At 35.2% G+C, this 71,315-nt stretch overlaps 7 protein-coding genes and 1 long non-coding RNA gene across 9 annotated transcripts; 5 read left to right on the top strand and 3 right to left on the bottom strand.

Moving 5' to 3' along the window:
* The first annotated feature begins 2,687 nt into the window (after positions 1–2,687).
* LOC114370480 (protein NUCLEAR FUSION DEFECTIVE 4-like) lies at positions 2,688–4,739 on the top strand. Its single transcript, XM_028327838.1, has one exon. The coding sequence runs from the start codon at positions 2,738–2,740 to the stop codon at positions 4,604–4,606; it is 1,869 nt and encodes a 622-aa protein (XP_028183639.1). The 5' UTR covers positions 2,688–2,737; the 3' UTR covers positions 4,607–4,739.
* A 2,521-nt stretch (positions 4,740–7,260) lies between these two features.
* Positions 7,261–15,515, top strand: LOC114369507 (protein RNA-directed DNA methylation 3-like). 2 transcript variants are annotated; one of them, XM_028326740.1, is made up of 19 exons: positions 7,261–7,605; positions 7,918–8,180; positions 8,306–8,461; positions 8,636–8,794; positions 8,889–8,972; positions 9,476–9,543; positions 9,621–9,959; positions 10,323–10,374; positions 10,580–10,735; positions 10,832–10,975; positions 11,067–11,169; positions 11,261–11,410; positions 11,499–11,553; positions 11,652–11,731; positions 11,869–12,094; positions 12,651–12,687; positions 12,888–12,924; positions 13,015–14,994; positions 15,258–15,515. In XM_028326740.1, the coding sequence occupies exons 1-19, from the start codon at positions 7,407–7,409 to the stop codon at positions 15,311–15,313; spliced, it is 4,344 nt and encodes a 1,447-aa protein (XP_028182541.1). In that variant the 5' UTR covers positions 7,261–7,406; the 3' UTR covers positions 15,314–15,515. The 2 variants fall into 2 exon arrangements, with proteins under 2 accessions (XP_028182541.1, XP_028182542.1); XM_028326741.1 differs by having other exon boundaries at positions 7,262–7,605; positions 11,667–11,731.
* Positions 15,516–17,848: 2,333 nt separating this feature from the next.
* Positions 17,849–21,937, top strand: LOC114369508 (serine/threonine protein phosphatase 2A 57 kDa regulatory subunit B' beta isoform-like). Its single transcript, XM_028326742.1, has 3 exons — positions 17,849–19,272; positions 20,920–21,247; positions 21,705–21,937. Exons 1-2 carry the CDS (start codon positions 18,142–18,144, stop codon positions 21,244–21,246), a joined length of 1,458 nt encoding a protein of 485 aa, XP_028182543.1. The 5' UTR covers positions 17,849–18,141; the 3' UTR covers position 21,247; positions 21,705–21,937.
* A 1,518-nt stretch (positions 21,938–23,455) lies between these two features.
* LOC114372419 lies at positions 23,456–34,018 on the top strand. The gene is made up of 2 exons (XR_003658209.1): positions 23,456–23,548; positions 33,693–34,018. It is a non-coding gene; the product is annotated as an uncharacterized LOC114372419 (long non-coding RNA).
* Positions 34,019–40,820: 6,802 nt separating this feature from the next.
* LOC114370591 (transcription repressor OFP13-like) lies at positions 40,821–41,843 on the bottom strand. The gene has a single exon (XM_028327992.1). It carries the CDS (start codon positions 41,674–41,676, stop codon positions 40,921–40,923), a length of 756 nt encoding a protein of 251 aa, XP_028183793.1. The 5' UTR covers positions 41,677–41,843; the 3' UTR covers positions 40,821–40,920.
* A 6,287-nt stretch (positions 41,844–48,130) lies between these two features.
* Positions 48,131–57,458, top strand: LOC114371275. The gene is made up of 9 exons (XM_028328753.1): positions 48,131–48,461; positions 48,772–51,551; positions 53,298–54,444; positions 54,603–54,931; positions 55,007–55,207; positions 55,646–55,806; positions 56,124–56,212; positions 56,286–56,357; positions 57,115–57,458. Exons 1-8 carry the CDS (start codon positions 48,287–48,289, stop codon positions 56,315–56,317), a joined length of 4,914 nt encoding a protein of 1,637 aa, XP_028184554.1. The 5' UTR covers positions 48,131–48,286; the 3' UTR covers positions 56,318–56,357; positions 57,115–57,458.
* Positions 57,459–58,049: 591 nt separating this feature from the next.
* Positions 58,050–59,281, bottom strand: LOC114371864 (pentatricopeptide repeat-containing protein At5g04780, mitochondrial-like). The gene is made up of 2 exons (XM_028329176.1): positions 58,811–59,281; positions 58,050–58,664 (listed from the first exon to the last, which is right to left on the bottom strand). The coding sequence occupies exons 1-2, from the start codon at positions 59,279–59,281 to the stop codon at positions 58,050–58,052; spliced, it is 1,086 nt and encodes a 361-aa protein (XP_028184977.1).
* A 6,468-nt stretch (positions 59,282–65,749) lies between these two features.
* On the bottom strand, positions 65,750–69,550 carry LOC114372639 (cationic amino acid transporter 7, chloroplastic-like). Its single transcript, XM_028330319.1, has 5 exons — positions 69,072–69,550; positions 68,705–68,924; positions 68,256–68,604; positions 67,856–68,090; positions 65,750–66,567 (listed from the first exon to the last, which is right to left on the bottom strand). Exons 1-5 carry the CDS (start codon positions 69,445–69,447, stop codon positions 65,993–65,995), a joined length of 1,755 nt encoding a protein of 584 aa, XP_028186120.1. The 5' UTR covers positions 69,448–69,550; the 3' UTR covers positions 65,750–65,992.
* Between the last annotated feature and the right edge of the window lie 1,765 nt (positions 69,551–71,315).

Genomic DNA, 71,315 nt, shown 5'->3' on the forward strand with positions numbered 1-71,315 from the left:
TTCAATAGGTATGTTGTCTGGCCCCACCGCCTTACCATTACTCATTCTTTTCAACGCTTCCTTTACTTCCTGTTTCTGAATCCGACGATAGTACTTATAGTTTCGGTCCTGTTCTCTTGTGTCTAGACTGCTAGAGTCATATCCATATCCATCATTAAATAAGTTGTGGAAATACACCTTCCACCTTTCCTTGATATCTTTTTCATGCACTAAGACTTTGCCTTCTTCATCCTTAACACACTTTACTTGATCCAAATCTCTAGTCTTTCTCTCTCTACCCTTAGTAAGCCTATATATAGATCTTTCTCCGTCCCTGGTTCCTAGAGCTTGGTATAGTCCGTCAAAAGCTTGGGCTCTTGCCTCACTCACCGCCTTTTTGGTTTCATTTCTAGCTATCTTATACTTATCCCAAGTTTCAGAATTTCTACACCTAGACCACTCCTTGAAACACTCCTTTTTTACTCTAACTTTGCTCTGAACATTTTCATTCCACCAACACGATTCTTTACCCCTAGGTCCAAAACCTCTAGATTCACCCAACGTCTCTTTAGCCACTTTAATAATCTCTTGGGACATCTTGTTCCACATATCATTTGCACTTCCTTGTGATTGTCCACACCAACCCTCCCATATCTTTTGTTGGAAGATTCCTTGTTTCTCACCCTTCAAGTGCCACCATTTGATCCTTGGTGCTACCAGAGGACTTCTTCTCTTTGCCCTATCTCTAATTCTTACATCCATAACCAAAACTCTATGTTGGGTAGTCAAGCTCTCTCCCGGGATAACTTTACAGTTCAAGCAATACTTCCTATCAGACTTCCTGATAAGGAAGAAATCTATCTGAGAACATGTCCCTCTACTTTTGTAATAAAAAATAATAATACGAGGAGTTAGATTTAATATAATTATATTTTAACAGGTTTTAATTATTTAATTTTTCAATTAAATATTTATATTATTATATTAAATTTAACATAATTCAAACGTTTATCTTATCATATTAAACATTTACTTATATTTGACCGTAAACCAAGTAAAATAATAACATATTACTTATTTTTAAGAAATAATATGAGTTTTTAAAATTATTTTATTTTATTTGCATTTGTAAACAATGGAAAATTTGATAAATTCAACATTTATTAAAAATATTATTTCATCAAATTGGTCGCTTAGTAAGATTTTTTTTGACACCAATGACATTAGTATTAAGTATGCACAAATTTTATGAATGATTAATCTTGGTCTAAGAATTTAACTAATTATATTTAGTGAAATATTTATTTTAATTACATTTTTTTATTTATAAGATTTGAATTTTTAATCTTATTTAAAGGAATTGATCCAGTAAGACTAGAAACAATTAGGAACACTAAATCTATGCCGAAATATATTTATGACCAAGATGTGCATCAAATAATTAAAGAAAAATGGGCAAAAGGAAGAAAAAAATAAAAGTAAAAGACAATTTGGTTTGTGTAAAGATTCAGTTACCATCATGCACTGAAAAGAATAAATCCCGTTCACTTTAATTATCCCTGGGCGTTAGCATTAAGCTGATCTCACATCCTGCAATATAATGGCAATAGGAGCGTTCATAGGGTTGCTTTAGAACTTTAATAGATAAATAAATAAAAAGAATAAGAAGTAACATTAAAAAAAACACGTCTATAATGGAAAAAGAATCAAAATATAAAAATATTTAATTTAAAGAGTATAAAAGAATTAAAAAAAATTAAGTAAATGGTGAAGTTAAGTGTAATTATATAGGTAACTTCTTATCATATATTTCAATGAAAAAAAATAAACATTACTTAAATTTAAATAGAATTAAAAAAAAGATACTTTTAGTTGAATTTAACTTGAATTAATCAACACTTTTATTTTCTTACATAATGTTAATGTGTTAAATCATCATCTCTATAACTCTATTATCAATTTCAGAAAGACTTATTGACTTATAATAACAAAATTAAAATTATAAAATAGAAGATGAAATTCATAAAATTGAAAGAAAAAAAGACCAAAATACAATTATGATAATTTTTATAAGCCGTGTCCGTGTGGATCCGAAATTCCCAATACATACTGGAAAACGTTGACTTACGTGTTGGTCCCGTTGACTTACGTGTCGTCAAGTGGAGTGCCTCTCATGACCGGTCTCTAGATGGGTTTTTGGAGCGAGAAATTATACCATTTTTTTTATAGAGGACGAAAAACTATATCTAAAATAATGATACATAAAATATTTTTTTTATTTCTCTTCCTATCGTATTATAAATTTTATTATATTTTTTCTCTTCATGTTTAAGTGTTGATACATTAATTTTGTATAACATTATACATAAAAATATAAATACAAATTATAGAATAAGATAAATAACACAATAAAAAAATAATGTAAAAGTAATACATTTTCTTTTATTTTACCACACTCAACGAATTGTTAGCTTGAAGGGGATGCAAAAAATAATTACTTTCAATATAATATTCTATTTACTTATTTTTCAAAATGAAATATCTCGTTATTAATTAACAATATATATTTGTTAACAAATTTATAATTATTATAAATACAATTTTTAAATCATTTTCTTAATATCAAAATTAAAATTTACTGCAAAAATATATCAATGTGATGATTAATAGTACAACTGTAGTAAATAAACATATGTTATTTTTTCAACTGTAGTAAACAAATGCAACCTTTGCCGGTACTTCTGAATAAGAATTTAACATGTGCTTCTTAGATCTCGTGATACGTCTTGTCGTTTATCCTCTCTCTCTCTTATACTTGCTCACACATCTTCAAACTCCGTTGCTGCTGACAAACATGGCCGCTGCCATCGGAAGCATGTTGGACACGAATGGGCTCATGGTCCAAGTCATCACCGGACGGTGGTTCGTGGTGTTCGCCTCCTTTCTAATCATGGCCGCCGCCGGCGCCACCTACATGTTCAGCCTCTACTCCGGCGACATAAAATCCGCCCTCGCCTACGACCAAACCACCTTAAACCTCCTTAGTTTCTTCAAAGACTTGGGCGGCAATGTCGGCGTCCTCTCCGGCCTCATCAACGAGATCACTCCCCCTTGGGTGGTCCTCGCCATCGGTTCCATCCTCAACTTCTTCGGCTACTTCATGATATGGCTCGCGGTCACCAAAAAAATACCCAAACCGCACGTGTGGCACATGTGCCTCTACATCTGCTTAGGCGCCAACTCTCAGTCCTTCGCCAACACCGGTTCCCTTGTCACGTGCGTCAAGAACTTCCCAGAAAGCCGTGGGGTTGTTCTTGGCATTCTCAAAGGCTACGTGGGTCTCAGTGGAGCCATCATAACACAACTCTACTTCGCTTTTTACTACGATGATTCAAGGTCCTTGATTTTGCTTATAGGGTGGCTCCCAGCTGCTATTTCCTTCCTTTTCCTACGAACCATTCGCTACATGAAACCCCTTCGACAACAACCCAATGAGCTAAGTGTTTTCTACAAGTTTTTGTATATCTCACTTGGCCTTGCTGGGTTTCTTTTGGTCATGATCATAGTTCAGAAGCAAGTGCATTTCTCACAGAGTGAGTATGGAGTCAGTGCTGGGGTTGTTCTTTTTTTACTATTCCTCCCTCTTGCTGTTGTGTTTGTTGAACAATATAAAATCAGAGAGAGTCAAAAGCTAGCATTCATTAACCCCTCCGCAGTCAAGATAGTAGCTACTGAAGGAGAGTCTAACACTCCAATTTCAAGAAAGATTGATGAAGAAATAATAACTAGTACTAGATGGTGGCAAAAAGTGTTTAGTCCACCGCCTAGAGGTGAGGACTATACTATACTTCAAGCACTATTCAGCTTAGACATGATACTGCTATTCTTCGCTGGCACATGTGGTGTTGGTGGAACCTTGACCGCAATTGATAACCTTGGTCAGATTGGAACATCGCTAGGGTACCCAAAGGCTAGCATAAGCACGTTTGTGTCGTTAGTGAGCATTTGGAATTATATGGGAAGGGTTTTTTCTGGGTTTGTTTCAGAACACTTTCTAAAAAAGTACAAGTTCCCTCGACCACTCATGCTCACGCTAACCCTCCTCTTATCCTGTGTCGGTCACCTTTTGATAGCCTTCGATGTGGCCAACGGACTCTACGTGGCCTCGGTGATCATTGGCTTCTGCTTTGGCGCGCAATGGCCCCTGGTCTTCGCCATAATCTCGGAGCTCTTTGGACTCAAGTACTATTCAACGTTGTACAACTTTGGCGGTGCAGCGAGCCCAATTGGGCTTTATGTGCTTAACGTCAGGGTAACGGGGTACTTGTATGACAAAGAAGCTCTGAAGCAATTGGCAGCCACGGGGATCTCTAGAAAGATTGACACCGAATTGACTTGTGTTGGGTCCAGTTGCTTCAAATTGTCCTTCATTATTATCACTGCAGCCACCTTTTTTGGCGCCTTAATTTCACTGATTTTGGTGGCTAGGACAATTAAGTTCTACAAAGGGGATATATACAAGAGGTACCGGGAGCAAGCCGAGGAAGAAGCCACCGCTGTCACTGAGATGGCTGTGGTCCAAAATCGCGCCGAGAAATTAGAAGAAACCAAAGTTATTGGAGCGTAATTGGTATAGGGTATAGATAGTCATCAATTCCTCCTCAGCCACTCCCACATCGACTGGAAACCAAATCAAAGTTGTTGTTCATGATATATGTAGAAAAATAAAATAGAAAATATAGTTGGGACCACTTGTTTTATTTATTTTCCCTTCACGTCTTTTACTAATAGCTTCGGGGAATTGAAATTAAAATATAGTAATCAATATTGTTGAATGAGTATAAATAAATACGTACAGCTAGCACTTTCTTCAACATGTAATATATTTTTCCATGCCCCCCCCCCCCCCGCTGACGGATTATACGCTTAGTTTTGGCATTTATGCATGACAGAGTGACAAATTCCAAATTCAAATGTATGGATTTTCGAATATAAAAAACGAGATATTATGTGTTACAGATTAAATTTATAAGGAATTTGTCTTTTAGTGAGTAAAATAAGATGTTATACTATTTTTTAATGCCATATATTATGCACATGCATGCAACTGGCTAGGATATCAATTTCATGAGTAATGCACGTGAAAGATGAAACCAATTGAGAAATGTTTACAAGTACGAAGCTAAGAAAGTGATTGTTAATTTCGGTATTCTTTAATTTTAGATTAAATATTTATTTGATCCATGAAAGTTAGGTGTTTTTTTTTTACAAAAATAAAAAATATTTTGCTGCTTCAGTTTTTGAAATATTATTTATTTGATTTCTTGCCGTCAGAGAAGTTTTGTTTTTAAAAAAATAGATCGCAAACATAGTACTCACCATGTCAATTGTTGTCTAAATAAACATATGTTTGCCATGTACTAATATATGTTGTAATTGACATCAAAATTTAATTATCTTAAAAAACATGAAACTAAAATAGAAAAAAAGTACAAATCTCTCATTCACTACAGTTCGTTGCAAATCTTCCATTTTTTTTTTCACCATCCTTTTTTCTTTTCACTATCTCAACCACAAACGACACAAGCCAAATAAGTCAACTCAAAATCTAAACTCATGTAAGCTAAACAACAATATGAAATTGGTCAATCCAATCTAATTAATCCCCTTTTAACCCGCTAAAAATGGGTTAAATTAAGTTGATCCCATTTTATTATTGGATTGAAAGTCTTAACTTAATCTAAACCATGGTAGATTGTGGGATGAGTTTGATTGATTGGTGAAAAATTGTAAAATGATAAAAATAATAATAATAAGAAACATGTTAAAAAAGATAACTCATGAGTTAATTCACTAAATAAATAAAAAATATAGAAAATTAGAAAGTGAAAACATAAGTCATCATTGTATATCTCGACCACAAAGCAAATATGAAAAAAAAATGTTATTAAACCAATTAAATGTTTCAATTATATAGAGAAAAAAATCTTTAGCTTGATGGGTAAATTCAATCCAAACCCATATAACGAGTTAACGGGTTGACTGATATGGTTCAACTCATTTTCACATCATCCCGAATTATAAGCTAATAAACTTATACCTTACCATCATGAAATGATATCGCCCATTAATTATGGAAAATGACATCGAGTCACCCCCTAACCACCGTCATCATATTATTAAAACAAGCACCTGAAACCCCATGTCGAAAGCCATCATCGTAACTCATACTTAACTACCGTTATCAAAAGCTATCATTATCACAAATAGCCACCCATCACATAACCAAAATTGTGGAAATCATCGTTCACTTAGAAAAACGTATTGCCTTTTAAAAATCCAATCAAAGATAAAGAATGTGTTCAGAATAATGTGTTGCTAATATTTCTTATATAGTTATACATAAATTGACAAAAAAAAAAAGATTATCCTTTGCATTAAAGTAATTTCAGCGAGTAATGGTTACCCACAAACACCGGTAGTGGTCTACAAGCTACCTCATTGATCATATGAATGCAAACCCATATAGGTCAGTTTGTATATTAACATAGTTTTGTTAACTGATTAAGATTTTATAAAACTTAGTCTTTAAAAAATATTTAAAAAACATTCAAATGTATATTAACATATTATATAAGTATTTTTAAATATCAACGTGTAACAATTAAGGCTAATATTATAATATTCATTCTTATACAAATATATGAATAATTTTTTTCTTCTTATTTTTATTATATAAAATAAATATTAATATTAATGAGACCCATGCATTCAGCCATACAAATTTCATTACTTTTAATGATTTATTTAATATCAATAATAAAAGAAATACCTTATTTTGGTTTATACTTTTTTTCCTACTTTACTCTTTGACCATACATTCTAATTGATTTAATTTTCCTCATTTTCTATTCTGATTGATTGACTTTGCAAGTGAAGTTTTATATATTTTGTTCAATATTTCACTCTCTCTCTCTTTCTTTTTTACCAAAAAATTAAAAATGCTGTTTTTTTACCAAAATAATATTTTTACAAACAGTGATTTTTTGGGCCGGGCTAATACGTCCGAAAGCTCTGTTAGACCATGTCTGTTACTGTAGCTAGATGCCACGGTGGCAGACTCCCAATTTCGGATATTGATATCCTGCAGTTTAAAAGAGAGCTATACCCTGTTTTATCGCTAATCTCACCGTTCATCCAATTTTTCTGTCCCTTACTTTTAAATCACCAAATGTTAAAAATAAAGGAACCACCAAGATCTCCTTTAGTTTAAGTCAAAATTGTAGAGGAACAATAAAACTCATTTCTGACTCGTCTCTTTTCACAGTTACACACACACTCCAATCACGCACTTCCTCCTCTCTCTCTCCATTTCTCCGACTCTTGAGCATGCAATTGGTGTGGGTCTCGTTGCATTCTCTGTGGAAATGACGAACAAAGGCAAAGGAAAAGGCAAGGAGGTCGCCGGAAAAGGTTCTACCGGCAAGCGCAAGGCCGTCTTCTACGATGATAAGACCGGCGTTGGCCGCAAGAGAAACAAGCCAGGAGTCCTTCAGTTCTTCGACGACGCCGCTGACGTTGAAGAGAGCGATTTCAGCGATTTCAGCGACGACGACAGCGATTTCGGTATACAATCAATTTCCCTTCCCGCGCTCTCTAATCTGCTCTTACATTTCTTCGTTTATTACTGCTCTCTCGCGAAAATTGTTAGGGTTTTGGCAACATTTCTGCGTTTCGTTCAACTTGAGAAATGATCTTCTAGATGTTAGGACTTCGGCCACATTTGTTGGTGATGTTTCTAAACTGTTTTTTCGTGGCTACCTTATTGAGAAATGCTTACGTTGTCAGATTTTATGGCTTTCCAGTTCATCTTTCGTTGCTAGAATTTCCTGTGATATCGTACCCGTTCCTTAGTGTTTTTGAAATTTTTATGAGCAGATTTTTCTGACGACGAATTAAATGCCGGGCCAAGAAGGATGGACATGCCAGATAATGGCCAGAGTAGCCTTCCGCGTGTCGTCCCTAAAGAGGAAATGGTGGATGAAGAAGAGTGGGATAGAATTTTGGAGGAGCGCTACAAAGATCCATCTAGGTTTATCAGATTTGCTGATGAGTTTGGTGATGATAAAGGGATGGACCCAAGTTCTATACACGAGGGTGTCGATGAATTAATGCCATACATTTGGAAAGTCAAATGCACTGTATGATACCTGAAACATGGATTTAGTGATTTTGCTAACTGAAATACCTGCTGCTGCCTTCAATTTTCTTTAGGCGCTTCTTTTGTTTATGGTTTGCTAAGTTTTTTTTTTTTTTTTTGCTGCAGGTTGGGCGGGAGAGGCTTTCAGCTCTTTGTCTGATGCAGAAGTTTGCTGACTTGGATTCATTGGGTACTAAATTAAAGATAAAATCTGCATTTGCTGTAGATCATATGAAAGGATTTGTGTACATTGAAGCCGAAAAACAGTATGATATAAATGAGGTAACCTCAGTACTGGGTATTTTTAATTGGTTTATTGTATTGATAGCCAATGTTTTGAATTGCTGCAGTCTAGGATGGTTTTGTTGACGCCAACTGTGATGCTGTGGTTGAAATTGTGGTCCACAACCATTTTCTAACACTGTGTTGATAGCATTTTCTAATGCACGGTTTCAGGCATGCCAAGGGATTCCCGGGATCTATGTTACTCGAGTGGCACCTGTACCAAATAGTGAGGTTTATCATCTGTTCTCGGTTAGAAGTAGAACCCCTGAAATTTCTGAGGGCATGTGGGCTCGAATAAAAGGTGGTAACTATAAGGGGGATCTAGCACAGGTACTGCATGATTGTACAATTAATGTTTTTGTGTTTAATTTTCTATACAACTTGTGAAATGCTTATTCCTTTTATCTATTATATGTTTTTCCAGGTTGTGTCTGTGAACAATACCCGGAAAAAAGTTACAGTGAAGCTTATTCCGAGAATTGATCTACAAGCCTTGGCTGCCAAATTTGTAATGAGACCTTTGTCCTCATGATTCTCTCTATCTCTCTCTCTTTTCTTTCTGGCAGTTCATCTATTAGCTTTGATGATTCTGGTTTTCCTTTAGTAGCTATTTGATATCTGCTGGTAATATGTTTATTGTGCCATTCAGTATTGTTAAAATCATGATCTAGATCTTAAGTTAAAAATAATATAGTAAAAAGATTTAATTTTTAGTTTATTTTTTAATTAAACTTGTGCATTTATTTTCACCCACACTTGTACTTATTCAAACAAGAATTCCTTACCTCTGTCCGTTTAAACAATACATTTTTTCTACTCTTTCTCCTTTATTTCTATCTTATCCTATTTCTTTCCTCTTTATTTTATTTGTAATCCAAATTCCAAACAAAGCCATAGAGTAAGCAAAGTCCTATTTCTGTGGGCTGTCTTTTGTTTTTCTTGTCCCTATCCTATGGCTATGTACAAGATATATATGAAATAATTGTTAATGCGTCTCTTCACTCATTACAGGGTGGAGGATATAGTCGTCAAAAAATGGCTGTACCGGCACCAAGACTAATCAGCTCAAGTGAACTTGAGTAATAATATATATTATCATATCTTGTTAATTTTTTGCTGGATAGTTTTCTGATATTATATTTCAATAACTCTGTAGGGAGTTCCGACCACTCATCCAAATCAAACGTGACCGTGATACTGGGAAGGTTTTTGAGGTTCTTGATGGCTTGATGCTCAAGGATGGGTATGTATACAAGAAAGTATCTCTGGATTCATTAAGTTTATGGGGTGTTGTGCCAACAGAAGAGGAGCTTTTAAAGTTTGGGCCTTGTGAAAACAATGAATCAAATGATTTAGAGTGGCTCTCTCAGCTTTATGGTGACAAGAAGAAAAAACGGGTTATAAGACCTGATAAGGGAGGTGGTGGGAAAGGAGAGAGTTCGTCAGGTTCTGGTGTGGGAAATGGTTTTGAACTTTATGATTTAGTTTGTTTTGGGTAAGTATTTGTTTTACCTAGCTAGCATTCATGGTAATGTATGAATTATTTCTCTCTCGTGTGTGTGCACTTGTACCCCCACACTCACACAAACACATACACATACAAAGATGGATCTAAATGAGACATGCATATGCACACACATGTGCATACCTGCACATTCCTACACATGTCATCCTTGACAAATCTTTGCCATTGAAGTACATTCACAGCATTGTATGAATTATTTCTCTTTCTAATGTGCATGCACATGCATGTACCTGCAAGTTCTTACACTTGCTCATACCTGCAAGTTCTTACACTTGCACATACCTGCAAGTTCTGACACATATCTTCCTTCCTAACGAATCTTTGCCATTGCAGTAAGAAGGACTTCGGTGTAATAGTAGGCATGGATAAAGATGATATCTACAAGGTATAGCATTCATCCTATGCAGTTTCATTTATTCCAAACTTTTGATTTTGAGTACATGTTATTTGGAAAGTTCTTTCCTAATTTCCATGTGATTTTGGAAAAGGTATAGCATTCAGCCTTATGCAATTTCATTTGTTCCAAACTTTTGATTTTGAGTACCTGTCATTTTTGGAAAGTTCTTTACTAATTTCCCTTTCTATTATAGATTCTAAAAGAGGGTTCAGATGGACCTGCTGCTGTAACTATTGAACGACATGAAATAAAGAGTGGGTTATTTGATTTGAAACTTACTGCCCTTGATCAGCAAAGTAAGACTATATTGGTTAATGATACTGTCAGGGTGCTGGAGGGTCCATCTAAGGTCTGATTTATACTTCTGAACTGCAAGATTTCTAGTTGTGGTATAGTTGGAATTTTCACACCTCACATGATACTTCTATAATATGTCATTTTGCAGGGTAAGCAAGGCATTGTTAAGCACATTTATAGAGGGATTGTCTTTTTATATGATGGAAATGAGGAAGAAAATGGAGGTTACTTAACTTGTAAATCTAATATGTGTGAGAAGGTCAAGGTTGCTGTTGGAGATTGCAGTGGAAAGGTTTGGAATCTTTCTTCTATTTTGCTCTGTTACAAACTGTCTGATTACTTCAGTCGAGTTTTTGATGTTTTGAATGCGGTTTTGTACTCAGGACAGTGAACCGGCTCCTTTAGTGTTTGAAGACCAACCATCATCACCAAGATCTCCATTGTCACCCAAAAAACCATGGCAAGCAAGAGAAAATAATCGTGAATGTCTGTAAAGATAAATGACTCCTTGACAAGTGTTTTAGCTGTGGATATGCATGTTTCTTAATTTTTCTCAATTTGATAATTGTGCATGCAGTTAACCGTGGGGACAACAATAACATGTTTAGTATTGGTCAGACATTGAGAATTAGGATAGGTCCTTTGAAGGGATACATTTGCCGAGTCATTGCCTTGCGTCGTGCTGATGTTACTGTGAAACTAGATTCTCAGCAGAAGGTTCTTACAGGTTTGTTTACGATGGTCAACTCTTGAGTATTGTTTCTTGATATATTAGATCATTATTTAGAACAATTTTTACAAAAATGTTTTCACAGTTAAATGTGAGCATCTTTCTGAGGTTCAGGGGAAGAGTACTGCCATTTCATCAAGGTATTTCTATTATTGGCAATAACTTTGCATGCCACAACACTTACTGATTTTACTTTGATCGCACCTGTGAATATTGTCCTGACTCCTGACTTTCTCAGTGTTTCTTATATCAGTGGTGATCCAGATTCAAGTTCATCTAAGCCATTTGATCTGCTGGGTACTGAAGGCAGCTCTGGAGGTGGGAATCCCTTACTCTCAAGAAAAAAATTCCCCTATAAATGGATTACAGTATCAATTAACTTGTGTGCTAGTTAACTTTCCTGTACTGTTTGGCCTTGATCTTTTATTGACACATGAATCCTGACAACTTTAAAGGTTGGCTGAATGGAGTGGGAACGTCCACTGGGGGTGGCGGATGGAATGCTGGACGGGCATCATCCACTGGGGGTGGTGGATGGAATGCTGGAGGGGCATCATCCAATGGAGGTGGTGGATGGAATGCTGGAGGGTCATCTTCCACTGGAGGTGGTGGATGGAATGCTGGAGGGGGATCATCCACTAGGGGTGGTGGATGGAATGCTGGAGGGGCATCATCTGAAAGGTATATTTGATAGTGATATTAGTTAAATCTACTTGATTTTCATCTGCGTTATAGTCAATATTATATTCAACTAACATATCCTGGCTAATTTTGCATGATGGGTTTAGTAATCTACAAATTCTTGATAACTGGGAAGGGATAAGTCATGGCTATGTAGTATTAATGCAGACGAGAGCATGACACAGATGGCAATGCAACAAAAACATATTTATGCCAAATAATGTTGAATTGACATATGCAAGTGTGGCTATTAACTACTAAAACCGAGAAAGCATAACTAAGTTATGTAGATGTCGGTGTTGTGAACATCTTTTTATGTCATTTCATTTTCTAAATGTTCCTGAGATGGAACATTGCCCTTTTAGAAATGTATCTAATTGATATATCAAGGAATTAGAGTGTTATTGTATTTACATCATCTAATATTGTTTTTAATACATTGGCCGGATAATTTAAAATTGCAAATACCCAGTCTTTTGTTTCTTATTCATGATTAGTTTTTAATCTCAACTCAAAAGATAGTTACTTTTTTTGTCTTGTGATAACAATTTTACAGGGATGCAGAGTCTAATCATTCTGCTCCAAGCTTATTGGTATGTATTGCATAACACCCTTTATGTGTGTGTCTTTCTCCATTCCCATCTTTCCTATCATCCTCCCTTGTTCCTGTGCATGTTCTAACCACCCTTGGTATTATATATGTGTGTGTGTGTGTGTGTATACCCAGTTGCTGTTATATTTATGAATTTACTGCGTTTTAATTTAATATGTAGACATATTTTTGTTTTTGCAGAATACAGAATCTATCTCAAATCCCTTCAGTTCCAAGGGTAAAATTATAGTGCATATATGTTTAGCATGTCTTTGGTTCTAGTTAACTACTTGTTCGTCATTTGCCTCTTTGCTGTTGTAATGTGTAGGTGCAGAAGATTCTGCTTGGGAAACTAAAAGTAATTCTAATCAGAACTCCTCATGGGGTGTTGCAGTGGAGAAGACTGGAATTGCTTCTAACCCGGATCAATCTGATGGTTGGGGAAGTGGAGGGAGCTGGGGTCAGGCAGAGCATAAAACTGGAAGCATGGGTGATGGCAATCAGAATAGCAATTGGAATGACAAACCTAACAATTTGAATGGAAATCAATCCTCAGGAAGGGACAGCAAAAGCAATTGGAATACAACCAAGGCTTCTGAAGGGGAGTCTTCTGGTTGGAACAGTGTCAAAAAGTCAAATGAAACGTCATCAATTGGATGGGGTGGTGGCAATGGTTTTAAAAGTGGAGTCAAAGAAGTTGGAAACCCTGATGGTACTTCAGATATTGATGCTAATCAGGATGTTGGGTGGAAAAGCCAACCAACTAAGGATGGGAGTGGGTCATCTGGCTGGGGAACAAAAAACAATTGGAATGCTCCAGTCTCTTCATCACATGATAAACAGGGAAAAGGTAATGATCAAGGTGGGTGGAATGCAGGAAAAGCTTCAGGTGGTTCGGCTGCAGATTTCTGTCAAGCTTCTGGTTGGAAAGGTGGGCTGAGTGAGAACGCCCAAGAAGGTTCTAATTGGGGCATCAAGAAATTTGGTTCAGGCACTGTATCTGGTGATTCTGGTGGAAACCTGGGTAATGATTGGGGTCCGAAAAGCAATTGGAACTCTGGATCTAGAAGTGGGAATGAGAACCAGAATTCTCACTGGAGTTCTGGGCACACTGAGCCTAGGAATCAAGATTCCAACTTGGACAAGAAAAACAATTGGATCTCTGTAAATGGTGCAAACCTGGCTTCTGATCCGAAAAGTAGCAAATGGAATTCTGGATCTGGTAATTCCAATGAAAATTCTAACTGGGGAAACAATGGCAATAACAAATCATCTTGGGGTGCTGGAAATGAAAACAAGAATTCCAACTGGAGTTCTGGGCGTAATGGTCCTGAAGATCAAGAGTCCAATCAGGGCAAGAAAAGCAATTGGAACTCTGGGGACAGTGATAACCAGGCTTCTGATCCAAACAATAGCAATTGGAACTCTAACAAATCCTCTTGGAGTGCTGGGAATGAAAACAGGAATTCTAACTGGAGTTCTGGGGATCCTGGAAATAAAGATTCTAACTGGGGCAAGAAAAGTAATTGGAATTCTGGATCTGGTGATGCAAATCAAAACACCACTTGGGGAAGCAATAGCAGCTGGAGCACAGCAAATGCCTCAAGCGATGCTGGTGTAAATGAAGGTTCAAATGAAAATTCCGATGGAGTAGGTGGTGGGAACTGGAGAGGTGGTTACCAGGGTAGAGGTAGCTCGGACAGAGGTGGCTTTAGAGGTAGAGGTTTTCGGGGTAGAGGAGAGCGTGGTGGGTTTGGTGGCCGATGGGAACGAGGAGGTGGCTTTGGTGGTAGAGGTAGATCAGACAGAGAAGGTTGTGGTGGTAGGTGGGGATCAGAAGGAGGACGTGGAGGCCGAGGCAGGGGAAGGAATGATCAATCTGGTGGTTGGAACAACAGAAGGGATTCTGGTGAGGATGGGCCCTCTGACTGGAAGAAGGGGGCAGAAAATGGTGGATGGAAGAATGGTAATGGATCTCAGGCTTGGAACCAGGATACTGGTGACAAGGATAGGCAAAGCTGGAGCCAGGGAAATGCAGATAAGGAGCGTCCTAGCTGGAACCAAGGAAGTGGAAGTAATCAGAGCTGGAGTTCAGCTAGTGCTGGAGCTAACGATAATTGGAACAACAATGGGTCTACACAGACCGCAGAAGCTAGCTGGAAAAAATCTACTACAACTGAAGAGACCAACATCCAGGACAGTGGGTGGAACAAGGGATCTAGTTCAAACACTACTTCTCGGGGATGGGGTCAATCAAGTGCTGCAGACAAGGGTCAAGCATCTAGTTGGAAAGAATCAGCAATAGATGGTAAGAAAGAAATAACGATAACCGAATATAAGTCCATCCCCTCCAGTTATCCTTTCTCTTTTGTTTTATTATTAAAAGGAAGACGTATTTGTTCAAAATAAAATTAAGTTACTATGCAAATTAATTTGCAGTTCAGAATCATCATTAATTATAATTTAACCTAAAAATCACAACATAATTAATTTAATGTTTTACCAAATTTAAATTTACATGAGGTTTATTCTCACCTTAATTCATAAACTTGTGACTATCATTATACGTAGATGCAGCAGGTTCTTGGGGCAAGAAAAATGACAGGGGTGACAAAGGTGGATGGTAATTGCTTTCTTGAACGTGCTAGATGGGCCAAAGAAGGGAATTGAGTTCGGGCATTTTGTAACTAATGGCAAACCTTTTTTTCTCTTTGTAAATCCGTATAAATCTGTGCTGAGACTTAATTTTTAAAATATTCTAAACAGATCTGATGGATGACTAATCCTTTCTGCCGTATGCAGTGAGCGTTACAATGTTCTTTTCTGTGATTGTATGGCTTGCAGTGCTTTCCTATTTTGTTAATTTCTGGATTTCTTGATGGGTGCTAACTATATATGTTGTTTATGTTGGAAATAGAATCACAGGAATAGTCGACAACGGTAATTTCCGATGCCTGAACATCAAAATTGACCGGGGCTTTGTAAAACAGGATTCAATAAACCGAGTTATTTTGATTTTTTTTTTTTTTTGACGCGGTATCTTGATGGAAGTCAGATTAGATTCTGACTTGTTGATTGGTCTGTACTTATCTATCGGGGAATAAGTTCTTCCAGCCATTTTTTTTTTCCTTCACAAGATTTAAAATAACAAATCTTGTTGCAAGGGGTATTAAGCTCTCATCATTTGCAACGGGGTTTTATGGAGCTTTTTTATGTTGTGCATTAAGAATATCGAGTTTATTTAATATTATTTGGCATTGGGGAGGTGTTGACTGTTGAGTGTATAAAAATGCTTTGTTGGAAGGTCTTGTAGATAAATAATGAACGTGCTAGTAGATATCTACTAGCGGTTCTGAGGCAACTTGCAGCAACGCTTGATTCAACAGTAACCGTAGTGATAGGGAGTGAACCCTAACTTTTGGTCTAGCGTTTGAAGCTATCGGTGGAGCCTGAAACGACTTGTCTTCAATCAATGGCAAATGGTCGAAATAAATGGAAGTGTTTATTCCATATCATGGTAAGATCTCTTGTATTAGAGCAGCTGACGTCGTGTCATACAGATATGCAGAAGGAATCATGTGGCATCGAACCAATCATGGTTGGGTGAAGATGAATGTTGATGGAGTTGATAGTGGAGTATCTCATGGGTTGCGTAGGAGTTATGCACTTATGCGAGACCACCTGGGTAACTTTGTTTCTGCCTTTTCAGTTCGTATTGAAACCTGTTCTATCACTGAAGTGGATCCATGGTTGAGACCGCAAGGTTTCCAAAGGATTATCATGGAGTCAGATTCCTTGAATGTCATTGGCTTCTCCATTGTTAACTGTATCAAGCAGCTTGCTTCTCTTGGAGAGGGGAATCAAGTGGCAGATAAATTAGCCAAGGATAACTTCACAATGTCCATTCCTCAACAGATTTTTCATGTGGTTTTCAAGGTGTTGTGGTTTCTTCCCCCATATAAAAAAATAGATATTAGCCTTTATAGCATGCCAGAACATTTTAGTTCTTGTAAATTTTATAATGTTTGTTGAATGCTGAATTCTTACAAAATTTCTTTTTTGTATTTTGAAATTAAATGAAATTATAAAAAAAAATTATCCATGCCAATGGGTGTATTGATAATATTGAATGTTTAAAAGCGAATGTTGTTTTGTTTAGAAAATTCATATATTTTTTTGTGGTGACTAAAGTGGCAGAAGTAGGAGGTATCTCAAATACTACTAGACATGACACAAATGGCATGCAATGACTATTAGTAAAAATTCACTTAGAAGATTACTATAGTGAACTGAATTATAAGTAATGTTTGGATTGGTGGAAGGAGATGTAATGGAGTGGGATTAAGGTCCATTGTTTGTATTGAAAAATAATCAAGGGAAGAGAATGAAAAGTGATAGAACCCATTCCATGCAATGGAAGCTACATATTTTTGTCTCTCAACATTTGTCTCTCAACTTCTCTTCATCTATGGCTAAAGGAGATTGTTAGAGATTAGAGATAATATTTCATTTTTTTTTAAATTAAGATAACATGAGAATAAAGTAATTATTTATTTATTTTTATTTTATTTTTTAAACAACCATTCTATTATAATATATCCAAACAATAAAATTGGAATTTTATTTCATTATGTTCTACTCCATCTCATTCCATTTTAATCCATTTCATTCTATCTCTTTCCATCAATCCAAATATAGTCTAGTTACCGGCACTTAAGTAGTGTTTTAGCCTCCCAGGCATCGAAAAATCTCATTGAGAAGGGTTGTTCATCGAGCAGGAAAAATGCGTATGGAGGATCCAAATCACATCCATGAAGCTATAAAGTTCATATATGAAGGCTTGTATTTCGCAACTTCTAAAAATACTCAATAATAAATAAAACAAACATAATATTTTAAATAAGCCGTGGCACACGTTCATTTTTAGTGTTGTGGTGGTTTACAACTTCAATTTAAAAAATAACTTAATCAATCTAAAGAATACTAAATCAATTTTCTGAGCATGATATATATAAAAAAAAATGATTTTTTTATTGACAGATTATTAGAAATAAAATAATTTTCAGGCTCTTATCTAATCTTTTGGGTAGTAAAGTTTGGGCTTTGGCCACATTGACATAATAAATATATGCCTCCCCTCAAATTTTGGCGCGTCCGAAACATGTAATTTTTCCGCTTTACAATTTTGCACCTTCTGGTCTATTCTGGCCGTTATATTGATCGATGTCAGTGAAGAACGCTTGAACGCGAGTCATTTTCTTCTTCTTCGTGGTTTATTACGTGCTACATGATTCGCCGTTTCCCCCAATCCTATCCTGAAGCCTCACCATTAGGGCTGCTTCGGGTTTCTCAATTCCAATTTCCATTATCTCCCAATTTCTAGGGCTTTTTGGTCGTTGCCAGATTCATTCATTCCTTCCTTCCAATTTCTGTTGTCGTAATAATTTCCCCCAAAATGTTCAACAAGATCATAAAGCTCGCCCACAAGAAATGCTCCAAACTCGAATTCCTCGAAAACGGACAGCAATTCTACGAAGTAGTCATCAAACATGCGTCTCGTTCCGCCACCGCCACCCCCGCTACCGTCAATTCCGATTCTCAACACCCTCCACCGTCGTCGCTTCTTCCCAACCCAACCGCAATTGAGTCACTACCGCCACTGCGAGACGTCGACGTTTCGGAACGCCCGGCTCTGTTCCTCCGCAAAATCCAAGTGTGTTGCTTCTTGTGCGATTTCTCAGATGTCCTCAAGTACGTTTACGAGAAGGAAACTAAGCGCCAAACACTCGAGGAGCTCGTCGAAATCATCCAATCAGGCTCCTTCGGATTCACCGAAAATCAAGAAGACTTGATCAACATGGTCTCCGTTAACATTTTCCGTTGTTTCCCTCCATCATCTCTCAACACACAGAATGTGGATCCTGAAGACGATGAAAAATATCAGGAACCATCGTGGCCGCATTTGCAGCTTGTGTATGAAATCCTTTTGCGTTACATTGTGTCGCCCGAGACTGATATCAAGACTTCCAAGCGCTACATTGACCACATCTTTGTCTTGAAGCTCATTGAGTTATTTGACTCCGAGGACCAGCACGAGCGCGAGTATTTGAAGACCATTCTTCACCGCATTTATGGCAAGTTCATGGTGCACAGGCCCTTCATAAGGACAGCCATCAACAATGTGTTCTATCGGTTTATATTTGAAACGCAGAGGCATAATGGTATTGCCGAGTTGCTGGAGATTCTGGGAAGTATTATCAATGGCTTTGCATTGCCAATGAAAGAGGAGCACAAGCTGTTTTTCATTCGGACTCTTATACCGCTTCACAAACCAAAAACTTTTTCCTCTTATAACCAACAACTGTCTTATTGCGTGGTTCAGTTTGTTGAGAAAGACAACAGGCTGGCTGATCCTGTGATCAAGGGGATGTTGAAGTACTGGCCTGTCACGAATTACCAAAAGGAAGTGTTTTTTCTTGCAGAATTGGAAGAGATTATTGAGGCAATTCAATATCCTGAGTTTGTACATTGCACAGTCTCTCTTTTTAGGCAGATTGGACGCTGCCTTAACAGTCCTCACTTTCAGGTTTGTCTGTTTACCACATTCAGCTAACTTAACTTGTAGTGATGGTTTGCGCCTTGCATTTACGGACGTGATATTCTTAGCTTCAGAATAAATGTTTGCTTTTGTTGAGATTACTTGTACTCTAAACTGATAAATTCTTGTGGATTATATACATCTTTTTTACTTTCGTTGGAGAACACGTACTTGAGTGGGGTTTTATATGTTTGTTTGGATGTTGGGATAATTATCACTGCCTACTGTCCTTTTCCTTTCCTTCTGAAACTTTGGCTAGGAAACTTAACATGCCTGTTTACTTTAACAATCCTAGCATAGGAAAACGTAAATAAGCAATACATGAAGAAATATTCAAATTCTAAATCATTTTTTTTTCCCATTGCATGTCTGGGCATAATCGTGATCATTATTATTACTATTAGCTTAGGAAAGTGGAACTGCATTTGAGATGTTACTTCTCATAAAGGATATTAGTTGGTGATTGCTTCCATTTGGATTTAGATTTGAAGTGGAGGAAAAATTGGGACCAAAAAGTGGAAATAGTCATACATTTATAGCATGAAAACTGACTAGGGGGGGCTAGGATATAGTATGTCTTAGAATTTGGGCTTAGAGCCTAATTTACCCTACAAAATTGGCTTCTTACGTAAGAATTTTCCAAGCCTTATAAGGACTATATTGTCATGCCTCTAGTTGGTGTGGGATCTCAACACATTCCTCACACCTAGGATTTCACATATTGAATTTAAGCAAATACGGGGTGACCCAATAACAGATTTGGGATAGACACTAATATCATTTTAGAATTTGGGCTTCGGGCTTAACTCAACTCCCACGAAACTGACTTGAAAGGTAAAAATTGTCCAAACCTTATAAGGACTACATTGGTCATATCTATAGTGGATGTGAAATCTCGATAACATGGGTAGTATCAGAGTAAAAAGATGGGTTGAGAAAACTCTCGAGTCTTAATGCAGAAAGTTAGTATGCTAAGTTCAGTTCCAATCCCATTATGGATTTGAAGGCCTAAAAGCTTAGAATGGGCTGTCACATCTCTATATTTGAGAGTTCTTTGTTGTTGAAAATCACATGTAAACAAGCACACAAAATCAACAGCATATCATCATCAATATATGAGGGAGATTAAGAAAAGGTTCATTCATTATTGTGTCTTTTTGATCTTTTGTGTTTTAGGTTCCATTTGTTCCTGGAGCATAAGCTGACTATGTTTTAGCAAATGTGTGACATGGGCTGCAATATTAATGAGCTTGTTTTCTTTGTCTGTCGGCAAATACTAAGCTTCTATGAAGTGGCTTAGTTTGTCTGCTATTTCTTGCTTCAATTTGGCTGAGATTTCAAGTCCTCTTTCTCACCCATGGGGATGCTATTTCAGATAGTGCTATCTAAGCTTTTTATATGTATGATGATTGGGTGCCTTTAGTAAGGGGGCCCCCCTTGGAAAATTGTGTCTAGGGCCTTTTGAATTTGGATCTAGTTTAATTGGTTATGCATTGTGGTGGTCAGATTTTATTCTATATTATATAGTATCAATCTTTGATAAATGATAAATCCCGTCCTTTGGTGGTAGTAAAGGAAAATGTTTCTTTATTCTATCTTGATTGCTCTATCTGACAATTGTTTTATCCATGGCAGGTTGCTGAACGAGCACTTTACTTGTGGAAAAATGAGCAGATTATAAGTATAGTATCCCAGAATCGAAATGTTATATTGCCAGTAATCTTTGAAGCTCTGGAAAATAACTTGAAAAGCCATTGGAACCGAGCAGTGCTTGGGCTAACAGCCAATGTGAGGAAGATGTTTCTGGAGATGGATGCCGAATTGTTTGAAGAGTGTCAAAAACAGTACTTAGAGAAGGAAGCCAGGGCTAGAGAGTTGGAAGAGAAGAGGGAGTTAACATGGAAGAAATTGGAGGCAGTGGCTGCACAAGCCGTGAGGGATGACATGGTTTTGGTTAAGTAAGGTATTAAGCTTGCAACTCTTCTTTTCACATTGATGGCTGTGCTGAAAGTTCTTCTGAATTTGGGGTTACATCACTGCTGCATACCCTAATTTGGGGGTGAACTAATATTCAGAGGAAATTATAATTTTATTTCAATTAAATTTTTTTTACTAGCCATTGCCCTAAGGACATTCTTTTTAATAATTCCTTAACGTCTTTTACCCTTAGAGTAATGGATAGAAAAAATGATTTTAATTACGCAGCGTAGTGAACAGTATACATGCAAATTAACAAGTTTGCGGATTTAGTTTCTTACTGAGCAAGGGTTACAGTTCTTTGATCTATCGCTCCCTGCCTTTTGGTCCATTCTATATACCCAATGTCATCTTGTCAATTGTAAATACAAAGATGTATTTTTTTTCAATTGAATTGTCATTTGATACACCAAATTTGTTCAATGTATGGAAAAATGGTGCAGTTGGTACTGCTTTTTTGGTGAACTAATATTCGGAGGAAGAAGAGATTGTCTTAGCAAACAACACGAGTCTCAGGGAGCATTTATAATTTTAATGAATCATACCCCAGACGGTAAATTCCGTTTGGTTTTCCTGTTTTGAATCAAGTTAGTAGTTTGCAGACAAACTAGCATGTATAGTAGTAATATTTAACGTCCTAATGATCGGTCGATAATAACATCTACGGATTCTCACACACCTTCCTCAATGGTTTGTTAGTTGTTACACACTAAAAGAGGCAAAATCCATGGCAATATACACACGAAAAAAAAATGTTACTTTGTTTGGACAATATTAAGTTCTTATACTTTCAAAATTGTATGCCCCAACTGCGTTACAATAACTAATAATGGCATCTGATAAAGCACTTTATCGTGGCACTATATTTTTATTTGGTAGACAAGTAAATTTTAGGCTTAATTGTTAATTTTTTTCGCAAACTTTGTCCCCCAATTTGTAAAGCATTGCAAATTTTGCTTCTGCATAGTAAAATTGCCACAACTAAGACATTTTAACGATTTTTTCTTTACACCGTCACAATTAAGACACTTTTGCGATGATTTCTTTTCATTAATTGTGATAGTTTTCCTATGTAGGAGCAAAATTCACGATGATTAAGGGGGAAATCCGCCAAAAAAAAATTAGAGTACAAAAAATACCATTAAGCCTAAATTTTATGGTTAAAAAGGCTAGACCCAATCAACCGAATGCATGAATTTGTGAACGCTGTAAATCCCTTTAATTTTAAAGAGAGAATATAAAAAGAAAAAGTCAACTAAATAAGTTTTCGAAGTTGGGCTGCCCAACCATTTCTAATTAGTAATTGTATTTCAACACCTCCACAAAAAGAATCATTTTAGTTTTTGGAATAGAAAAAATATGTCTTCTTGTTAGTAGAAAGTAATGCAACCAGGCGATAGTTTTTATTTCTTCGTTAGGATAATGCAGGATTTCAGGTGACTTAACAACGTTTTTCACCCTGTAAATCCCTTAATGCAGGATAATGCAGTAGAAAGTTGGATTGTACTTTCTCTTAGTTAATCAAAGAATTTCACCCTGCTTAAGTCAATATTCATGCAAATGAGGCGTTTATTTTCGTCTTTGTCCCAACGCGGTTTCGTCTTATTAAATTTAAATTTATATGATGAGTGCAAATTAAAATAAATATTCTAGACAGCGAGTTTGCGCTTATAAAATTAAAATGGTTTAAATTAATGCTCATCGAGTTGGAATGAGTATACACAGTGAATGAGCCAGATTAAAAAGAAGCAAACTGAATTAAATACATACATTAAACTATACATTTGAGAGGCAATGACCAATCATAGTGCACCTAGCTCTATTTAGATTTTAATAATAACTTTGAAGAGCTGTGTACATACCTAAACACGATTCCTAGTTTCTAAATTTAAAAACGAATTTTAGAAACTTTTGATCATTCTTTTGCTTTTGATAATTTTTTGGGCATCAAGGGAGTTTTTTTGTTTTTCCCCTTTCCCAATTGTGTGATCATAGTAATGATAATAAAAAGGCATGGTTGGTGGTAGTGTCCAAAACAAAAATAATTAAAAGAGACAAAAAGATTGAAACAAATAGAACGGACGATGGTGGCGCTGCTTGGCTGCTGCTGCTGCTGCTGCTGCCACCTCTGAATATCATCCCGAAGAAGTCCCCCCCATCGTCACTGCTGGACCCGTCAGTGTTGCCTTTGCTGGTGGCTCCGGTCACGGTCCCACCGCCGTTGAAGCCGGGATATAAATCCCCATTATCCCTGTTCAATAATCTACTCATAAGAACTCTTAAAAAGGTACCCTTTTTTTTTGGTTTGGTAGACATGGAGAAAAAAAAAAGGCCAATAAAATGATGTAAACCTTGAGCTAACAAAAGTGAAAAAGCATCAGCTTCAAATTGAAGGAAAGACAAAGACAAATATCTTGTTTAGATCCTTTATTACAACATCACATCATCATCCTTCATATTGGCTTCAACTTGAAGAAAAGGTACATTATCAGATAGTTTGATTATTATTAATAATTTGTTGGGGGAGGTAGCCTCCCGTGACTCATGACATGAACACCTAAAGAGTAAGTGATCCTTTCAAGAGTGTCAATGCATAATTCTAGCCGCCTTAATTGCAATTAATTAAAAGGTGACGATAGTAGGAATAAGTGAGTGGATCTCAGACGTAAGAAAGATGGGCCTTTGGCCCGGAAACCATGGGAGAATGAGTCAAAGTATCCATGGAAAAGACCAGGAGATAAGATGCACTTGTGTAAAGAAACATAGGTGACTAGATTCAACAAATTAAGGCAAAGAAGTCAAATTAGAAATAAATTAGTTTAGGTAGTAGTTTGAAATTCCTAAGACAGATGCTAATAAGGTGAGTTTTACTGCCTATTAGTATTTGGTAAGTATATTAGAAAAAATTAAATTTATTGTTAGCATTTCTTGGCTCAGAGGACAGTCAGTCACTCAAAAGAGTAACGAACATATTCTGAATCTTGTCGAGAGAAGAACTAGTAACACATTTTTTATTATTAATTAGAAATTTATTAGAAACTAAAAATTCATGAGTGGAGTTTGTTAAATAAGAAGTGACACCTATAATATATTGAAATTTCCAATACAAAATAAAAAATAAAAAATGTAAGGTAATGTGTTGCTAAGATTTCTCTCATTGTTAAGAAGTTGATTGACAGTGCAATGAGGGTAGACTGCGGGTAGTGGCTACTAGTGCTAAACAAGAGCCACTAGGCATTGACAATTCAAATTAGATGTAAGGCCATTGTTGCAAAGTGGCAGCAGATCTTCAAAAACTGTCCTAGAGAATGGTTGTTACACTAAGATAATGAATGAATGGACTCTAGAGTTGATTAGTCATTTGTTACGAACCAGAAACAGAGAACTAAATGTAACAGTGAGAAAAAAAGAAGATCACAGGGCTTTATTAATTGTAATAAAAAGATGAAGACAATTACAGAAAAGTGGAATAACAATTCCTGGATTTCTGACTCAGAGCTAGGCCCCGTTTAGGAAGTTAACACTTCCTAACCATTCTAGTGACTTAATACAATCCAAGATAAATTCCCATTCCCTTTCCTACTCCTTATATAACAGAACTACTCAACTAGGCCCTCACTCCAAGACCACGTCACTCCCATAACTAACTAGCCACTAATTCCCTTTTTGCCCCTTCTAGAATACACCTGCCATATCCTAGGCTTATTTGTCTCATTATGAATCAGCTGCTCACGTGGCAATGCTGCCTGGGACCTATCAATACTCCCCTCTTCAGCTGCAATCTTGTCCTCAAGATTGAATTTAGGGAACTGACTTTTCATCATGATTGCTTCTTCCCATGTGGCTTCTTCAGCAGTTTTTCCCTTCCATTGAATCAGTACTTGCTTGCTCTCCTCTCCCTGTTGTCGTACTTTCCTAGTGGCCAAAACAGCTGCAGGTTCATACTCTTCCATCTGATCTTCCTCCAGCAGTTCAGGTAATTCCTCCTCTTCCTGATAATTTCCCACTGCCTTCTTAAGTAGAGACACATGGAACACCGGGTGTACTCTGGACCCTACAGGTAGCTTCAACTTATAGGCAACAGCACCAATCCTTTCTAAAATAGGGTAAGGCCCATAATACCTTGCTGACAGTTTGGCATTAATCCTTGTCACCACTGATTTCTGCCTATGCGCTCTGAGCTTAACAAACACCCACTCCCCCACAGCAAAGCTCTTGTCCAGCCTCTTCTTGTCTGCTTGGTTCTTCATCCTTTCTTGTGCCTTTAGCAGTTGGTTTTTCAATTGTCTCAGAGCCTCATCTATGTCAATCAATTCTCTTTGCACTGCCTCTACTCTTGTCTCTCCTTGTAACCATCTTGTCAACTTAGGTGGCGGCCTCCCATACACAATCTCAAATGGAGTCTTCTCAGTAGCAGCATGGTAATTAGTGTTGAACCAATATTCAGCCCAATGCACCCATGATACCCATGTTTTGGGCTGATCAGCAATGAAGCACCGTAAATAGGTCTCCAAGCACCTATTCACCACCTCTGTCTGCCCATCAGATTCTGGATGATATGCTGAACTCATCTTCAATTGTGTTCCCTGCATCCTAAACAACTCTCTCCAGAAACTGCTCATGAACAGGGGATCCCTATCCTGACAATGGAAAGTGGTATCCCATGCAACTTCACCACCTCTTTGCAGAAAATCTCAGCTATACTTCTGGCTGTATAAGGGTGTTTGAGAGGGACGAAATGTGAGTATTTGGACAGCCTGTCCACCACCACCAATATGGCCTCAAACCCCTTAGACTTGGGTAATCCAGAGATAAAGTCCATGGAGATGTCCTCCCATACCTGTTCAGGCACCGGTAAAGGCTGTAATAGCCCTCCTGGAGATGTAGCTAAATATTTTTGCCTTTGACATACATCACAGCTCCTGACATATTCCTGTACTGCTCCCTTCATCCCAATCCAATACACATTAGCAGCAATTCTCCTGTAAGTCTTGTAAAACCCAGAATGGCCTCCTTGTGGGGTAGCATGGAACTCTCTCAAAAAAGTAGGGATGAGCTGTGATTTGCTAGATATGACCAATCTGCCATCATAAAATAAAACTCCCTGCTTATACTCATATCCTGGTTTGGCTCCAGAATCTTGCTGCAACTGCCTAATGATGTCCTGTAACTTGGGATCTTGGTTAATTTCCTCCTTAACTTGCTGCTCCTGATCCCATTGTGCACAAGATGTGATTTGATTCAATTTTGTCCCTTCATGCATCCTGGACAACGCATCAGCTCCTTTATTCAATTGTCCTTGTTTATACACAATCTCAAAATCGTAGCCCAACAACTTGGCTGCCCAATTCTATTGCTCTGCTGTCACAATTCTCTGCTGCATCAGTTGTTTCAGACTTTTTTGATCAGTGGAAACTATAAACTTCCTCCCTAAAAGATAAGGTCTCCAGTGCTGTATTGCTAACACTACTGCCATCAATTCTTTCTCATAAGCAGATTTCGTCAAATTCCTCGCTCCCAATGCCTTACTAAAGTATGCAACGGGCTTCTTGTCTTGCATTAAAATTGCTCCTATACCACCACCAGAGGCATCACACTCAATCACAAACCCTTTTGAAAAGTCTGGTAAAGACAGAACTGGAGATGTAGTCAATCTCTCCTTCAACTCATCAAATGCCTTCTGCGCTTCCACTCCCCACTTGAAATTATCTTTCTTGGTTAATTCAGTCAGGGGTTTAGCTATCTTCCCATAATCCCTTATGAACTTTCTGTAATAACCAGTGAGCCCCAAAAATCCTCTCACTCCCTTTACATTCTTAGGAGTAGGCCATGCCATCACACTCTTCACCTTGTTTGGATCTACAGCCACTCCCTCTTCAGTTATCATATGACCCAAATACTCCACCGTTTTCTGAGCGAAATAGCATTTCTTTTTGTTAGCTACTAGGCTGTGTTGAGCCAGCAACTGCAGCACCTCCTTCAAATGCTTCGCGTGAGCCTCCCATCCTCTACTATAAATTAGTATGTCATCAAAAAACACCAGCACACACTTTCTCAGTAACGGACGAAAAACATCATTCATGAGGCTTTGGAAAGTTGAAGGAGCATTCATGAGCCCAAAAGGCATCACCAAAAACTCATAATGCCCCTCATGTGTTCTAAAGGCTGTTTTACCAATATCAGACTCCTTAACCCTTACTTGATGGTATCCAGACTTTAAATCCAACTTGGAATAAAAGTTGGCACCATGTAGCTCGTCAAGTAACTCCTCAATAACAGGGATAGGAAATTTATCCGGAACTGTCACTTTATTGAGTGCTCTGTAATCAATGCACATCCTCCATGTATTGTCCTTTTTTTTTACTAGAATCACGGGGCTGGAAAAAGAACTGGTGCTGTGTCTGATGACCCCTGCTGCCAGCATCTCTTGGACTTGTTTCTCAATTTCATTCTTGTGATGATGGGGATACCTGTATGGTCTCACATTTACTGCTCCATGATTCTCTAACAAGTTAATGGCGTGCTCCTTGTTCCTTCTAGGGGGAAGACCAAAGGGCTCTTGGAACACTTGTGCATATTGTTCTAAAATTAAACCCAACTCCTTGTGTTGGTGTGCAGTCAGCCTTGTCCCTCCTTCTACTCCTCTCTTCTCCATCCCCCATAACTCCTTTGGTTTGTTGAACTTTGGCTTAGACAGGATGCACTGCAGCGCCACCAATTCCCTTTCACACCCATCAATTCCTTGCAATATAACCCATTTCTTATTGCTCCAAAAACTCATCGTCTGCTGACGCCAATTCACAATCATATCCCCTAAGGTCTTGAGCCACTTCATTCCCAGCACGACATCTATTCCTCCCAATTCAAACAGGTGCATCTCTGGAGATAACTTGAACTCACCAATGTTCAATTCCAACCCTTTAACCACGCCTTGAGATTGAGACCGAGAGCCATCTCCAAGCTTGATGCTCATGGATGGGGTTTCTTCTATGGGCCACTCCATCTTGTGTACCAACTTCTGGGAAACGAAGTTGTGCGTCGCACCACTATCCACCAAGATTAACACCGGAACACCACATATCCTCCCCTGCAGCTTGACCGTTTTATGGTTCTCATACGCAATGTGATTCAAGTTCAGAACACACATTTCAGCCTTATCGTCTTCATCAGACTCTTCCACCTCTACTGCTATTACCTTCGCCTCCGCCTCCTCGTCGTCGTCATCCTCCAACACCAGAATCTTCAGATGTTTTTCAGGACACTTGTGCATGGGGTGGAAAGCGCCTCCACATTTGAAACAAAGTCCTTTCTGTTTCCTTTCCATCATCTCCTGATAAGATAAATGTGTGAATCCCCTTTCTCGTGGTCCATTGCGCCTCTTATCATTATGGGCCATTTTATCTCCCTTAGGCCCAACTCCACTTCTTTTCTCTTCTTCCTGTCCTTTTACCATGACCCAGTCAGTGCTTCCTTTACCCGACCCATGGGAACTGGGCCGGTGTGACCCATTCCCAGATTTGGACCCACGGTAAAAACCCGACCCGATGCCCTTAATCTCCTTCTCCACTGCTCTTGTCACTTGCAAGAGCTTCGTTCTACTCATCTCCCCCATCGCTGCCAAACTCCTCACCTTCCCACGGATCTCCGTCTTCAACCCATGTAAAAAATACCCCAGGAACTGTTTATCTGGAAGTCTAGGTATTTGTGCTGTGAGATACTCAAACTCGGTGATATATTCATCCACAGTCCCTTCTTGCTTCAACTCCGTCAGCTGTTCATACACGTCACCTTCCCCATGACCTCCATACCTTCCGAGCAGTTCATCCTTCAGATTTTCCCAAGACAGATCCTCATTTTCCCCAATTAGTGAATTGAAAAAATGGATCGTCGGACCCTCCATACATAGTTGCGCCAACCTCACCTTGATCTCCGGTGTGGTATCCTGAACTCGAAAATAGATCTCGGCACGTGAGATCCACCCTGCCGGATCCTCGCCGGTGAAAGATGGTAATTCTACCTTCTTCACTGCGTGACGAAATTCCGCTAGCGATTCTTCCCGGATCCTGTTGGTATGCGCCCTCTTTGACTCCTTCGTTTCCAACAACGGCGTATTCGTCGGTGTTCCCTTCACCGATCCTCCAGGACCTTCCTCCTCAAACATCGTCTTCCCCAGACACTTCTCAAGCATCGCAAGCAGATTCGCATGGTTCTCCCTCACCGCATTCTGTACGTCAGCAAGTGTGGTACGTACTTCTGAGATCTCACTTTCTAGAGCTTCGACCTTAGCTTCCATCTGTTTGATCGTCGTTTTCTTGACCGGTGGCATTCACTGGTTCCCCGTCGGAGATCCGGCAAGTCGGACCAATTTGTTACGAACCAGAAACAGAGAACTAAATGTAACAGTGAGAAAAAAAGAAGATCACAGGGCTTTATTGATTGTAATAAAAAGATGAAGACAATTACAGAAAAGTGGAATAACAATTCCTGGATTTCTGACTCAGAGCTAGGCCCCGTTTAGGAAGTTAACACTTCCTAACCATTCTAGTGACTTAATACAATCCAAGATAAATTCCCATTCCCTTTCCTACTCCTTATATAACAGAACTACTCAACTAGGCCCTCACTCCAAGACCACGTCACTCCCATAACTAACTAGTCACTAATTCCCTTCTTGCCCCTTCTAGAATACACCTGCCATATCCTAGGCTTATTTGTCTCATTATGAATCAGCTGCTCACGTGGCAATGCTGCCTGGGACCTATCAATGTACTAGTATGGACTAAACAGCAAGGTTAATAACGGTGGTGACAGCAAGAGCAAGTTGTGATCGAGATGCTCCTTTGGTGAGTGAGTTGTGACTGGTATGTGTCGAATCAGAAATGGGCCCAAAAGTGCTCCAAAACACGTTATTATTATACTGTGCAACAAAGTCCCACTCTTACTTGGTGGAAAGCAGATACAAAGGAATATAATTTGTGAGCCGAAACATCCGACGTGGAGGTTCAAACCCTAGCTTTCAACCCTACACTTCACTCCTCTCTTTTATTTATGTGGTTCCATCCAGACAGCACCCCTTTTTGGCCCTTTCTTTTTTTCTTCCCAAATAATTTCATTATTAGATATGAACGAAATTTTGTGAACTACACTTCCAATTCTAAAATGATTTTGAGATAGCATGGGCCAAGAGGGGTTTATAACAACCACAACACAAACACAACACCCACCCCCACCAACATATCCAAATTCCATAGTGGGATCAAAACAAAGTTCTCTGCTTTCAAAATCTTCCCTCCCCAAAAAAATAGAAAAGAAAAAAGATTTCATCTAGACTCGTGCATGCAAGAAAAAAAGATGAATGAAGACAAATAAACCGTAAATAAGGCTGTTGCCTGCTGTTGGGCCATGAGCTAGAGATTCCCCTTTCCCAATGACCTCACGATCACGTGCAACGCCCAAAAAGCCCCCACTTTCCCCCGATTTTTCTAAATTATTAATTAACATCACTAATCGCAATCTTGTGTAACTTTGTATCCCCTATAATAATTCAATTACCCAACCTAGTAAAGTGAGATTTAGCATAAACCCATGTTTAGGAAACAAGACGTGAAAGTGGAAACACGTAAAAAACATATTACTAATATCCCACAGAGCTTTTCACAGAACTCCAACCAATGAGAATCGGAACAATTTGTACTACACAGTTGGCATTTTGCTGAACCGCGTCATTTAACAATTGCGGGGGGCATGTGGGTCAGGTCAAAAGACAGGAAGGGACATTTCCGTAAATTAAATTATAATGAAAAGACTGTCGAAACCCTATTAATCCAACAGACGAGATTACCCTTTACAGGTAATGTCAGATGCGAGTAGGGGCAGGCTTAAGATTATTCGATTTGAGAATTCAATTGAAAAGGGAATGAATACTAATTAATACCTGGGATCACCCAAGACACCGGAGTACATAGTGAGCTGGTCAATTTGCACGGCGGATTTGGCTTGCACACTGGTGGCCTCTTGGTACTGGCCACTCTGCCCCGCAGCACCCGATGGTACAAAGAACGCTCCATTTACCATTATGTCCCCTTCCGTCCTCCAATTCCAACCACTCCACTCTCTATCGTCTGTGTCCACGCGCTTCGTCACCTGCCATTCCAAAAACACCAGTCAAAAAACCACCAAAGACATATTCAAATAATAAAAAAAAAAGGTGAAAAAAACATTTGACCTCCTTGGCATCAGGGTCTCCGGGAGCCGTGTAACGGTTGCCCTGGCTGTTGATGGTGGGGTTAGCGCTACCGCCGATAGCATACATCCTCCACTGCGTGAAGTCATTATTAACGACGTGGATATAACCGAGCCTGCATCGTGGCATGCGCTGCACCAAACCCTCGCCGAAGTGATTAAACGCGATTGTAACCTGCATGCCCCTATCCACCAAGTACTTATCATCGTGTCCAAGAAGCATCACCTCATCATGGTGCGCAAAATGACTATTCGAAATAGTAATCCCAGTGGACCCCATAATAGCATCGATCAAGCCGTCCGTGCAATAAGACAGCGAGCAATGGTCGATCCAGATCTTCCGCGAGCCAAAAATCGAAATCCCATCACCGTCCGATTTGCCTCTCCACCCTACGTGCGTTGGACTGGCTCGTATGTTGGTGTTCCCGGAGGGAGTGCAGTGGTGGACGTGGATGTTGTGGATGATGATGTTGGAGACGTACTGGAGCGTGATGCAGCCGTGGCCGGTGACGTGGACGTTGGCTCCGCGGCCGTCCAGGGTCTTGTAGCTGTTGAATATGAGCTCGTGTTTTAGGTTGATGGTCATGTCGGCGGCGAAGACTATCCAGAGTGCCTCGTCTTGGATGACGGCGTGGCGGAGGGTGCCCGGAATGGGGTTGGCAGGGTCGCGGTCCGAGGAGTCCGTCACGATGTAGATCTGCCCGCCTTTGCCGCCCATGGCGTATTTGCCGAACCCGAGGCCGCACTCCGCCAGCTTCTGCCGCTCCGCCGCCCAGTTCGGCTCGCACCGCCAGCAGTCGTCGATGGGGTTTCCTGTCAGACACGAAGACATGCCTTGTTGTTCGTCCTTTGACAGCATTTCCCTTCTCCGTAGTGAGGCATTCACCTTCCTGCAAAACAAAACAAAAAAAGTTAAACTTTTTAGTAGTGTGTTTTAAGGGGTTAAGAGAAGTAGTACTGTAGTAGTGTATAATGTGGGTTGTTACCGTTGGATATCTTGGACGACGGATTCGGGGTGAGGGTATTGATGGGGCAGGGTGAGGTTGAGGTTGAGAAGAGCGTTGATTGGGGGTGAGAAGGAACTTAAAAGGCACATAAAAAGAATGCAGGTGATGGGGAGCATTGTTCTTTCAAGGAACAAACAATTATGATTGAGTTTGGGTTTGGGAAGGGGTTTGTTTTGTCTGTTTTTTTGTGTTGTAAAATGATGCTTGGCTTGGGATGATGTTTTCCTCTTGAATGCACAATTACTTATGAAGCTCGAAAATTTGGGGGAAATAGGAGGGGTTTTTATAATAACTAGATTTATAATAGTAATGGTCGGGTAATTATTCTAGGATGGAAAAATTAGTAAGTTGCTTTGTGGGTGGGGTTTTTATAATAACTAGATTTATAATAGTAATGGTCGGATAATTATTCCAGGATGGAAAAATTAGTAAGTTGCTTTGTGGGTGGGGTTTTTTTTGGAGGGTTTTAAGTTCATTTGGAAGGAAGGAAGAGAATGGAGTTGCTGTAGTTTATGCATGAATTGATGAGGGAAATGGATGAGAGAGAAAGAGAGAGATTGTTTTGTTTTGTTGTGTCTCCCCCCCTTTCCAATTCTATTCTGCCTCCCTCAGTTACTCACATTCTTTGCCTTGCCTTGCTTACTAGTCCTATCCAGGCATTGCGGCTAAATAATAATAAAGATCAATCGAGGAGGAAAATTAAAACTGCAGAGAAAGACTTATCCAAATGGTGAAGGGAAGTCGAAGTAATTTCTTCTCTTCTACATCAAAATTATCCACTTCTTTTCCTGAATGGATAATTTGCAATCATGCAAAGGGTACAATACATAGTGTAGGGGTTTGACAAATTCCTATGGGTAATTACAGAAATAAGACAAGAAAAAAATAGCAGAAAAATTAAGAAATCCTAATCTAATAAAAACAAGAAATGATATACAAATATTTTTTAATTTTAAACCTTTTATTAATATTTTTTTATCGCATGATAAATCTTATCATATATATTTTTACCTTTTTTTTTAAGTGTTAGATAAATTAAGAGGTATCCTTCAAAGATTTTTCAATACAGATTTGTAAGCTACGTCCCTATAACTGTGCTCATCATCAATATTATATGGATTAAGATTCTTTGCGGGAGGTCTTATTCGCATTAATCCCCAACCTCCGCTTATGAATGAATAGGTGGGAAAAGATTTGGGGTGGATACTGATGCACAAGATTACATCTCTGGGAGTGGAAATGCAGGCCTCCTTCCTTACAAAGATTTCCTTCCTTTTCTTTGAGAGCATAAAGAAAAGTAGCAAAGATACAAAGGGAAGAGGGGAAACAAACAAGTATCTTTGGGGCCTTGATGTGTGTATTTAGCACGCCGCAAGCTTTCTTTCCCAAAACAGTGACTTCAAAAATAAGTTTGAAATATCTTATTGTTTCAATTTTACTACGAATTGTATTAATCTTTACATTTTCTTACAAAATCATAAACATAAATGATTGTAGGTTCTGTCTAATTTTGTTGCCGCCGTTGTAAAAAAGAAAATAAATATACTAATATTCTGTTGTGTGGAATTTGAATTAAATATAGTATTTTTTTATCAACTCAAATGAAAGGTAATATTTTAAAAAGAGAAAATAGTCAATATATTAATATTGTAAAAAGAATTTGCATTGTTTTTTTAAAATAAGATAATTTAAAATTGTATGCACCTAATTCCATAATGTCTATTTCACAATTCAAATGCGTCTATAATTTCTTTTACCAACCATAAATTTCATTCATATGATGTTTGAGTTTATGATCAGAATATTTCACGGGTCTGGTGGGTGTTTTGCCTCTTCTCTGCTCTGGTTCTTATAAACAGTTTCCATGAATATTCTTTGCCGGAATTTAAAAGAGTAGTAGAATTGTAGTTTGGACACTTTTTGAGGGGCATTGTAGTTTGGATTTAATATACAACTTTTACCTAAAATGTCTAGCCCAACTCCATGCAACCTAGTGAATATTCATGGAAGTGGGATCGTGTTCTATGACCCAAACTTAATTTGCTTGTGGGATGGATTTTATTCGTAATCTGCTTTGTTAAGTTGTGACAATTATTTGATGGGAGGGTTAATATCTTGGGAAGAATTCATGGAACCAAAAATGAGATTGATAGCAAGAATGAAAAAGAGTAGTTGTGTTAACCTCAATTCAAAGTTTCATGTTGGCCAGTTTTATTATGACAATAAGCATATCGGGATACCTATCATAAACTGACAGGAATATAATAAATTTTTTGTCAACAATACAAAAAGGAACCGGGCCATAGCAGGCCCAGGCAGAAAAACAAAGCTCAAGACTAAGTTGCCCAACAGTATACTAAAAGCGAACAAAAAAACGAATCTAACCAACTAACACGAATATTTGTATTTCAACTAAACCAACGGTATTAAGCATTTATTTGGGCTAATTTGGGCCCAAGAGCTTCTTTTTCCTTCATAAAAAAATAATAAAAGATACAAAAAAATGAAGAAAAAAGGGAAGTTATAAAATAAGTAATTTTACATATTTTTTGAACTGTTTTTATTTAAAATAAATATTTTTTTAAGAAGTAAATCCTATTTATTTCTTAAAAAACACTTATTTTAAAATTTCTTCTTTTAAATTTAAACAAACTCATCCGTAAATTTGACATTTTACCAGCCTCTGTACTTGGCACTCTTTCTCAGGTATTGTAGAGACAGTCAGACATTCAGACAATACTCTTCACAAACTCCTTGCAGACTCCATTGCCATTTCTCAATCTCCTGAGTTTGTTTTTTTAGAGATTCTAAAAAAATCAGAAGCTGATTTATTTTATTTACAGTCATAAAAATCATTTTAAATAAAAAAGCTAATTTTATGGGAAATATTTAAATGTTTTTTATTTGAATAAGATTTTGGATTTTTTTTTATTTCTGAAAATTTTGAAAAGCTGAAAAAAAAAATGCTTGAAGAACTTTTTTTTTTCAAAAAAAGTGATTCTTAAAAAAAAGTATCAAACGGCCCTCAATCATTTTATTTAATATAGAACGTGTTAGGATAAAATTAAAGGAATACTTTTAAAATATTTTGAAAAAAAATAGTGAATGAACATTTTGAAAAAAATATCAATTTTGTTTATCTTCTTTTATCACTTTGATTTCCATCTCGACAAGTTCTCACTCTTGCCCTTTCATTTATCTCTTTCCACCCACACTTTTTCTTTTTATTTTCTCTCAATCTGTAAGTTAATGAAAAATAAAATTTATAATTTCCAAATTAAATTTTAAACAAAAAATAAATAACTAAGGACATCCAAAGTTTATTACTCGAAGTTATAAGAAAAACAATATAGATAATTCCCAAGAAAGAACTTAGACCGATGATTCTGGTAGCCATTTTGCGAAGATGACCCTGTATTCTTAATTACATAAGAATTTATTGTTAATGTTTTAATAAATAATACTAACACATATTATAATATACATTAAAAAATTAATATTTTTATTATATTTTAAAATATTCTATATTTATATAAATATTAAACTAAAAATATTATTTTCCTTCTTTAGCATTATTTTTTGTATTTATCATAATAAACAATTAATAAATAATAGAGTATATTAATTCAATTTTAAAAAGTACATTATATATTTTTTAAACCTTTGACTTTTTTATTTTATTTGTTAGTCTTAATCATCCGATTCATCAGAAAAAGAAACTAACTCTAATTAATTCTAATTTTGGTAAGAAAATAAGTAAAATTTGAGTAAGAATTTTTTCTGCTAAGAATAAATCTTTCACTTTTTATTTAAGTTTTTATATATATAATATACATTTAAAATTCTGTTATATTATCTATATACATTTAGCATTAGTTCTTGTATTTGATAAATAATATTATGAAGTAATACTTTAATGATATAGTGTATTTATTATATCTAACAATATAATATATATTGTTAACACTTTAGCTTTTTTATTTAATTCTATATACATTGAAAAATTCATCAATTGAGTTAAAAAATTATTACATAAAAATTTATTGTTAATGTTTTAATAAATAATACTAATATATATTAAATTATACATAAAAAATTAATTTTTTTATTATCTTTTAAAAATATTCTATATACCTATAAATATTTAACTAAAATTTTGTTTTTCTTCTTTAGCATTAATTTTTTGTATTTATTAAACATAATGAATAATTAACATAACTAATATTAATAAATTATAGAGTATATTAATTCAATTTTAAAAAGTATATCATATATTTATTTAACCTTTGACTTTTTATTTAAGTATATTTATATGAAGTCTATATGCATAAAATAATTAATTTATAACAATTACTTTTTATTAAAATTTTGATATGTATATATATGTATACATTAAAAACTTTATTGTATTTGTTATTAAATAATTATTTAAAATAATTAATTTATAACAATTACTTTAAAAAAACTTTAAATGTATAGTCTCTCTCTATCTTTGTCAAACATAATTTATCCTGACAATAATTTATGTTTGATTGGCAATCTATAATTATTAAATTCTTTTTTTTGTCAAACAATACTCTTTTGGTTTTCTTTTATAGACAAAATCTAACTACTTTTATTTTATTGAAATTATTTTTAAAATATTCTTCATATAATACAAGGTTTGTGTTTAATATCAAATAACAGTTAAGTGAAGGATAGTTTAAGGGAAAAAATGTTTTTTTTTTATATTTGGAATGATATATGAAGTTAACTCCTTTTTTTAAACAAATATTATTAAGTATGAAATCAGTTTGTTTTCTTATAAAAAAGAAAGAAGGAAGTATATTACTAATATTTATCTTCCTCCCGACCAAATTTCAACACATTTGATTCATATCTAGATTTTTTAAGTATATTTTAGATGTTTAATTATTATTTGGTGAATTTTAATTCTCAGTTATGAGTGTGAAAAATAATTTATTGGAAGATAAATATTCACATTAATGATGTCTATAACTAGCTAGAATGATTTAATTTCCAACTGTTGATTGAAATATGTCTTTATTGTAAAAAAAAAAAAAGATTTGCACTCCTAAACTTTTTTTAAATTACATATAACATCATTTTTTTAATTTCTATATTAACTCTTTGTTCCGACATTCTATTAAGTGTTATATTAACAATCTTTTAATGTTTAAAAATATGACACTGATATTTCTTTCTATATTACACTAACACCGTTACTGGTTAAGAAATTAGAAGATGTTTTTGTATTTTCACAATACCGGTCAGTGTAATTTACTCAACGCTAAAACATTTGTCTTCGTCAGCTTGCACATGGAAAATATTGAACCTGATCCTATAATTTTTGACAAAATAATTACATTTGGTTATGAAATTACATTAAATTAATTATGTTTATCACCCCCTCTTAATAAATTACGGTAAATAATAAAAAGTAGCTTTCCTGCTTTAAAATTACGAACGTGCTTCATCAATGCCCAAAGCCCTGTTTCTGGTTGCTTCAAGCCTTCAACGGTCCGTTCCTATTTTACGAAATTAATGTTCAGAATGAAAAAAAAGCAAGAAATATGAAGAGAAAAAAAAAGTGAGAATTGAATTCTCCTTTAGGAGTTTATAATTAAGAGCAACCAAACAAATAACCTACACCAATTCCAGCGGTGGACCAACTCTCCATTATGAAATGTTTTTCTTATTGGTTCAAAAAAATGTTTTTCTTATTAAAAACTTAAAACAAACTCTTAAGTCTTACCAGTTGCCTCAAAATTTGGTATATTTCTGAAAATTGAAAAATTCCACCTTCTCTTCTTTTACCTTACCCGCATCGAGCTGATGAAGCATCTTAAACCCCCGTGAAATTAAGCATTAACTCAGAAGTAAAAGTTAACTTAAAAATTAACCAGAATGGTGATTACTTTCAATGGACCAATTACTGTTTCGTACTATCAAATTAAGATTTGATAAGTATGAAACTTTGTATCTCACTAATGAGTATACTTAAGATATTAATTTAGAAACTAAAAAATATATTTATTATAAAAATCATAAAAAAAACTTTTAAAAAAAGTATAAACAATATAACTTTATGCATCCGAACAAAAATTGTCTTTCTTTTAGATTTTTAATCAAAATATTGATTAGAATTTTCCTAAAACTTTATTTTTAAAAGTTTCTACAAGTAAATAATCACTTTTAAACCTTTTTTTTTTACGAAAGCCTATTTTCCAAAAAAGAGTATTGAAAAATTTCATTTGTTTTTCTTTTGGTGGAAAAATATTCATTTGTTTTTTTTAGTGGAAAAATTTTCAATTTTTTAATATACAAAATATTTGAGGTGTATTGAATTAGGATTTTAAGGAATTTTAAAAGATTTTTTTATAAAAAAAGTCATCAAGATTTTTAAATAATATAAATAAATCTTGTAATATTTAATTAAGACTGGTAAGATTTCTTTAAAGAAGACAACAAAATCCAGTGATATTTAATTAGAATTTTTTATAACTTATAAAAAGTCTATTAATATTGAAAAATATACAAATTTTGATGAATTATTCTTTAATAAGAATTTCGATAGATCTTATCAGACTTTATAAAACGTCTATCAAATAATTTCACACAAACCCTTAAGATTTTGTTAAAAAAAATTCTTTTTTTTATATTGGTTACTAGACTTTATTTTTTCTCATTACACATACCCTCTTTTCTTCTTTAATATTCTTAAATATGCATATCTTATATATACTTCTTCTATTCTTTTGAAATAAGAAATGTCAAATATACTCTTTCCCTCTACACTTTTCTCTTTGATTTCTAAATTAAATTAATATTTGTCTTATATATTAAGTCCAACCATATTTTTTTATACCAACTATGTTTATCACCTACTCGACATAATATTTTCGTGATTGTCACATTTAATTTCGTCATCCACATAACTCAATAGTTCTCCTACCAATTTTTCACCCTTATTATTTTTTCTTCTAGTATATGTTTATTATTATACTCTGTTTAAATATGTCATTAGATTTATTATAAAATAATTATAATAATTAAAAAAAAATCAGAAAACCAATGTAATTTTAAATCTATTGTTCAAACCCAAAAGTGAAAATGAGAAGATATTATTACAACCAAGGTTAGCTATAATCAACATAGTTATTAAAAGATTAAAAAATTATATTGATTTTAGTTTTTTTATCCAATCCTCTTTATTTCTTATATTTGTTTCACTAACTCTTGTTATTTTTGAATGTGTTTTTAAAAATTCATAAAATCTTTCCAAATCTTATAAATTTATAAAGTTATTTCAAATCCTTTAAATTCTTACAATATAAATCCATTAAAATTCAAACTATCATAAAAGTCTTATAAAGAAATATGATAAATCATAATATTCCTACGTAATCTTTAATATTCACAAAAATTTTTATGTTAAAATAATCTTTTAAAATGCTAATTCAATAATTACTCAATCATGAATTAAGCTAGTTAGGCAAGATCATATTCTGGTTTCGTAATTGAGAATTATTCCTTGTTCAAAATGAGTAAATTTGTTTGAAATTAAAGTTCATCAATAAAATGAAAGCTTTGAATTCTTAAAACTATAAGTCAATAATATTACAAGATATTTTTTTTTATCCTCTTATGGTGAAGTGGTGATGATTTGGGGATTTTTTTATGTCAAATAAGTTATCATTTCAACTAACGAATTATCAAAATATACTAATTTTAATTTGCAATTTTTGTGTATGCACATTATGTTATGTCATTTTTGTTCCACAATTTACATGAATTAAGTAAAGTGAATAAAGGTAGTTTACTTAAATACTAATAATTATAAAAAAAAATTATTTAGTGCAGATCAACAATACTTGTTAGTAAATAAAAAAAACTTGTTATTATTTTTTTTATCCTTTTTAATGATATTTTCTTTTTAAACACAACTAAGAATTTAATTTTAAATACTAGCACGATACAATTATTTCTCAATTGTATAAGACTTTGTTAATTAAAAATATAGAATAAATCGATAATAACTATAAATTCCAATAATGTAAATACATACTAAATAAGAGAGAGACAAATTTCAGATTCGGCAATATTTCATTAATAAGTATAGTGTAATGTCACGTTCAGAAACCCGGCAACCATGTGATACATGACAGATGGCTCCCTCACCCCTTGATATGTGTTTGTGAAAAACGAGTAAGAACCAGCCTTCATTTATGCTCTGGACAAATACGTGCAAGTAAACGTGTAAAACAAACAATCGTAGCAAGAACATAAATGTATATGCAACACATGATCACGAGGAGTTAATTTAATTAATATTCTCACTGAGCATTTCTTTTAATCTACAAATGTATACAAAAAAAAAAAAAATGAAATTACTGCTAATGCAGTAATGCTAAGATGTTACAGCACCATCATTTTCGTTCCCAATCCCATGCTCAACAATCTCATTCTGGCCACTCAAGGGGGAAGAAGCAAAAGAAGAAACAGCAGAAGAATATGAAGTTGAATCAGAACAAGTGATAGAACCATTAGAAGCTGCTAAACTAAAGAGTAAATCAACAAAAGCACCCACTATAAACCCATGATTATTTCTACCATTGACCCTTAAGTACCAAGTTAAAAGCTCCTCCAAGCCTTCCCAATCTCTAACTCCATGAGACTCAACCATCTCCTCCATTGATCTCTTGAAATCCTCATAAGGGTCCTCTGACTCCATAGCTAGGACCACACTTTCTTTGAAGGGAAAACCACTAGCCTTGGCCTTTTCCAAGATGGAACTTGTGTCACCAGGTTCGAAAAAAAGCCTCTCTGACCTCACACCACGTACCAACATCTCCAAAGACTCCCCATCACAGTAGTGGTAGTCTTCTGACTCAGTTGAGATGCTTGCAGATTCAGATGAGGTTGTGAACCATGACTTTGGAGTTTCAATAGTGCTCTCAGCTGAAGGGTCGAAGAACACAGAGTTAACTGTCTTGAACATGTCATCATCTCCACCTCGGAAAGAGAGGGTCTTTGAGTGGCCACAAGAGGGCATGAATTGCCATGGATGATTAGGATTATGATTATGATGATGATGATGATGTTGATTTCTTGGGGGTTCTTTGGTTTTGAAAAGAGAGGGCAACTTCAAAGATTTCTTTCCCATTGGATCTATCGGATATTAGTGTCTGTTTCTTTTTTCTCGGTGAGGAGTGAGTGGAGGATGTGATGGTGTTTGTGTTTCTATGGGATTTGGGAAGCGTTTTTGGTTGGTGCCTGTAATAAATTTGATCAGAAGGGGAGTATGTATTTAAAGCAAAGGCTCAGAGGGGAAGGCAATAGAATATGACAAAGAAATGGGGTCTGGTAAGTGTTTTCATGGGTGAATTTAATTTGTAGGTTTGTAAAATTCAATGTTATTCAATGCTCCCATCAACAACTGAATGTAACAGTACTTTCTTTCAGCAATGTCTGTCTCATAAAATGGCAGATATAATTCAAGGGCAAACAGGTCTAGTAGAACAGAAATTATTAATCAGTTCCAAATTGTCATGTGTCTATAAATCTGATGAATTTTTATGTGATATATATTTAAATTTTTAATTAATAGATTAGTTTCTTGTAACGTGATAAACTAAAGTTCAAATTCTACTAAATTAAGAAAAATATTTATATTTTGTACTTGAATAAAATTGTTTCTAAAAGATGAAAATTATAAGGAAAAATCACATATTGTTTCAGAACACAAACTGATATTACATTTATTATTGTCATATCTCTTTGACTTGAGTGCACATTCTTTTTAGGAACAAAGGATCAATAAGTTCTAATATTGGACCAGGAAACGGTGTCTACTTGACCCTAATAGCGTTTGGAGTTAAACCACTATACATTTATAATTGTGGAAGGTCACCTGCCGTTAACATTTACCTTTATGCTATAAAATTGTAAAAAAGATGTGTAGGGTAATCAAGTGAAGTCTTTGTGGTTAGAAAAGACTGTGATAATTGCTAGTAGAGGAGATTTTAGAAGTGAAGGAAAGAAGGTGAATTCATGTGAAGGATTTAAAGAGGAAACGGTTGTATCACGCATACTTGTCCTCACCCAAAGTATTTATTAGAGAAGGGAGGTTGAGATCTAAAACTAGGCTCTCTATTTATTAGGAACTTTGTTCTGTTTTGTTTTTACCTCTTATACTATATATGGTCATCAGATGTAATAAATAAGCTGTCATCTGACTTCAAGGAGGACAGATAACATACTTTCACAGTCAACACACAGTTACTTATGATGCCCTAGCAATTCGAATTCCAAAAATCTTAGCAATTCTCCATCTTCCTAGTTTCTTTTCCCAATGAAATATATTTGTACCGCTGAATTTATTTCTACTATCTAGATTTTGCGTTTTCTTCCGTTGAATCACGTTGAAAATATTGTCAAGTTACTAAGTTAGTGGTGCTAGTTGGCCCATGTGCATGGATAGAAAATTAGAACTACGATAATGCATTTTTTCATACAGTTTTGGAATGTACATGAATGTTTGTTGGCCACTATTAAAAAAATAAATTCTTCCACTTTGTGGTAGCATAATGCTCTATAAATTATAGTTCTACATACGTATATAGTAGCTCTTCCAATTTCTGATGCGAACATCTCTCAAATAAAAGTTGACCAATACTTGCATTATAAATATGTTAAGTGGTGGTTTAGTTCCAATCCCTTCCCCTTGCCAAGCGTCACAGCTGACTTTTCTGCACATAGAATTGACTTAGAATTAAGTTGGTGACTGTATGGTTATATTTTAGAATCACGTTTCTAAGTTAAAGTGGATTTGTATTAATATAATTAAAATTTAATTTAATGTTAGAGAATATAAGTCCCTATGAAGGGCTGTCCCCAATATTCCATCCCGATTTCGTCATCTAAAAAAAAACGAATAAGTCTCTTGTTGATGGATTAAAGATAAATAAAAAGAACAAATGAGTGAAAGGGTTACGAGTTTAAACTGTTAGAATGTTAAATTAGTGGAAGATTAAATTTGCGGTAAAAAAAAAGAAAGAGAGATAAAATTCCCAAAATTGAGAAAATAAAGAGATAAAAAGTGTAAGTAAAATTGATTTTAAGAGGTATATTTTTTTCATTTTTCTCTTCATATATGATTATTTTAGGCGTGAAACTCGTAAAATTAAAAATCATATATTAAAAATTATTTTAATTTATTGTATAGATAAAATTAATTATTTTAAAATAATATAAATTATTATTTTTATATAAATTCTTATAAAATGAATTTTTCAATTGACTTTTTTTAAAAAAAGTAAACGAGCGTACCCTTAATCAAGTGCAATTCCTTGTGTTACTGGATGTACTTACAGAGTTTTTTGCATATTCAAAGACAAATATTGATTACCTAATTTATATTTTTAGCTAGATTTTGTATTGTGGAATGAAATTTAGAGGGAGATGCAGAGAATGAGATTCTGGACCATATAACGCAAGTGCTGGTATAGCCAAAAAGAAATGCAAAAAACTTTGGTATCCTTTTGAATTCATAGACCGATTATATATGTTTTCTAGAATACACTTGAAGACATGCATGTTGTTTGCGGGCATTGTTGTAAGCTACCATTTGATCCAACGGTCTCCATCAACCAATCAAATTGACTCCAAATGAAGATATATCTTCAGGCTTTAATTTACTTTGGAGTTGGAACCTCTTACCCAAAGCTTCACCCATATCATAAAGAAAATTCAAAGAGATCGATGCACCTGTTTTTTTTTTTTTTTGTTTTTTGTTTTTAATACAAATGCTTGTACATTAGTCCATGTGACAATGGGTCCTAAAATAATAGCTTAGTTGTACAAAAAGTAACACTTAGCAAACTTGAGAATGAGGTTTGTAGGGGTCCCCATAACATTTCTCATCAAATAAAGTCATGAATCTTTTAGAGAAATTAAAACACGCCAGAGAATAATAATTGCAGCACCGTGAAATAACTGAGGAATGATAACTATATTACACAAATGTTGTTGAATCGACAAGTACTTTGGTAGTAATTACATCCAATAGAAGCCTTCTAATTGAGGAGAAAACACTCATCAATTATGTTGAATAATTGTCTTAATTCAAGCTCTTGTTTTCACAGTCTGGTTTTGCTAGATATCAATGAATTTACATGAGAAATTTTCTCCATATTGTATGGTTATGCCATTCGTATCATAAATTTTTAGTGGAAGGAATTTGCATAGATATTATTGGAAGTCTCTTTCTAGTTAGTTTCCAGCTTTAAGCTTGATGGTGATATTGATTTTATTTTATAACATGATGATGATTGATTTTATTCCATACGTACACGGTACACAGTTGAAACTTAATATTCTTGAATCATTCCAATATCACTGGGTGATGAAGATGTGTGGATATAATTTAATTTCTCTGTTGTCTTTGAAATCTCATTTTTAGTAGAAGAACTGTAGAAGAGCTGGAATTATGTATATCTATGTCTTCCGAATATTGGACTTCTCAAGAGCAAAATAGTTGGAAGTGAACTGTTATGTCTCCCAACCACATTTATAGACTTAGCCATGCTCCATGGAAGCACATGCTACTTTCAACTCTATGATTGTTCCCCAACTTGTGTTTCAGAAATAGTTTAACTTCAATGAATAAATAAAATAGTTTAACTTCTGAAAGTGTAAGCTTCAATTATTATTAAGATTTTGTGGCCAAGAGCCACTGACTAAATGTTTTTTATTCCCTTTTTCCTTTTACTTCTGTATTGGCAACTCCCACGTTAGAAAAGGGAGGGAACTTTTTAGAAAATCAGCATATCAGACAAACATCTAACTTGCAAGCTCTTCTTCCGACCATAATATTGCTAACATGTTATTAAATATATCTTTTATTATTACTTTACTAATTAATAAGTCAATTTACACAGGTCAAGAACGTGAGAAATTTATTTTATAGAATAAATGAAATGTTATTATTATTGATCGAAAAAAAAATAGTTTAATTTGTGAATAAAAACATGCAAGTATATAATAAGTTATATATTCATTGAAATCTTAATTGTTATTATTTTGACCAATCGTTACAATTCTTTACTGTAATTTCTAGAATAAATCCTCATTTTAGAAAAATTAGATTTTATATGAGTTTAATCTGCACTAACTTGTAATAATTTTATATTATCATTTAATTACAAATTATTGTTAATATAAATTTTAAGTTAATTATTCTAAAAGTCAATAAATTTATCATTGATGTAACATTATTTTACTAGTGCATCACCTATTTTCTCATCTTATATATTTATTTATTTTACAATTGCTCCTTAAATTTAATTGAATACGCTCTTCCGTAGGACTGTTTTATTTTAAATCTTTTGCAAAAGAACTTTGGCTGTAAATTAGAATTGTTTCGATACCAAAAGAAAATGTTCATCAACTTTAATGTCATAATTTCTAAGTTTTTTCCTCTTTTATTTAAGTATCGTGTTTGATAGTTTATTTGTAAATTAGTATTATATGATCATTTATTTAAAATAAACTTTTAGAATTATTAAATATAGATATTATTTATATAATCATAACTTTTGACTTGATGAAATTGCAATTAGACTTTTGTTCTAGAATGCCCGTGATGAGTTGGACTACTCTTGTAATGCATGTTAAAGAGACCTTTCTTTTCATTTAAAGTGATTAAGTGGTTATGAATATTGTTTTCCATCAAATAATTTTGTCTAATATGTATAAACTATAGTTGAGAGAGAGAGAGAGAGGGTAACCACATTGTCAATTGCTCTCATATATTTTCTAACGAGGTTAATCACATTGGTATCAACCTTGGACTTGATGTTCCTTAAGATGAGCCTATTACACAATATGATGGTCAAAGACCAAGCAATGGTTAATGGTTACGTAGGAGGTTCCCTTTACTCTTTCCCCTTTCAACATGTATCATGAATATGTTTAAAGATTTCTCAATTATTTCATTGAATATTAGGACGCACCACCAAGCCTCGTGTCCGGGATATTATTAAAAAGTCTCATCCTTAGCATTTCTTGATCTTTGAGGCTCATATTCTTTTTACTAAAGTGAAGCAATTTTGGAAGTCTCTAGATTACTCACCTATGTTCATTCAAGAAGCTATGGGCCACTCTGGAGGAATTTGGGTCCTCTCTAACAGGAAGGATATGACTTTCACACACATTGATTCCGTGCCTCAATGTACTCTTTTTCCGTCAAGAAACTTAATTCGTAGTCCATCTATGCCTCTCCAACCCCAACTTTGTGTGCTACTCTTTAAGATCATCTTAGGAGTTTATCAAATTCTATTCCTGACCCTTGGCTTTTAATGGAGGACTTATTTATCTTCATTGCTGCAAATTTGTTACAAGAAAAATTTCGTATTTTCATTTTCAAGCAGCCTGGCTAGGTCATCCAGATTATGAAGATATTGTCAAGAAGGCCTGGCAGATTATTCGAGGGGATGTCCTTTCTAAGCTTCAAGGGGTGAAGGAATCAAAGGTGTCCATCAACAGCTAGATCTTTTTTCTTACTATGATCTTATTCAATTGGAGAAAGATCTTCAATTGCAGTACAATCCAGTGTTGGACCAAGAGGAAATTCTCTGGTTCCAAAAGTGTAGAGAAAATTGGGTCAAAATTTGGCAACAGAAACACTAAGTTTTTTTCATACACATATTATGATTAGAGGGAAAGAAAAATGTTTGAAACAGTTTTTTATTTAAAATTTATTGAATGCTATAAAATTAAAAGAAAAAATTATTAAATAAGATGTGAGACATAGACTTTTATAATTTTTAATTAATAAAAAATATGTTTAAAAGAATGGATTAGAAAATTCATAGACAAATAGACGTAAGTTCATCAATTGGTGAAGAGGCAATTGCTTCTTGCACTTGCATTTCTCATATTACTTCTGGAATGCTCATGCTTACAAAAGATTATTCTGCAAGCAATATGGAAACTGCGAGAAGCAATTTGGGAAATGCAGAAAAAAAAAAAAATACCCTAGTGAAGATCTGGGCATGGTCGAAATTAAGTTGGGCCAAACGGTAAAGACCAAATAAACCCAATACATGACACAACACAAACAAACATAAGTTTTTATTCGTGCACCAGCTTTTTCTTGTACATCAGCGCCAGATTTTGGACAATTCCAATATTATCTTTTTATAAAGTTATTATGGACTTGCAATCTATATCATATGGATTTTTTTTTTAAATATGTTTTTTTGAATTAATTTAAAATTAAAGACACATGTAAGATTTAAAGGTGTGACTTTCGTATTATTAACACCACACTCTAACCAACTATATTATAAAATAATTAATACCATTATATATAACACTAAAATTTCTAATGTATATTTAATTCACATATAAATTTACATAACAATTAATTTTGATTTAATAATATATTTTTAAATTGTAAATAAAAATCATATTTTAAAAAAAATCGTAAATAAACAAATAAGTTCTACATAGATTATTAATTTTAAATTGATTTGTAAAATATATATTTTATTTTAAAAAAAATCCATATAAATTCATATGAATTCACAATCCAAAATCTGCTGGGTGTATAAGAAAAAGGCTGGGGCAATAAGAAAAACCCATAAAACATAGATGGAATGAATCCATTTCCAATTTCCAATCCAATGAATAGAATTACTACCAGGATCCCAAAATTTGAATTGTAAACAGCGCCAAAACCACGCTATTCATCGATGTGAAGCGAAGAAGAAATGTCGGCGATGGAGAAGCACGTCGTGCAGATCTTCGAGCGAAAGAAGCGAATCATCGACCAATCACGACAACAGTGCCATCTCTGGGAGCAACACCTTTTCCCCAAACTCCGCCTCAACGGAATTCCCCCTCCGCCATGGCTCTTCAACTCTTCCCTTCAGGCAAATCCACAAGGTAACAAACCCTCCCTCTCGCGTGTTCACGATTACGGTTCAGTTTTTCGACTATTGAGATTTCAGTGTTAGGTCTCGCTGATTTTTGCTTCGCATTTTGTTTTGATGACATGGAGGAACAATAAAATCCGCTTCGTGGCTTCGTAGAATTGAAAATTGGTAGAAATGATAATTTGCGTCCGTACACTTTTTGAGGGAGCTAGTTTCAATTAGCAATTCTGTTGTAGTTATGTATGAGCCGCAACGTCTCGGCCAATTTTCCTTTGCGAAATTTGATCCTAATTTGGTGATAATGTACTCTTTCTCTGCAGGGTTAAGCAAAGATGATCTCGTTTCCGAAGTTCTAATTTCGCAACCACAGTATATAGTTCCTTTCCCTGGTCTGTACAGTAATCTAGATGCCGTGTCCTGTGGTGTTCACTATCCAATTGGTTTGCATAATGAAGGTCGTGCTTTAGAAAAGGAGTGTAACACGGGAGATGGGGTTTCGAATTTGCCAGATTGTTCTGTCAACTATGCTGTATCTGCCTCAAGTGGTCCTCCAGAATTGGATTCAGGTGCTGTATCACCACCTCAGAATCAGATTGAAGCAAGAGCCTCTGACAGTCACCACGACCCAGCTCCGTCTCTCGCAAAGTTGCAAAGGTCAAAGCCGAGGCAGAAGGCTCTGGAGCTACGTAATAGTGCAAAAGCACCCAGACGATTGTCAAGAGAAGATGATAATGCCAGTGTCTGTGCTGGCACAGTTACAGGTTCTGCACCCTCAAGTCAAGAGGCAGAACATGCAATGGAGTCGGATGTAGTCAAAGATTTTCATTCCAACATCCAAAGTTGTTCCATGGAAGAAACAAAAGCATGTGATTGTGTAACTAAGTACTCTGGCCGGATGACAAGATCTAAAAGTTCATTCCAGAAATTCAACTCTTTGAATGTTGCCAGTCCTTCTGTAGCGAAGGAAGATGGCCCTCCGCCTAATAATTTGAATGAGTCATTTGAGATAGTCAACCAACCTTGTTTTGCAAATGGAAGTTGTGGCGTCAATGAAGCAAACAAAGGGGATTATCAGAGCAACGAAGCTGGAAAAAGTGTGCATGATGAGAGATTAACAAAATCTAGAAGTTCTAGCCAGGCCAGATGTAACAGTGAACTGTTGAAGCTTGACAGCACCTTGGGCAGTGGCAAAGGAGTTGGATTCTGTGATCACAGGCAACCAATTACACATGCTGAACTAACAGAATTAAGCAAAGTCGCTGATTGTAACAATGGAAGTGGTAGGAATACAGTTAAAGATGGAAATTCCTGCCTCAGCAAACAAGAAAGTAACATTCATGGTATGATAAAATTACTTAGAAGTTCCTGCCCATCACCAGGGCATGATCTTTTGATGACTAGTGGTTCTGTAAGGTCTATTGATAAATCAGTGCCATTACCTCAACCTTTAATTCCACAGAATTCACAGGATCCTGTGGTGTCTGTTGTTGGGACCTTAAGTACTCAAAAGGATCCTGACTTTTCTGCACTAAAACCAAAAGATCATTTGAGTAGAAGTGGTTCTGAAACGATTGAAAAAGTCCAAAGTAAGAAGTCTTGGAATATACAGCCTACCAAACTGGATGCTACAAGGTTATCTTCAAGTCCAAAGTATTCCAAATTAGATATAGAAATTGGCAGGAATTCTGCAGTCAAGGAGAACGTTGCAGCACTAGCTACCTCTGGAAATATGAGGGCTGTGGCTACTTCTGCAAATGAAGGATCATTAAGGCCAGTGAGTTCTTCCAATTTTTATGGTGGGTCTTTACATGCAGAATCAGTAAATGTTGAAGCAGTGGTGGATGAGAAAGTCTTGGATGCCCAAGAAAATATACCATATGATGCCCTTCCCACTGATAATGTTGAGCACAGATTTGCTGCAATTGTTGATGAAGTTGATGCTGACTCTGATGGATTAGTTGAAAAAGATCCTTCTTGTGTTATCCCTAAGGTTAGGCAGAATGTATCAGTCATGAAGCTGCCCGCTGATTTTATCATGTCTGTGATGCCTAAGCAACTTGATTTTGATGATGTAGAGGAGACAAGTGTGAGTGGAATTTGTAGTTCTGATTTGAAAGAGGGGCAACAGGGAGTGTCACCAGAAGAACCTCTGAACTCGTTGGAACCTGTAAAATTACATGAAGAGGAAACTTCTTCTGTGTGCCAAATTAAATGTAACTCTTCGGGGGAGATGCCTTTGCTGCAAATGCGGGAAGTACCAATCAGAGAAGGGGAGCCTTATATGGAATATTGCGCAAGCCACTTCAAGGAGGAAGATATAGCTAGGGCAACACTAAGTGCCGTGCCACCAAACAAAGAGATACCTATGGTTCAGAATGAATTCTGTATTCGTACTTCTTCGTTGATGTATCATTCAAGTCCTTCACAAGTTGCTGGTGAAAATTCATCAAGAAGTTTGTCAAAAGAAGTTATGCCATCAAAATTTGTTTCAGTAAACAGTAAACTAGAAAATGTTGAATGTAGTACTAAGTTGGCAAATTTTTCTTCTGAAGCAGTTATGGGAAATGATCTGCATAAATCCACAGATGAAAGTGTTACAAATTTCACTATTGGGTTCCCATTTTCTGCTCCTATGGATGATGTTAATGTTGGTTTGGCACAACAGCCCCCCAATAGCATTACCTTGTGTAAAGATGGTGAGGTGTTGCATAAGACATTGCACAGTGATGGAAAAATTACCAGCTTTTCAACTGATTTCCAGATTTTCAGAATTTCCCCCAAAAGTTTCACTTATGATGTGGAACATTCTTGTCCTCAGCATAAAAGAAGGAAGATTGACATTGAAACAGAGAGATTTCGATCCGCCTCTTCAAACCTCTTGGAAAAGCCATGTGATTCTATTGACCAAGGGCCTGTGAGTAGAAGCTTGAGTATTGAAGAAGACAGCCGGGAGGTTGCCCTAGAAGTTCAACATTTGCCATCTGATCCAGAGGATGATACAGGACATCAATCTATTAGTAACATCCCAACGGACGAAAAGCAATACAATGGGGAATGCCAAACAATGGAAGACTCCTCACTTAAAGTGAGAAAAGAAGAGGTACATAATATTTTGTTTTACGTTCTTAAAATTTTAAGATTAGTCTGCGTAAGATTTCTTTCTTTAGGATTAAATATTAAATATGAATTTTGTGTACACCTTGCACTTGCGAGTTGGTATAAAATAATTCAATATCAAATTGTATGTCAGAGAGTCTTGGTTAATATCTTCGAACTTTATTGTCATAATTATTGCGCTGTGTTGTTTTGGCATAGACATAACTAGATTTATTTTATTCGATGTCACGTGCTCCTTTGAAAGCTATTTTAGATATAATTTGTTTTGAGAAATGAAAATTATGTATTTCAACTTTCTTCAAAATTCCAACTAGATTTCCATCAATGTCTATGTGATGTTCCCAGGAAGACTAGATCAGAGAGCGTAACAGAAACTATTTAGAATTCGGAGAAGTGAAAATGCTGAGGTGATAATTGTGCATTGTGGAGTAAAAATGTTGTAGCAAAATGTTGTTAGCTTGATCAGTTTAGGATTAGAGGCAGCAGGGATACAGAACAAAGAAACAGAGAGAAGAGTAAGGTAGGAAGAGAGTTCAGTTACTTAAGAATCCAACATTCCTTATTCGAATAGAAAAGCACCATTCTTTAAAATCTACATAAAAAAACACTGAAAATGCAATATATTCCCTGAATTAACAGAAAAACTGAGTCAAATAAAAATGAAAAGAAGAAATCCTAAGAGATGATAAAACCCAATACAGTAACACTATAATGTGACATCTATACATTGAATTGAGATGCCAATATAATTTTTTTCTTGTTCTCTTCTAAATTTTAGTGTTTATTGTTTGAAAATTGGCTGAGAGTAGATGACACATTTCACGGCAAATGAGCTAGTGGAAAGTTGAATTTATGATCCAATAGCTATTTACTATAGATAAATAATAGTTTTATGCTACATATATATAGAAGTGGAAGCAGAAAGTATGAAAAAGGATTGCCATCTGTCAAAAAGGGCGAGGAGGGAGACACAGATAAGCGATAAAAGTGAGAATCCTATGTTGACAAATGTAAGAATAATTTAGGTAAGCTGATATTCAAAAAGGAAAGATAAATTTAAAACTTAACTCTAGAAAGCTACTGATATAATTTCACATTGGTTCTTTAATTTGGGGTTTCTTTCTTTACATGCAAGTATAGAACACTATGGCATTGTATGATCCATGGATTGATTGTTGTTTTTGTACATGCATATTCTTTTCTATTTAACACTGTTTAGCATGCATTACCTTTCCTTCTACAGATATCAGAAAACTTGAATAATTGAATTGTTTGAATAGTGATACACTTAGAGGAATTGGTGAATGAGCAGAAAGGCACAATCTACTAACTTGCTGGGTTGTCAATAATAAAGTTTCAGGCAAAAATGAGGTTTACTATTTAACAAAAAATTTAGACGTCGAGATCTGAGATGTTTTGCTGGATTTGTCAGTGACTTGTTTTAACATACACTGTATTAGCCAGAACTATAAAATAAGTTTTACTATTTTAACAAAAAAGTTAGACTTCAAGTTCTCAGATATTTTGCTGGATCTCTTTGTTTGTCAGTGGCTTGTGTTAACATATGTTGTATTCAGCCAAAACTACACCTGAAACTGAAAATTTTGCAATGTCTTACTATGCAGGAAAGTAAATATACAGATGTATGAGTGTAGGTTTAGAGCTGTGAAAGTTGCCTTTTCATTTAAAACGTTCTGAGTAAACTGTTTAAATGTTTTCCTGTTGGCAGAGCTGTATCTTGGATGGAAGAGACAGAAGTGAAGACACCCTTGTGTTGGCAGTGGCAAAAACATCAGGTTTTAGTATTGACCCAACGATGGGATGCACCATGGATGAGAAGGTGGAGTTGTGGCATCATCAGGTTAGTTGTGGACAGGAATGTGCAGAACATCTTGAACGAAGTACTTCAAGTAGAAGAGTTTGTCCAGGAGGAAATGCTAAATTCTCAAATGGAATGCCTGCTTCTCCAGGAATGCAATGCTTGGATTTGGTTGGTACAGGTGAGACTATAGCAGAGCTTGAAGGGTTTATTATGCAAGCAGATAATGCACAGCCATGCATTGCTGGAGATCAAATAGATTTGGAAGAGATAGATCTTCCAAGTAACTCAATAGATTATACATCCCTTGGTAAATCTAGGTTCATGCATTCTTCATCGTACAATTCTTTAACCCCTTATAAGTTGCATAACATACCAGAGCCCTATCAGTCTTTACCTAATGGACTACTGGAGGGCTTAGGTATAAGGACTTCCCTTTCTCTAAGCGATGGAAGCCCGAGGTCCCTTTCTGATTGCCAACCAAATTGCAAGGGTCAGTACACTTCTTCAGTTCAAACTCTTTGGGATCGAATTAATTCAAACTTAGGCAGTTCAGGAAAGCGTAAGAGTTTAAAATTAGACCTTCCCTGCATTACTGAAGAAAATGAAAATGTGGATGAGATTGCTGGTACATGCCAAATGGGCATTGATTCCAAAGAAATGGCTGGCTCAAATATAAGAGAACCCCTAGCTGAGATTGTAGATAATGTAAACCCCTCTGCATCAGTTTTACAAGATGATATATTAACAGGTGGACGTGAAGATATTTTAAGCACAGAGTTTAACCTCAGTGGGACTTGCAATAAGGCAAAACATAAGCTTGACAAGCAGGATGGCAATAGGAAAAGATTCACAAGAAAGGGGAAGGAGAACCATAATATATCGCTTGGAGCGAATGGTGTCAAGAGGACTGCTGAATCAGTTTGCAAAAGGCCCAGTAGGGGAAAGTTATCAGGAAAAGATAGTATGAAACAAGGCTCCTTTAACAATATTGTATCCAACGTTTCATCCTTTATTCCATTAGTTCAACAAAAACAAGCGGCAGCAGTTGTTACAGGTAACTGATCTTATCTATTGAGTGACTTTAAGATAGATATTTTCCATTATAAAATTTGGCTTCTAGGAGACTGAAGTTCATCTTGTGACATGGTAACACAAATGGTCATTCACTTTAATAATTATTTGAACCTTACTGTTTGAAGTTTGAACTCGTAGGCAAGAGAGACATCAAAGTGAAGGCCCTGGAAGCAGCTGAGGCTGCCAAGCGTATGGCTGAAAAAAAAGAAAACGAGCGCAAGATGAAGAAAGAGGTGTTGCGAATTGAGCGGGAAAGGTTGGAGCTGGAGCTGCAGAAGAAAAAGAAAGAGGAAGAACGAAAGAAAAAGGAGGCACAAATGGCAGCAAAGAAGCGGCAGAGGGAAGATGAAGAAAAAAAGGAGAAAGAAAAAAAAAGGAAGCGAGTTAATGACATGAAGAAGCAGCAGCAAGAGCATGAGAAGATACTGGCCAAGAAGGAAGAAATAAAAATACAACGCCGAGCTACGGTAAAATAATTTTCCCTCCCTCTCACTCTCTCTCTTCTTTTAGGAAAATGCTAATACATGGGATGTCTGGTCTAGGGTGAAGTCCTAGAAAATAAGAAAATTATGGATGAAAGAGAAAATTATAAGAATTTGCCAGTGCAAGACAAAAGAGAATGCAATATGGAGAAAATTTCTGAAACCGAACCGTTGGCCATGAGGGATTCGGCAAATGATAAAACAAAAGAACCACATCCTGAATATTCGGAATCTGTGAATGATTGTGCTAATAATGGACAGGTAATATTATTTTCTCTGGCCCTCTTCTATGTTGTCGTTAATATTCATATTTTGCAGAATTTCATAGTACTTTGGTCAAGGCTAGGAGTAATATTTTCCCACTGTATGAAAATAAATGCTCTTCTAACGATGCATGATATACTTGTTTTCTAGCCAGTCTAATAGAACCAATGTGTTTGATTTGATCTCATATGATTTTAGCTTTGAAATGCTATTATTATTACTATTTTTAAAGCCACTTGCTTCCAAGCATATGATGCTAAACAATTGAAGTCGGATTTATGATTTATCCAATCAGTTTTTGGCTTATCATTATTCTTATCGGAGGAGAAAGACTGCTATGTAGTAAACTGTCAATCATACATTTTGAATATTTAATTTTGTGCTTTGGACTTGCTTTTATAATCATCTGAACATTTAAAATATACGTCTTTATAGGTAATGGACAATTTGATTAAAGCCGCTGAAGATGATGACTTGATCATAAAAGACTCACTTCAAGAGCAGTCATATGAGATCTCTCCATATAGAGGTTCAGATGATGAAGATGAAGACGAGGATGACCTGCCAAATAATAAGTTTATCCCTTCATGGGCAAGGTTTGTGACTGTTCATGTTTTTGGAGCTTACTATTTTATAACGCCATTCTTTAATTTGATGTCTGTGGGGGTTTGAAACCCTTCATAGTATATGTGGGCCTTCTTTATTCAAACTGAAAGAAGGAAAAAAAATTAAATAAAAGCTTTAACGACAGTAAGCGGTTGGCACCAAGCATATATATTGCCTTAAACTTTCTGTTAGTAATCAGATTACTGGGGTCTGGTGATATTTGATATTTACTGTTTGATGATAGAAATTCGTTGGAATTTTAGCTTATCCATTTTTCTGAAACATTGTGTGATTGCTTTCTCTGCAGCAAGCATAGCCTGTCTCTGATTGTTTCTTCCCAGAAAATGGACCCAGAAACGATATTTCCTCCGCAAAGTTTTTGTAATATAGCAGAAGGTAACTCTTGAAATTAATGAAGTTGAATATATGAGTTGTCTGAAACTAAGCATTAAACTGCCTTCTTTTGTAGTTCTCCTGCCTCGGAAGCTTCAGCTACAGTAGCCGAGCATAGTGATTTTAGTAACACGGGATTGTGTTAAAGGTACGCTGTCTCTTCTTATGTATGTATGTATGGAAAGAAGCAGTTAGTTCCCTTTTAACGGTTTGTTAGCCTAATTGGGAATTCTGAAGGTCGATAATTTGTTCTAATATTCTATCTGTTTGTAAACTACCTGTATTGCTATTGTCTTGTAAGAAACACTTTATTATGGGTTCACAACTGTGAATTTTTACACTAATGAATAAGTTTAACATTGACAACTTATAATATAGTGATAATGCGCAAATACCATATCTAATAATAGTATAATATCCACTTTATTTGCTATAATGGATTTAAGTTTTGTGGTTTAGTTTCACTTTTCTTCGGAATATGGTGGAAGGTTTATTTGTTCTCATGTATCATTGATCAATTACTCTTTTGGAATGAAAAATATTGAAAATTGATAACCGATGAAAATTAAAAAACGTGAATGGGAATAGTTGCTTTTGGACGTTTATTTTTTTCTATTAAAACCTATCAAATGGTTGAAACAAGGGTAGACGAGTGTGGATGCCTTGCGATAGGCCCATCCACTAAATTGGAAAGATCATCGCCAGCTACGACGGAGAAGCAATTTATCTTGTACTGAGCTCTAAACATTATAAACAGTGTTTTTTGAAGCTACATCGTACTTTAAATTTTTTTACCGGACTTGAATTTTCCGAACGGTTAATTTTTTTTTACTTTGCACACAATATAATTTTACACTAATAAAGGTTTCTAATGTATATTTATCTGACATGTTTATTTGTGGCAGATTTTTTAAGAGCTTCATTAAGAATGAAGATGTAGCCGCCAAGATAATGAAAATTAGATCTTTTGATGTACCCTAAAATCTACTGCTTCTAAGGATCCCCTTTGTTGGAATTATTTTGTAATTTGTATAGTATCAAAAGTCACTGTATATATAACGCATTCCCTCTATTTCTCTTTTTTTTAGCCCCTCTTGGACTTGTAGTGTGAAGCTATCTTTCAAAACGCCGAATTTGGATTTTACTTCTGTTGAAGCTTCTGCTAAAGGTCTAAAAGATCAGCTGAGGACTTGTTTTGTTTGTTAGATTATAATTATAATATATAAAACCTGCGTAACTTCATTGTTGATAGTGCTGGTGCTTTCTAATTTTCTGCAACCTGTTTCTCAATGCCTAGAGTTTAAGAATATTAATGAATTATTTGAAGTTTTCCCACACACAGGACTTCGTTTACCGATTTGGGGTAATTTGCTCTTAATTTGTATTGTCAAAGGTAAATTGTCCACTATTATTAAAAAAATATTAGCTAATATTCAATACACCATTTTACTATTACCATCGTGCCCTCTTAAAAGCCCAGCTTAATATAAAAGAACAATTCTGATTTCCAAGATTACGCGTTACCATGCAGTGTATGTGCATCAAGTGTGGAGTAACTAATACTTCTGTGTTTTTTAACAAATTCGACGTGAATCAGTGTTGTGCACCAAACGCAGTTTCCCAACGCATACTTCTCCTTTCGCACTTTACGACAAACTGAAATCAACCATTTGCGTCAGCAAAAAGTTCCTATGTCCTATAAAACATGGATATGAGATTACCAAACGAAGTCAAAGTCACTCAAATGTGGTTTAAGATTGCAGAAATGAAAGTAAAACATAAAACTCACATTAGTTGGAGTTAATATATATATATATATATATATATATATATCAAAACTTCACCGAAACTCTCCACAAGAACATAATCCATCCTTAAAGTGGTGAAAACGGTTTGTATCTCGAACAATAATCTCCCTGCTTGCAAACTTGGATACAAGTTTCATAAAAGTGTGGCAATCACCACAAATTCTGAGATTTTTTATAATTCTTATTGGTATCTCAGTAGGCAAACACACCAATCCAAAGGTAATGGCAAGCTTCTCACTGTGGTGCCCCAAAAGCATATGTTTCCTGCTCTCTTCCACGTCGTGCAGGTCATTATTGGTATCAACCTTGCAATTCAACTTCTTCAACTCTACCACCAAATTATCCAACTTAGCATAATTATCATCTATTTGTGGATGATTTCTCTCACCAACAGTAAATGAATGAATTTTATTCTTAATTTCAATCCAACTTGTACCCCTCTCCTTCCTCACATCAGTCTCTCTGAGAAGCTTCCTTGCTCTTGCAACTTCATCCGACTTTTTATTAGCTGCATATATATTTGCTAACAAAATGTGGTTTCCTGCATTGTTAGGCTCCATTTCAAACAGATGCTTGGCGGCAATCTCAGCAAACTCAATATTGCCATAAATTCTACAAGAGGCTTTGCAATTAGTTAGCTTAGTCCTCTAACAGAACCCCACATAGAACTAGTTGCATTAAATGACATTCTTCCTATCAAGTCATAAGCCTTTTGAACCAGTCCTGCTCGACCAAGAATATCGATCATACATGAGTAGTGAACGACACTCGGTGAAAGATTGTGCTGTCTGACCATAAGATAAAAATACTTCTGTCCTTCTTCATACAAACCCATATGACTGCATGCATTTAGTACAGATACATATGTTACATCATCAGGAAAGAAGCCTCTTTGCTGCATTTTTTCAAATAAGATCATAGCCTCCTGTGCAAGAGCATGTCTAGCAAACCCAGAAATCATCGCATTCCATAAAACAATGCTCCTAACCTCCACGAAACCTTCAAACACAAGGTAAGCTTCTCTTATGCAGCCACATTTGGCATACATGTCTATAAGGGAGGAAGCAACATAAATGTTTGAACCAAATCCAGACTTATGTGACATGGCATGTACTTGCTTCCCTTCAACCAAAGTTGCCAGGCCTGCACAAGCACTAACAGCAGATGATATATTATATGGGTCCTGATCAAAGCCCATCAACTGAGCATTGTGAAAAAGTAGCAAGGCCTCATCATGAAAACCATTTTGCACATATCCCGCCATCATTGAACTCCACGTAACAGCGTTCTTTTCAGGCATACTCTCAAACATCTGACTTGCATCTTTTATTGAAGAGCACTTAGCATAGACATGGAGTAAAGCAGTTCAAACAAAACAATTTGAATCTATGGCAGCCTTAATTGAAAAAGCATGCAACTGCATGCACTCAAGTATAGCACATTTGAAGGCACAGTTACACAGAACACTGGAAATGGTAAATTCATTGAATGGTGTTACCTCTCTTTGCATTCGAATCAAAAGTTTTAGAGCTTTCCGATCCTCTGCATTCTGGGTCAGTGCTCCAATCGTTGTATTTCACAAAATTACGGGATGTTTGATTTAGTTGTTTTCTGTTTTTATTTCCGACGAAAATAGAAAATGATACCGAAAATGTGTTTGAACAATAAAATCTTGTTTTTAGTGTTTTCAACTTAAGACAGAAATTTCATTTTGAGTACATGTTAATCAGCATAGTTGACGTTAATATGTCCATTTCCAAGCCGATGCGAATAATCTGAGCATGGCATGCTCTTCCTCCCATGGATGATCCTGTTTTCGCACATAACTGCAAAAGATAGTGCAAATTTGACACACGATCCATGTGAACAACATTTTCAACCTTTGAGGATTCTGGTTTGGCCTCAGAAATAACTGATAATTTCCTGATATGGATGCCGTAATAAACACAAATCTCCCACACCTTCTCAACTTTTTCATGTCATTGGAGTCAGAGCAAAGGGAAACAATGTGAACAGATGTATTGTGTGATCTCGATGCCCATCTAACCTTGGGCCCTTTGGCATCATTGGGCCTTTCAGTTTAGACCATTTCCAACTCACGCCTGTTGCTTTCTGCACTCCCATTATTGTTTCGTACACTTCTTATTGCATTATGAAAAGACCATTCCAGAGTAGTTTTGTATCTTTTCATAATGCAATGGGAAGTGCTGAAAACAATAGTAGGAGTGCAGGAAGTTAGATCCCAAATATGAAATAAGTTCAGGCCCAAATATGTTGAAGAGCTCCTTAAGCCCAAAAGGATACAATGATTTACTACTACACTTCAAAGTTCTTAGTTCAACCTCAGAAGCTAATCACAGTACATATCATTCATCACAGAAGTTAATCAGGGTATTCCTTTTGACTTTGATAGTTTCATCAACTTGATAAAGGTTAGATTGTGGATATGATTTAAGGCCAGCAGAGATAACACAAAGATTATTTTTTATTGGTGAATTAACCTGTAACTTGTTTTTGTCTTTCTCTATGAATGTAAGTGTGACAATCTTGTATTTGGATTAAAATACTTGCAATGTGTTTAATGTTTATCAATAATTTGTTCCTTAAAAAAAATACTAACATGGCAGATAAACTGAGTTCACATATACTTTCAGAATGTTTGTTCTCTTATTAATTATACTTAATTGTACAAATAATGGCATTCTGATTTCTACATTCATAAACTATAGGAAATGAAATCAAACAAAAACCTGTTATAAAAAATATAGTATGTACCCAAGAGAACTTTTATCTCACCTCATCATTGACATTTTCCATTTCTTCTATTTGTTTAAGAAAAAAAAATATTAAGGTTAGCCAATGATTTACATATTTTATGCACTCATTGATATCCTTTGATATTCGACACGATAGCTTCATAATTTTCTTGGCAAAGTGACAAATGGAAACAGGAAAAAGAGATCTGTGCAAGTGCAATACATGCACAAAAAATAAAATGAAGTGTGTGGACCTCACAAAGTTGAGTAGACAACTGAACCAACCCATCTTTGTGTCAGTGAGTAGTAGTACTTGGTTGAATTCTCACAGTCACAGCAACAACTTGCTTTGAATTCCATTGAGAAAGTCTTTTCATATGATCAACCATATCTTAACTAACTAAAAGCTGAAGCAAAGAAACAAAACAAATACGAGATACCCAACCCATCATAAGAAGATCTCTCTCTCTCTCTCAACCTCAACCCCAACCCCCTTTTCTATATACCTCTTTTTGGGATGTACTTTACAGAAATGCAAAAAATAAAAAAGGCATTTATGTAGACTGCAAGTTGAAGTGAGGAATATATATATATATATATATTATCTTGGGTGAGTTAATTCTCTGATTGGTTTTTTTTATAAGATCTTTTCAGCTGGTCCTACTACTTGACAACTTTGTCCTCACATGTTGCATGGGGGCAGAAAGAAATCTTTTACAATAAAGAAAGAAAAGGACTTGAAATCACAAGTAGAGTAGGAGAATCAACACAAGTGCAGTATATAGCTAGGAATGGAACTTATTGAATTTCCATGACCCAAATCAAATCACTTGAAGTAGACACATTACGTTAAGTAGAATATATGAAGAAGGGATAACATACAAAAACTGTGAGGTAAAGTGTTGTCCTGGACGGACAAAATAGTATATCCCAATGAAATTATAAAAATACAATATCTGCTTTTCATATATGTTCATTACAAGACTGACTTTCGGCGTTGAACTTTGTCCTTTTGACATTACAAATTAGAATCCAAGTAGTGGAAACGACCAATTGTGATGGGATATGGGAATCCATGTCCATTGACTGTTTCATCATATATATGCTTTCACTTCTTTGAACACACTGATCCAGAAAAACTTAAATGAGCATCGATCTTATCTCATGGCTCTTGTTACAATAAAGATACTCGACAAAGAATGATGAGAAACATTAAGTCAAGGATGCTGACTCAAGTAAAGTCCGATTATACATGTCACTTTACTAGAAAAAGGTTTTACTATTTAATTAAAGTCACTACTTCGACAATCAATACCAACATGGATTAGGTCTAGCACGAGAAACTAATTCGCTGAAAAAGATACATATGAAACTTTTAACGTGACGAATCAAAATTTAAATCTCCAAACAGAGATGTATTCAAATTTAATATCTCATCATACTTCTCAATTAGGATTGAGAAAATACCTTTAGGATACCAAAGTCACAACTTTGATTGAAAAATGTTGACATGCCAATTGAAAAAGTAGTCGAACAAAAAAACAAAGATGAGAGTCTTTACATACGCACAAACCCAACACTTCTAGTTAGTAGTCTTCACATCAACTAAAAAGTCCCTTGCTCTCTTCCAATTGCACGCAACATGAATGGAATATTGATGTGGATTACTCTTTGGGTATTAGAATTGTCCTCTCTACTCTTTTAATGCAGAGTTAATTTCATTTATATCCTCCTCCATCCTCACTTTGAATCTTTTCCTTTGTTCCTTTACATTGTTGAAGTTACAATGGGATGGAATAGCAGACATGAATGCAGCTTCAAAATAAATAAAAAGAAGATGCCACCGGCCAACACACATAAATGGGACCATAGAAAGGGAAATCAAGGATGGGGGAGAAGGAAAAAGTAATTAGGACCAAAAAAGAATAAAAAGGGACAAGGCAACTTAGAGCAAAAAAAAATGGTGCATCAGACAAAGATGGTTCAATTAAGACAAAAGAAAAAACATGGTGCCAACATAATGGCCCATAATATTTTGTCCATATACTTATTTTGTCAATTAGAGACCACTATCATCCAACTAGCAAAGTAGATAAGGCGTGGGCGTGATGATTTGGTAGATTTCTGTTACACTTTTCTTAATTACTATTTTTAATTCAAGAGTTATATGTGAGGTTTACTAGTTATTTGCTACTGTGAAACTTAATATTTAAGCTGACCAACAAGAATAATGGACGGAGAAGAAACAATTCATATTTATAAATTTATTTCCGTGGGCGATAATTAATTAAATTGATGGTGCATGTAGAATAATTGGACAGAAGAATTAGTGGATCTTTTGATGAATGAAACAAGAGGAGCCAATAGATCATCTTGTTAATGATATGCATCCCTCATTCAACTTCCTAGCAAGATTCTGGTTTATACCACCAAGTACTGATTTAGTTGAAAAATCGAGACACTATAATTGAAGGAGTCACATATCATTAGGGATGCAGAAAAGAAAGTTCAAAAATACAAATGTGTCCAAAAGATGATTTGGTCTATACTTTTCGTTCCTTTTGTTTTTCAGTTACATTATATAATGTTTTTTCAGCTTCTAGTGCCTACCCGGTGGCATTCCGTATTTCCAGCCAGAGTCCTTCACGTGAACTTTTTTTTTATTTCGGAGAACTTTAGGAGATGTTTGGCAGGAACAATGTTTTAATATTCTTAGAAAAATAATGTGGAAATAAAACTTTTTTATATTGAACAAAAGGAAATAAAATGTAATTTAAACATAACAAATTCTTTGAAATGTTAGTTTATAAATAGGTGATAATAAATAAAATCACCTTTATAGTTGGAAACAAAACTTTCTCATGATAATTAAGTATTTTTTATTGAGAGGAAAGTATTTTTTATATATAAAAAATGTAGAACGGGGAGACATCTTCAATAATTACCGAGCAAAACACCAATAACATACATGGACTTCTAGTAGAATCCTACCTAAAAAATTATTACAAAGACTGATGGTAAATGACTATTTGTCCACTTAAAAAATCATTGCACATGCTTAAAGCGTACGTAATTTTACTTAATCACAGCTATTTAACTATCCCATGAATGCCAAAAAATGTTTTTGAAAAGAGTTATCGTTCAAGTAAGATTTTAGTTGTGTCAAGGAAAATCAAATTCATATTTGTAGCGAGAATAACTTAATGCAGTATTTCTTTATAATAACCAAAAAGTAATATTCTGGAATACATAAATCAAAATTAAGAAAATTAAAGTAATCTATTTAAGAGAAATATTTTAAAAAATTATATTCACGTTTAATTAAGAAATAGTTTTATTTTTTACTATCAAAATTTCATGTGAAATTATTTTTTTATTACTTGTCATTGTTTTTATATAATTTTTTAAAAATGACATTTTTGTAATTTGAAGAAATGAAAACAAAACACTTAAAGCATGGACGCCTAAAGATGCAAAACCTACCGTGCATCTAACAAGAAAGTTGGATTTACTAATACTAATGCTTGCCATGACCATCAAGATGTGACAGCACAAGATGTACGTACTTAATCAGATTCTTCGTTATCAAATTACAATTACAGCAAGTTAATCCTCGGATTCTCCATATTTTTTAATTAATTTCAAAAATTTATGTTAATGATGAATGAATCAACACCAATTATTACATTGCAGCACTATATACCCCTTCACTTTCTTCTTTTTAGAGTGACATCATGTCTACTTTGTGTCATATTAATTGCCCTTTTCCCTCTGAAATAGACTCCTTGTCATTGCATTGTGCTCTTGGCTTGCAAATGAAAATTCCATTGACACACTATAGTTAACAACCTCAATAGTAATCATACATTGAAAAAATGAATATACCCTCTAATGTTTTTATGTGTTAAATATATTTTTCATCTTGAGTATATTTTGGTTTTTGATATGGTAAAATTTTCTTTTTTATCTTTTTAAAATATAAATCAATATTTTTTTATTCCTATCATCATATGATGTCGATTTACTACTTGTATGTCTAATAGAAAATCACTTGATCATCTTATAAAAAAAATCAGTTAATCATATGAGGTAATATGCAAGAATGCATATATGATGTACAATGCCAATACATAACTCAATATTTTTTTACCTAAAAATAATGTTTTTAAATTTTGGAGGAATAGCAAGAATTATTTTTATAGAGAAAAAAAATCACTTATTTTACAGGAACTACAATTTCAAATTTTAGACATATTGAAAAATAGAAACCAAAAAAACTAAAAACATATTTAACTATATAAATTGTTATATAATTTTTCTATCTTATTTTTGTCTCTTTTATTATTCTATTTTGTCTATCACATTTTTACTTTTCTCTTTATAACCATTAGATCTTAAAAAAATAAAAAAAATTACTCTTTATTCTCATTATTTATTTTCTTAAGATTTAATGATTAAAATTAATTACTTATTATAACTATTAAATCTTTAAAAAAATGAAAAATAACTCTAAAAAAATCGCTCTTATAATAGATGAATCCTTATATATATATATATATATATATATATATATATATATATATATATATATATATATCAATTTTTTTGGCTTACAAAATATCCCCATCTTTAATTATCCTCACAAAGATCAAGGAAGTCCATATAGCATCTCAAGTAAAAGTATTTATTAGCATTTCTCTAATATTTTTACGTGTAAAGACTAAAGACTACTGTCATTCTTGTGTTTATAAAATATTTATATCCTTAATTATACTCATAAAGATCAAGAAAGTCCATATGGCATTAAAAAATGTTAAACGTACACACCTCATTTTTTTATATACGAATGGAAGAAAGAAATAGATTTAAAAAAACAGAGAAACAGAAAAACATATCTAGTGATGAAAGTAATATAACAATAACAATAATTCAGTCTCACAAAAGTTGTGTTTAGGTGTTAGAAGTCAGAGAGTTGATAGGCTACAAAAACTGAGTTTTTTTTATTATTTCATTTTTGATTTGGGGATATAAGCCAGAGAATTTACAAAAGAGATCACAACCTAAGCCAGTCTAACTATACAATTCGCCACTTCTACAAAAGTTGCAACCTATTCTAATTTGACATGTAATCCACATAATTCTCCCTCCCCCACGTCCAAAAAGGTTGAGGTGACTTAAATTAAAAAAACAACATAAATAAAAAGGACAATGTATTCTATCTACACTTTGAAACTAATTTGGTCCTCAATTTCTTTTGATTCCACGTGGATTTCTCCATTCTTAATTGCAGTCAAAGAACCATCTCCTGCAGCATCAAAGCTAGCATGAACACTGTAGAAGACATAGAAAAGCACCGCAACAGCCGAAAAGAATCCAAAACGAACATAGGATGGCCCATCCAGTGATCCCAACAGAAACACATTAAGAAAGATTGATATAGAGGGTATCCACGGCATGAATGGGACACCCCAGAATTCAGGCTTTCTCACTTGAGGGACCATGCAATGGAAAAGTTGTAATATTGCAATCGCAATAACACCACTGACACTGAGCATCCCTGCCTTCGCCCCTCCTGTGGGTACAAATTTCCAAATAAGGGTGAACATGATTGCGGTTATGGAAAATGAGCAGAGGAAGGACAATGTAGGCCATGGATTTGTTGTCCCTGTAGCCACATAACGTCTATAGATCACGGCATTTGCCACCATGTAAAAGACAAAGAGGGTGCCTATAGACACCAGATTGAGGAGGACATCAAGATCAGTGAAAAGGGCTATTGCCGCTGTGAAGATACCTGAAAAAGAAGATTATATATATATATATGAGTGAGTGACACCAGAAATACTCAAATAGCCTAGTAGCCTTAGAGGGAGATGAAAAGGAATTTTAGATAAGAGGATTGTGAGAAGTCAAAACGCACCACAAAGCATAAAATCATGGAAATCAAATAATCCATCATTGAGGGTAACTTTAACTAGCTACATAAAGAGCTATGGTCTTGATCAGTCAATTATTCCAATCAAGAGGAATATATTACTCGTCCAATAGTGGGGGTCGAATCAATTAAAACCACCAATATCTTACATGTGAAATGCTTTATTATTCTTCTAATGCGTTGTAAAGGAAAGGAAAAAACGGGAGTCACATATAGAAGCCTATTATTTTACATGAGTGAGTGATTCACATCTTTCCATCCTAAACCACACAGCAAACCGCAAAGCACAGTTGTCATAGTCCTTTCCATCCATATCCAGAGAAGATACTGTTCATTGAACGCGTGATTTCAAGCTAGTCCGTGTAAAGGACGGGATAGGCACACATACCCTAAAAGAGAGGGGGCGGGGACCATATATTACTATACAAAATATGGGAAACCACGTTATAGGCTTACAAAGCTTGAGAACATGTGACACCCATATGGGAAAATCTTTTCTAACAAGCACTATTTTGGAGTACGTTACCCACTTTCACTTTCAAATAAAAATAATGCTACGTACAAAAGCAAAAACAACGGTTTATTTTTCACAATAATCTATGTTAAGCGATGTATCTGACACCTCTCTTACTTTAATTATTTGTTTTAGAAGTGTTACTGCATTATGCACACAGCAGCGAGTTTTATTGAGAATCAGAATGCAAGAATCACACAGCAATTGAGACTCGTATCAAGTAAGATCAAAGAGACCTTAAATTGCATTGACTTTGTTTGAACAAAATCCAAACAAACACACTCTTAGCGATACGCATTCATGGATCAGAAAAACATCCACCCACTTGAAGATAAGGCTGAACTCAATCTCCTCCTCCATAGGCAATGAGACAATGCGTCAAGAATCGGGGAATCACTATCCCCATTCACGTTACATTAATGAGAAGAAGAAGAAAAAAACAAGTGTGGGATCACAGAACTAGCGCGATAACGCATGAGCCAAAGAGACAAAGTTGTTGAAAGTGGGTCCCCTACCCCTCTTTCCGAAATCACACAATCAACGCCCATAACACAACTCAGAACACAGAGGAGCAGATAGATATTCAAAAGAAAAAATCTAAGAAGTAGAAATAGGATGAATTGAGGTACCAACCAAGAAATGCGGAGGCGTTGACAGGGGTAGAGGTCTTGGGGTGGACCCTAGCGAACCAAGAGGGGACCACATTAGAGCGGCCGATGACGCACATATATCGAGCCTGACCCAGCATAGCCACCAACAGTGACGTCAATATCCCAAAACTGGCCCCCACTCCTATCACTCCAGATATCCATCCCCAACCATCCGATCTTCCACTGAACGCCGCTGAAAATGGTGCTTCCGCATTAATCTGCACAATACACCCATCATATCATAATCATAATCATCCCTTCAAATTTTAACCCACAAAATCAATTAAAATTAATTCCACTCCCAAAAATTCAAATCCAATGATAATTGTATTAAAACTAATTTTATAAATATCTAAAACCAAGAGACACTTTATAAAACTAACCATATCGTAAGGGAGAAGTTTGGTCATGGAAGCAGCCATAAGACAGTAGAGAACCGTAACGATAACAACGGAACCCGAGACGCCTACCGGAATATCCTTGACTGGATCCCTCACTTCTTCTGCCATAGTCGAAACAGCATCGTAGCCGATGTAACTTAAATAAACGGCGGCAGCACCCTTGAAGACGCCGGCAGCACCATGCGGGAAAAATCCGGTGGGACTTTGCGGGTTAGCGGGTTCGGTGAAGTTCTTCCAACTACCTCTCCAGAATCCCACCATTATCACAAACGCTATAAACAATATGTGCAGCAAGGTCAGAATCATGTTGACCACCGAACTCTCCCTGGTGCTGAAACACAAACAAAAACAAAAATCCAAGGTTAATAATAATATAAGAGACTTGAGATTGAGAATGAAGCTTCATTGTAGGAACTGAATGTGGAAGCAACCTGTAGCAGATGACTAGAGTGATGACCAAAACGACGGCGACCGCGACGATGTCTATTTCGTTAAAGCCTTTGGGAAAAGACGGCACGGTGAGGCGCCATTTGGCGGAGGAGATTCCGATGGTGGTGCCTAGGTAAACCGTCAAGCCTCTGGCGACGGCGGCATTGGAAAGCACGTAGTCCGCCACCAGGTTCGCGCCGGTCAGAAATGCTGCAAATTCACCTGCGAAAACGACGCCGTCGTATTAGGTGACAAACTAAATGTTAAACGAAATAGAATACTGATAATGTATGTATGTGACTATGTGTCGTGCGGAGATTGATTTGAGAAACACGTGTTTTGTGTTTCTCGGGAAGTGTGGTGACGGACCGAAGGTGACGCGGAGGTAGCTGAAGGCGCCGCCGGCGACGGGCATGTCGACCGCGAACTCGGTGTAGCAGAAGGCGGAGAGGAGGGCGCAGAAGCCGGCAATGGCGTAGGAGAGGAGGACGGCGGGGCCGGCGTAGCGGGTGGCGTGGCCGGTGGTGACGAAGACGCCGGCGCCGACCATTCCGCCGATGCCGAGGCCGACGAGATCGAACCAGCGGAGGGTCTTGCGCATGCTGGTGCCGGAGCGGGAGCGGACCTGACTCATCTCATCGTAGGAGGTGGAGACGGAGAGGGCGCGTTGGGCGAGGCGCGTGGGGGTGTGAGAGAGTGCGTTGAGGTACGCGCGGAGGCTCGAAAACGATGAGGAGGAGTCCATTGAGGTTGAGTAAAAGAGATGATTTTGATTTGTGAGTGCGAAATGGTTGGTTTTATAATGTCTGCAACTGGGAAATGCTTGAGAACAGTAGAATACTAGAAATGAATCGTGGTGCTGGTGCCATAAATATTATTACTATATCTAGATTCAAAACTACTCTTCACCACTTCATTATAAAACTCAATGTGCCCAATTAAACTCAAAACTATTTATTTTCCACCGTAACATGAAAACTTTAAGTTAGTCACCGTCTATTTCCCTTCGTACAAATTCAATTTTACCTTTTATATTCGTTTTATATTATAAAACTTACCATAAAAGAAAGTTTTGAGACCATGTAATATCTTCTTATTTGTTTTCTAACAATTAATTTATATTAAATATAATATATTCATATTAATAAATTAATTATTAATCAAATATTAATACATAAATTAGTTTCATCAATCTGTATTTTACAAATTGATTTGTATGAAATATATATATAAATTTAAATTATTAGCACATTTCAATATTTATAATAATTGATCGATAGGTGTTTCACTGATAATAAATTAATGCATTAAACATATTTAACTTCAAAATTTATTATATTTAAATATGTGATTTCTCTCCTTTTTTTCTATTTTTAAGTTTTATTTATATTTAAAAAAAATCCATAAAAAGTTTGATAGAAATATATAATTAATATTTACTCTACTTGAAGAACTCATTTTAATTAAAATAATTATAAATATGGTTTAATATTTATTTATTATTTTACTAAATATAAAAAAAAAAGACATTCAGAAAAAAAAAATGTCTTAATGTGTATCAGAATATTTATTAAAAACATGTCTTATTCTGTATCAAAATATTCCACGTGCATTGTTTTTAAAGATCATGTCCTAATGTGTATCAAATTTTCCACGTGAAATGTTTTTAACGATCATGTATTTTGGTTTTTTTGACGGAAAAGATCATCATGTCTTAACGTGTATCAAATATTCTGTTTACTAACTTTTTTTTATGCGTTCGATTTACTGAGTTCAAGATTCACTATTTGAATCCACTTTCTGCAGGGCACTTCTTAATTTGCAAAACCAAATTTTGAAGTGATGTTTTTCTATTAAGAGTTGATTAGTTCTTTTCTGTTTGCTTTTTTAGAGAGGAAGAGTTGATTAATTAGTTTACCCTTTCTCCATATTTGATTAAAATTCAAGACTTTTACCAATCATATATTTAATTAAACTGAAGATACATTATTTATTAAATTAGATTTAATTCATCAACACCATTTAATACAATGACTAGATAGTTAAGTTTTCTAATTGTCTTTTTTTTATCACCATCATATTAGTTTAAAATAGTTTTCACTTGAGATAATGATTTATTTTTGTCAAAATTATAAGTATATACAAGATAAATATTTTTTTTCAATATTATTTATTTCATATCTAAGAAATAGCCTTCAAATTTTAAATTATTTGATTAAGAGATACAAATCATTAACACTTATATCAATCATTGTTGACTTAATTTTTTTATCGTACTTATAAAATAAACTTTGTTGGGAATGACAAAAACAACTCCCATGATCTCTGAGGCTTGAAAATGCTAGTTCATTAATTATATTGAAAATTATTATATTCAAATATGCATAATTTCTATAAATAAAGTTAGTGGCTTATTCCCAATAAAATGTTAATTTAGTTATTAATAATTGAATTCAGGTCACATGAAAAGATGGATTTGAATCTCTATTATTAATGTGAAAACCTTTTTAGAGGATATTTTGTAAGAATTATTTTTATAAGCATCTAGATAAAATATAAGATATATCTTGACTTTGGTAAATTTCGGTAGTCAACTCACATAATTTTTTTTAT

The sequence above is a fragment of the Glycine soja genome, chromosome 10 (genome assembly GCF_004193775.1).
Source record: "Glycine soja cultivar W05 chromosome 10, ASM419377v2, whole genome shotgun sequence".
Classification (NCBI taxonomy): domain Eukaryota; kingdom Viridiplantae; phylum Streptophyta; class Magnoliopsida; order Fabales; family Fabaceae; genus Glycine; species Glycine soja.

Coding starts and splice junctions, on each gene's coding strand:
- LOC114370480 (XM_028327838.1), top strand. CDS start 2,738: ATGTGCTTCTTAGATCTCGTGATACGTCTTGTCGTTTATCCTCTCTCT.
- LOC114369507 (XM_028326740.1), top strand. CDS start 7,407: ATGACGAACAAAGGCAAAGGAAAAGGCAAGGAGGTCGCCGGAAAAGGT. Junction 11,554..11,651: donor AGTACTGCCATTTCATCAAG/GTATTTCTATTA, acceptor TGACTTTCTCAG/TGTTTCTTATATCAGTGGTG. Junction 14,995..15,257: donor GAAAGAATCAGCAATAGATG/GTAAGAAAGAAA, acceptor CATTATACGTAG/ATGCAGCAGGTTCTTGGGGC.
- LOC114369508 (XM_028326742.1), top strand. CDS start 18,142: ATGTTCAACAAGATCATAAAGCTCGCCCACAAGAAATGCTCCAAACTC. Junction 19,273..20,919: donor TTAACAGTCCTCACTTTCAG/GTTTGTCTGTTT, acceptor TATCCATGGCAG/GTTGCTGAACGAGCACTTTA.
- LOC114370591 (XM_028327992.1), bottom strand. CDS start 41,676: ATGGGAAAGAAATCTTTGAAGTTGCCCTCTCTTTTCAAAACCAAAGAA.
- LOC114371275 (XM_028328753.1), top strand. CDS start 48,287: ATGTCGGCGATGGAGAAGCACGTCGTGCAGATCTTCGAGCGAAAGAAG. Junction 51,552..53,297: donor TTAAAGTGAGAAAAGAAGAG/GTACATAATATT, acceptor TCCTGTTGGCAG/AGCTGTATCTTGGATGGAAG. Junction 56,213..56,285: donor TTTTTGTAATATAGCAGAAG/GTAACTCTTGAA, acceptor CTTCTTTTGTAG/TTCTCCTGCCTCGGAAGCTT.
- LOC114371864 (XM_028329176.1), bottom strand. CDS start 59,281: ATGGCGGGATATGTGCAAAATGGTTTTCATGATGAGGCCTTGCTACTT. Junction 58,665..58,810: donor AGAAGTATTTTTATCTTATG/GTCAGACAGCAC, acceptor GGGTTCTGTTAG/AGGACTAAGCTAACTAATTG.
- LOC114372639 (XM_028330319.1), bottom strand. CDS start 69,447: ATGGACTCCTCCTCATCGTTTTCGAGCCTCCGCGCGTACCTCAACGCA. Junction 68,925..69,071: donor CTACCTCCGCGTCACCTTCG/GTCCGTCACCAC, acceptor TCGTTTTCGCAG/GTGAATTTGCAGCATTTCTG. Junction 68,091..68,255: donor AACTTCTCCCTTACGATATG/GTTAGTTTTATA, acceptor TGTATTGTGCAG/ATTAATGCGGAAGCACCATT.